Source organism: Gopherus evgoodei, chromosome 9 (genome assembly GCF_007399415.2).
Source record: "Gopherus evgoodei ecotype Sinaloan lineage chromosome 9, rGopEvg1_v1.p, whole genome shotgun sequence".
Taxonomy (NCBI): Eukaryota; Metazoa; Chordata; order Testudines; family Testudinidae; genus Gopherus; species Gopherus evgoodei.
Genome location: NC_044330.1, coordinates 20578089 through 20650177, shown reverse-complemented (window position 1 = coordinate 20650177; position 72089 = coordinate 20578089).

The window sequence follows — 72089 nt, the reverse complement described above, 5'->3', positions numbered from 1 at the left end:
AGGCTGTATTAGCCCCATGTCATTTTCTTTTTTAAACATATGTGGCCTGATTCTTAGCTGGTGTAAATTGGTGTAGCCCCGTTAACTTCAGGATTTAAATGTTAAAGGTATTTAGGTGCCTAAAGATGCATCTAAGCACCTAGTGGGATTTTCAGAAACTTATAGGTGCCTAACTCCCACTGATTTCAGTGGGAGTTACGCGTTGTGGCACTATTAAACATCCCACTAAGTGCTCATCTACACTTTTGAGCATGGAAATACCTTTAAAAGTTTGGCACCTGGCCCATAAACAATATATGTAAGACACAAAAGGAGCCAAACTGCTCATTCCATGGAAGGAAAATCCTTAGAAGGGGATTCTTGTGAAGGAGCGGTATCTTTCCCCAGATAATAAATGGGAGATTTGTAGCCAAGAACCCCAGTTCTCTGAGCCACCAGAAGCCAAGCCCATCTTCCTAGAAGTCTTAACTTCTGTATTGGCTCTGGAACCTCTGCACATCCGTGTTTCCGGCTTCCCTTGAAATTCCCTTCTAAGGAAATTTCACAGCATGAAAGGTGAGCATGGTAGGCCCGCATTAACTTAGAAGATTTACCTCACCACTACTTGTGGGCAATTGTGTTCTATTATTGTCAATGACAGCCAAAAAAAGGTTGCCTAAAGCTGTGCACCTATACATTTAAACATCTAAATAATTTATTCAGTTGTCAGAGGTGCTAAGAATCCAGAGTTCTCTTTGAGTTCATGTCAATATCTGTGATAACAGTATATGCAACATGTCTACAATTCTAGTGCCAAATTCTGAATGTCCTCATCAGGAATAAGTATCAGAATGTTAATTATTTGACATCAACAAACAGGAAATTCTTCCAATGCTTTGACAAATGCTTAGAAAAATGACAGAATATCAGCATTGGATGTACCCATAAAATTGGAATGAATTTTCTGCGAACTCAATGTTTTGAATCCCAAACTCATACTTTAGTCTAAGGCCCATGGCTGGATTATTAGAGCAGAATGCTCTTTGAAGCATGGTCATACCCCTCCTCCTTGTGTGGAGGAACTGAGCTCACAGTGCAATAAGATGTGATGAAACACTACAACACAAGTATCAGAATGCTGTGATGTGGCTATCCAGAAAGAGGAGTTACTTTGGCTTTACACTGATATAAAGCATGGGAAGCTGGCCAACTAAATTTGCATGATTCAAGTTTTATTCAGTTCAGCCTTTTCAAGGCCAGCTCAGTTTTTTTGCATGGACTATTCACCCACGCCCACAGAAGTTGTAAGAGAATCTTGAGAAGCCATTATTACTTTTATTCCAGAATTGTTGCATAAATCTGACACAGTACAGACATCTAATACACTTGATTTGTGAAGAAGATTTTAATCTTCACAGAACACATTTTTTTTCTTTCAGTCTCAGGTTCTTCTTTGTCTAGGGAAAAATCCAGCAATGATGATCCCAGGAAATTTGTTTAGTGCTTCTATCAAACTGTAAACTATTGCCTGTCCAGTACCTGAGATGCACTGAGGCGTATCTTGAAGCCTACTTTCATTTTGGACCAGAACTTTACTGGGAACCATGTAGAAATGTATCACAATGTAAACATGCAAGTTTGGTTCACTATCACATCTCCAACAGTGAAACACATATGAGAAGAACTTTGTTTTGAATGAATAACTTCTTCTCTGCTTATTCACAACTGTTAAAATAGAAAGGAAAAGATAGCGATACTAGAGGCATTTGTTCAAATCCACATCCAAAGTAACTTTAGCAGACCTACTGTAGGAATTGCTAAGTCAAAGAACATCATCTTCAAAATATGAACATCTGATGGTATTTCTCTCGCATATTGTAATTTACAATATACTACTGTTATAGTCTACATGGCATGCAAGTTATACATTTGTGTGTTATACCCTCTGTGGTCTTTTCTTTGAGTTAAATACATTGCCTTCTCTTATATGCATCAGTAGTGGCTTTTAATTTTATTTTTTTAACATTTGTATGCTACAATTGGGATTTTCTTTGGAATAAATATTAATGTACCATCCGCGATTCTTCCAGTTACTTTCCGTTAGCCTGCCACCATATCAGCATTCTCAAATATAAGCCATTTTAGTCCATGAAGTAAATGTTAGATTTATGGGATAGCCCACTACACTTTTAAAATTTTTCCAGCTTTATTTCATAATTACAACTTTTAATGTGTATTCTGCATTAATGCATGGAGCTGCATGGTTGGAAGTTTGAGCTTTTTAAACTTGAGACAATCCCCTGGTAAGGAATCTCTAATAAAAAGAATCTCCAAGTTTTCTAGGTTAATGAGCCTCAGCACCAGTAAATTATTGAAAAGCAAGCAACAAAATATTAAACACACAACAATATTGTTTGGAGAACAAAAAGTAGCTGACGAGTGCTATTACATTGATTCTGCTTGTGAGGCGTAGGGTGACCATATAGTAAGGGTGAATAACCGGGGCAGAGAGTAAGGGGTAATTGTCACCTACATAAGACACAGCCCCAAATATCAGGACTCTCCATATAAAATCAGGATATCTGGTCACCCTAGTGAGGTGTATTGTATGAATAGTGCAGTGCTCAAAACACACTCCCACCCAGTAGTCTTGCTTTCTTCTCTGTTTAATTTAAAAATCACTTCCTTCCTCCTCCTCTTTCTGATGCTATACTTGGAGATTATGAAAGTGCTGATCTGTGATGCTCAATTTCTTCTCTCTCTATTGCCCTTTTTACATACCAATCTTATACAGACTCATCTCACAGACAGACAGCCCCCAAACAAACCCATGTTAATGGTCTTATTCACTGTCATGTTTGATTATGGAAATGCTCTCAGCCTTTCATTGCATTCCATGGTTATGCAAGCAAGCATTCAGGCACCCCTGTTGTTTATCAGGCATTCAATGGTGTCCAATCTCTTGAAGAATATTGAAGCTTACTGCTGTTTTTGCTCAGAAACGTCAATATGACTGTGTCAGTGGCACCCATTTGAATGGGTTGCAGCAGCTGTCACTTAGGAACCTAATTCAAATCTCATTAAAGTCAATGGAAAGTCATCTTGTGATTTCAGTGGACTTTGGCTCAAGCCCACAGTGCAGTTGTAACTTGTAAAAAATGATGTTATGGAATGTGTTCTCAGAATCCAAAGCGCTCCTTCTCGCCTTTTCCCATGATAAATAATGAATGCTTTGGAAGTATACATTAACATCTTAATTTTTGAAAGCATTGCACAGTTTATTTCCCATGCAACTCCCATTGGTTTAATGAAACTCACCTGGCGAGAAAACACTTCAACACCTGGAAAATAGTTATACCCAACACACAACTACTGGGCCAATGTTCTTGAGAGGCCCTATTGAACAAAGTACATTGTGAGGATAGAACTTGTTCACCAGATATCAACAGTCTCCATCAGAGATTGTCATTTATTGTCTGCTACATGGGTAGATTGTCCTTTCTGGATGCAAGTTAAAAAAAATAAATAAAACACCTGAGGATAGTCCTGGGTAAACTAAGACACTTGCTATGGCTGGTAGTGAAAAGAAAAGGAAGCTGGAATTTTGCTTTCCTGGTCTGTAGATTCTATGGGGCAGAGAATCTTTTTGTTCTGTGTTTCTTCCACACCAAGCACGTTGGGGTCCTGGTGCATAACTAGGTCTCCTCAGTGCGAACACAATACAAATAAATAATACAATACAGTAATAAACTTTTTGCTTATTTTACAGTTGCAAAAAGTGCCCAGAAATACTTTACTCTGGTAAGGCGGGTGGGAAACTGCTGTTAAGGTTGCAGCTGCTAATAATTTGTAACATTGCGATTTAGGTTGCATTCAGTGTTGCGGTACTTGTGCTGCCTCATGTAATTCCTTTGAAGGAACAAGTTGTTGTGGCTATTACATGCATATCTTCAATAGATTTTGGAAACAGTGAAGCTAAGCTAATATTTCATCCTTCTCTAACCTACATTTACAATAGTACACATTCATATTTATATTTCATATTTTATTTGTGCACAATGTGAAGAATTGATTTCATACCAAGTTTGTTGGTATAGCTGCACTATCTTCTGTCTTGCAGAGAGGAAAATTATTTTAATAGCAGCTGATAGTGTTGGGTTTTTGTTTTTTTTTGGGGGGGGGAGGAGTTGCAGGAGGAAGGGGGCTTGTCATTAGTTTCAATTATAAAAAAATGTAAATGAAACAACGTTCACTGGTAGGAATGAAAGCTGCTTTGTCTGAATTTGAACTGTAGACAGCAAAACCATAAACAGCAATAATCACTTGTAGGATTAATTTCTGGGCTCTATGCCACAGCTTTGCATATGGCACAGTTCAGAGCCGAGCACTGGAGTGATTGGTTCAGTAGACAGTCTATTTTAGTGCAGCTCCTCACATATATTAAAATAGAGTGCAGTGCTCAAGCTTCTCTCTCTGGATTAGTGTGGACCTTCTCTCTCTTTGGTAATATGTACAGACTTGTATATCTATACTTCACCTCCAAGTTCCCACTGCATGGAGCTAGGCAGTGAGCTGCACCAAAGCTGAACACTGTGTAGCACCCCTTCCTGCCCCCTTGGGTAATTATCTCCAAATTCTGATCCGACATGTTGCACAGCAGAAGGTGTACTGCAAAGTGTCCTCTACTCTAGTGAGATGGGGACAGAATTTGCTCCACTGTTCCTTTGAGCTTAGTGTGTGGGGTTTTTTTTTTGGGGGGGGGGGAGAATCTTCAAAGGCACAAAAGTTCTGCACCCATTTCCCATTGAAAATGAAAGGGAGTTGGGTTCCCAAATCCCATTCATGCCTTTGAAAATCTTCCCCTTTATAAATTGCATGGAGGATTCTAAACCATACAGGAATTGCTCAAGTGAACACTGAAATGCAGACAACTCTAGGTGATATAAGGTACATTTGATGCTACAATGAAAGATTTCTTACTCAAGATTTGTTTTGTACTTTAACCTGCAAACTTTCATGGCTTTTCTTTGACTTCTCCCATATATCATGAGTTCTTGCCAGCAACTCCAAATATTTAATATGAATTTCATTATTTGTTTTTTCACATAAAATCTCCTTGTGGCAATGAGACATTTTAAACTTAATGTGTTGATACTCAGACAGCTGTCTAGTGATGAATATGGTGCAGAAAAGTGTTTGTTATGCACAGTATAACTCATTTTTATTAGATCAGTCAGGATCTAAATGGATGTAATTGCAAAATGGTTATTGATTTGAATACATGGAAAAATACTACTTTGTGCCTTTCCCCGCATTACAATAAATGTATTTGCCTTCACCTTATAGAAAGCACTAACTTAGAATAAAGTTGATATGGAATATAGGAAGGATTTTTTTTTTCAGAAATTACTTAGGGTGATGTTTCAATGGAATACTTCTAGCCCTGAAATGATAGCTAATTTGGTTTTATTTTGTCCTAGTAGCTTACTGGGTTTTTTGTTTTTTGTTGTTTTTTTTTGCAAGGAAATCGGAGAGAGTGCTCAGAAATAAAACTGTCTTTAAGGGGAAATTTGCAAATACCAATCTCTTCATATTGATATTTTTGTAGCATTAGAAATTGAAGTTCAGCTAGTTGCTTTATGAACTTTGGCTATTTGGATATTAGAAAATTACTTCCTACTTCTGAAGTTCTAGTATTCAACATTAAAAATTTTTTTACCCTGTAGAAGCTGATAAAGGTGACTGTAAACAAAGTATCTTAATGATATATATGGAATTTAATGGTATACTGCATTAATGATAGATAAAAGTGAATAAAGAGAAAAAATAGAGGTCCCCATAAATTGTGGTCAATAGTTAAGCAGTTTGGGTAAAATCCTGGCCTTGTTGAAGGCCATGGGAGTTTTGCCGTTGATGTCAGTGAGGCCAGGATTCAACCCCTTAAGTTAAGAGTGAGACGTAATTTACAAATGTAGAGAGGTCATAGTGGAAATTTGTTAGTTGATCTCAGGAAAGCCTCATAACTGTGGTAGCAGGGGGTTAATAGGTTGGCATATGCTCTAAAATCAGTTGGGAAATCAATGAGAGTCAGGCCATGAAGTATTTTTGAAAATTTTACTAGGTGCCTAAATGCCTTTAAAATCTGTCCTTATGTTTTTGTTTTTGTTTTTTTTTTGTGGGGGGTGGAGCTGGTTATTTTTTTAAGAAAAAAAATCACTGGAGTTGGGTGCCAGAATGCAGCAGCTTTAATACAGGGATAGCATTAAAATAGACAGGCATGGTGAAGAGAATGTCTCTGATCCCAAGAAGCTGATTTCAGTGGGAATTGTGGATGCTATCATCAATCAGCCTGCTTTTCTGTTTAATCTCATTATTTATGCCATACTCATCACCAGAGTATCTGAATGTCCTATAAAATAACATCAGTCTGTTTGCAAATCTGAGTTCTCTACTCTATATTCTTTCTAGGAGGAAAGGAATGGCTGCCTAGAAATTCCATTCATTTCCCTTTCCCATACTCTGAAAAGAGGCTGAGTGTAGATACTGTGGCTTTTTTTGGTCTCTTTAAGACATAATTAACATAATGGGAAAACTATGGCAAAGAAATGGATCTTTGCTTTTCATCCTGAGGGAGTCAAGTTTGTGGCCATCCATACTACTTGTAGAAGAAATCCACCAAGCACAGGCCTGCCATTAAGAGGAGATATCTGAGGACACAGTCTATTGAGAAATTTGATAAGAGAATAAGAATAGATATAATAGAATAGTAATCATTTCTCCAAGAGTGATGTGGTCTTGTCATCTGTCAGCTCTGTCAGTGGCTGCAATGATGTATTCTACACAAGCGGATTTTTTTCAAGTAATTTTTGGTTTCATACCCAAGTGCAATGGATTTCTATAATCAATCTTGGAGGTTATGGAGGCATGATTGTGGAATTTCATGGAGTGGGCTGAAATTGGCATAAAGAGTTACAGCTTTTGCCCTGTTAAATCATAACCACTCAATGACTGTTCCTAAAGGCTGCCCATGATAAAAACAACAACTATTGATCACTCGCACCTAAATGAGAAAACAGAAGTAAGATCTAGAATCTGTAGAAAAGTAGACTCACCACTGGCCCAGCCCCTTATGGCTAGGCATGGTATAGCAGGCTCTTCTCATTTAGTGCCAACAGCAGTTCCAGCACTGTGCGTGTTTGCTTCTTTTCATGACTTAGCCATCTGGCCAGGTCAGTTAGTGTTCCACACGCCCTTCCAGGGAGTCAATATCCCAAACAGTGTCCCACATGACACTAGTCATCCCTGTGAAGTCCTCCACCCCTCTAGGGCTACTTTTCCATTCCCCTCTTCTGTCAGAGTAGCGGACCCATGCTTTCTCCCTGGAGTGTCTCAACCAAATCAAAAGTGAAATAAAAAAACACAACAAAAGCAACTTCTGCCACTTCCCCAGGCTTGAAATTTGAATACATCCTCCTCAGTTGTCCATTCTCTGCAGGACACTGGCTTTCAGTGGTTAAGTCTCTGGAGTCTTGCCTCTAGTCTGGATCCTCCCATCCCATCTGCTCCTAAGGTTGTCCGCCTTCAGGCTGGACTTTTCTCGCTCCTGCTTCCCTCTCCAATCAGTGCTGGTTCCACTTGTAAATACCCCCGAGACTGTGTTTCCACAGCACACCACTGTTAGCGGCATGTAGGATGTGTGTGGTTACACGACACAGAAAAAAGCCTGCTGCATCCATACTGGAGTGTAACTACATCTGTCAGTGAAAAGGATCAGGCAGGGAGCAGACAAACAATGAGGAAAAGTTTCAGCAGCTCCCCACTGCCAGAGCCGCCTCTTGCTCATGGAGTCTTTCCCTGCAGCAAGCAAAGGGAAGGCTCTGGCACGGGGGAGACAATGGGGAAAATATTTCATCTGTTCCCCACTGCCAGAGCCTTTCACTGCAACAAGGAAGGCTCTAACACGGGGGAGGCATCAGGGAAAGGCTGAGAAGGGAGCTGGCAACCTTTCCCTATTGATGAAGTCCTTCCCTGCCATGAGGAAGGGCTCCAGCAGTGGGGAGCTGGAAGAGACTTTACACACAAGAAGCATCTTTCCCTGTGGTGAGGAAGAGCTCCAGCAGTGGGGAGGCAGTGGGGCACTGTACTGCTAAAAATAGCAGTGCAGATGGGGAGGTATGCTTGGGAAAGTAAAGAGTAGGTAGCATACATAATCACCTATACACTCATACTCTTCAGGCATGTCTTTGCTCACTTAACCCATGCCTCAATGGCTACGCTGCTGTTTATACCTGTGCCGGTGGCTATATGAGCATATATTCTACATACCCCTGAAAGAAGCATGCAGTGTAGACATAACTTCAGTTGAATGTCTCCCTGGCTTTCTTTCCAGGAGGTCCAAGCCCTGCCTTTTTAACACGGCTCAGCATTAAAGCTTTTCCCTCCCTATCTTCCCAGAGAGAAATTACATCATCAGCATTATTTTTCTCTTTTAACCCCTTCTATGATGCACTTTGTCCTTTCGTAGTAACCACCCAGCTCCTCCTCTAGCTGTGACTCATCTTTAAATGAACCCAGCCTGCCCTCCAGGTGCCTTAATTGACTCTCAGCCCTTTGTGGAAAACCTCTCAGCTAGGTCCAATCATCACCCACGACCACCTTATCCCAGCAGATTCTGATTACAGGCACAGTTGGGCCTGATTCTTCTTAAAAGACTATCCAGCCTCTGGCAGTCTCCTGCACTTTTTTTGGCTCAGAAATGAAGGACAAAAGTATGGACAAAATGTTTCCTATCCATAGGCCACATGCCCACACAGGTGATGTTTTGACTCTCCATGGTCATATATTTTATTCATACATCCTCAACATGATTAGGGAACATAGATGTCAGGATAGGGGACTCATACTATGTGTATGTACATCATCCCACCCAGTGGGCCTCTGATCTTGGTTGGAGCTTCTAGGAGCTACTAATGTAATAGAAATACCAATAGACCCTCTCCTGAACATGGAACCGTCATGTTGATTGACACACTAGGCAATGCTAAATGCATGAGTCCTCTACAGCTTGAGCTAAAGAGCCACTTTGTCGAGGGGGGCTGGGCACACATCCTCTGTAGATGGGGCACAGAAAGAGACATGTAATGCACACTGACTAGTGGGTTACATAAGTGCTTAGGATCCAGAACTCCCCAACTTTGACTGTCTCATGCATAGAGCAGTTGCTGGATCAGGCTGTTAATATGTAATTTTGTTTGGTAAAAAGAAAAGTGAGCAGTTACTTCTTGGAATGGTGCAATGTACATCATATCCCAGCGATGATTAAAAATACATAATAAATACTTACCTGGAGGGGTTTGTAAGTAAAGGCCATAGCAGGAACACATCAAGGGCCTTTATGCTGAATGACTTTATAATCTGAGAGAGAAAATATTGATTAGTTCATCAAATATAAAAGAACAGTTAATGATGGCATTTATTAAAATCTTCACTATAATGCATAATTAACACACTCTGCTTCCACCTCAGACACTGCCACAGCAAAGCATGGCTGCTGGGCAAACAAACAAAAAAAGGAAATGTTAGTTTTCCCTAACAAAGAATTTTGTGATCATTGAATTACTTGAACCTCATTAGACAAAAATATCAAACATCTGATTTGTAAAACTCGCTATGTGCTGGCAGGATGGTCTGACTTCCATGTCAAGACTAAAAATAATAAACAGAGGAGAGAAGAAAGTTGGTTGATTTTTGCCTAAGAAAGAAAGATATTGAATGAGTGTTAAAAGTGAGTATATAGGGCCTGATGGTGATGCTGTTGCTCACATTAGTGAGCAGTTACTCACATGAGTAGCCCCCTGGACTCAGTGTGAATAAGGAGCGCATAATCTAGAGTAAAGGCAGATCCTGTGAGTCAATTTTATCTTCTCACAGTAAAAGTTCCTTGCATTCTTTACAAAATATTTTCTAGAAAATACTACCTAATCTCGGGTCAAGGGATTTGATAGTCCTGTTTCTTAATAAATAAAATTGATGTCCTTTTCCTGTTTTGGTATAGCATATCTTACATTCTCATCAGATAATAGTAAAGCAACCTTGGCTGAGCTCACTACACACTTGCCTCAGCCGCTTTTCATAGTATTTTCAGAACACACTGTATAAATAAAGAGCTCATAACCAATACAGTTCCAAAACAATTTAGTTATTGCAAACCTGTTTCCATTCCTATCCAGTAGTTTTCAACTGACTCCACACCAAAATCTCCTATTCCATACTGAGACCTAGCTCATATTTCTAGCTGGGAACCTCCTCTGACTTCATTTAGCAGTATGTGAAGGGCAAGATCTATGACCCTCAGACACTTGGTCACAGCCCCATGCCGCAAACTCTCTTTCTAATGACTAGATTTTTTAAAAACTATTATTCACTGAGTGCTATCAAATGCATACAATGCTCTACTACAAAAATAATAATAATTAATACACGGCAAGGATCTTGCACTGAGGAGCTTCTACCCCATCTCACAAAGTTGATACATTGGACAGCAGTAAAGATATTGAGACATTGTAGGTGAGATCAACATGGGAAGCATTTGTGAAATAAATGGATTTCCAGGAGATGCACTGGAAGAGGAAGGCAGTTCTAAGTATAGGGGAAAGCACTGAAGACAATGCAAGTCAGAGTATGGGAAGGAGGTAAAGTAAGTAGTTAGGAGAGCTGATGTGGAGGTGTTTCTCTGGGAAGCATGAAAATGATGTGACATACATTATCTGGAGATAAATGTTAATGAAGGGGCAAATCCTAACCCAGTCTTTCTAGCCATAGAGGATTCGTTGGCTGTAGGAGGGTCAGGGCTGAAGAAATGGGGAGGTGCATGGATGGGACAGGAGTGGGAAGGGGCCAGGTATCCTCCACTCTATCCTCCATGGATGCCATGCAAGGGACAGCAGAGCCCCCTCCATCTCCATACCTGATTAATTCATACCAGGCACCATATCAACCTGGAAATCAAAAGATCAAAAAGGTGACAAAGTTGTCAAGTGCACCTTGGTTGGACCACAAGATTCAGCTCACAGTAACTTCGGCTCCTCTTTGGATATTGCTCTTCTTTTCATGTTAAGATCATTTCATTCAGTTACAATGGGTTTTGAAACAAGGGATCATTTCAAGGCAAGTTACAAGGCTTACTGTATTTATTTATTAAGTGACCACCTAGCACTGAGAGTTGCATGGAATATTACAATCAGTGCATTCAAATAGATCATAAGTCCTTTTTGAGATGTGCACTTTGAGCACCTTTTATAATATATCAGCTGTTAGCTTCACACTAAAGACTTTCCATTGTCACTAATAGAACCAAAAAGGTCAAGAGAGAACCTCTGGGGAAAAAAACAGGCTCCTATAATGATAACAGCCATTACTGAAACAGTCTAAACTGAAAGGCCAGAAATGCTAGATATATATATATCTCCTATTCCATACTGAGACCTAGCTCATATTTCTAGCTGGGAACCTCCTCTGACTTCATTTAGCAGTATGTGAAGGGCAAGATCTATGACCCTCAGACACTTGGTCACAGCCCCATGCCGCAAACTCTCTTTCTAATGACTAGATTTTTTAAAAACTATTATTCACTGAGTGCTATCAAATGCATACAATGCTCTACTACAAAAATAATAATAATTAATACACGGCAAGGATCTTGCACTGAGGAGCTTCTACCCCATATATATATAAAATTCAAATGTTCACTGATTCAGGCAGCAGACATGCATCCCAAAAGATTATAGAACATTGATGTCAGTCACTCTAAATATTTTGTTGAATGAAAATAATAAATTATGGCCCATGTGAACTTTCCATGGAAATGTATATTAAATTTACATGAATGAATGCAACCACCTGAAAATCATATTTACAGTGAAGTGAGAGTGAATGTAGGTGACCATATAGGAGCTGATCCTGCAGCACTTACTCATAATAGCAGATTAATTGAACAGAATTGTGGCCTCATTTGCACTTGTTTTACACAGTTAATTCAAATGAGTTTAGTGAAATTAATCCTGACTTACTCAAGTGTATCCATTTGCTTTGCATTTGATTGTAATCAGAGAAGACCAAGTATGAGTGTGGATCATGCAGTTCAGTGCCTGCCATTGGCCAGCACCGAGCAGGCAACCCCTTTATAGATAGTGTTTATTGAAATGTAATGTATGAACATACTCTGGCACCAATCCTGCATCATGATCCTCTATGAGGAACTCCTGTTGTGGTGCAGAGAACTGATGAAAGCAGTGGGATTCTACCTGGGCACAGGAGTCCATGATAATAGTTCCTGGTGCAGGTTTATGGTTTATTTCTGGAGTTGTCTTCCCCAAAATAATCCCAGTCAAAACTCTGCAGCTTTCACTGAAAGCTATTGTTTGTTACTGGAAAGTTACTGCATGGAAAGCCAGAGTGTGAACCTATAGCACACAATCTTGCCATGCAGTAATGTCCCCTGTGGACAGTGCACTGAAAGTCCTAGAGCGACATCACTCTGGAACTTGTAGTAGTGTCCACACAGCAAACTACTGCATGATAAACTGATGTACTGTGGGGTCACACTCGGACTTGCCAAGCAATATTGTAGACAAGCTTAAGTCACTTTTGAAAATGGGACAACTCATAATTCACTTGGATACTTTTGGAAATTTTATCCTTGGACTATAAATAATTACAGTATTTATACATCATTCCTTAATCAGTTTTTCAGTCTTTGTCACTTAGATAAAAGCTTCATATTAGATCACTTTACCTAAAGTCATATGTGATATATTATCCAATGAGAAAAGAAAGTAGACAGCAAATATCTTTCAATGGTAAATGTATAGGCCTGATTCTTCACTCTCTCACTCGAGTTTTATAACAGAGTGACTCCACTGATGTTAGTGGAATTACACTGTTGTTTCACTGATGTTACAGAGTAGAGAATTCAGTCTGCAGTGTTTGTTCTATCAAACTGCTTTAAAGCAACGTTGATATTGAGCAATACTGCCTATCAGATATGAGTTGACATTACAAGCTAAATTTTTTAACATATGGTACTATTCTGTTCAACTTGACTTGTGCTACATGAATTCAGGAAAACAACCAAAGCCTATTGTTTTCTGTGTTGTTGTCCCAGGATATTAGAGGCACAGTGGGGAGGTAATATCTTTTATTGGACCAACTTCCATTGGTGAAAGAGACAAGCTTTCGAGCTATGCTCCTTGCTGTATCAGACATTAGGAATCCCTACCCTGTTCCACAACTTCTTTAGGAGATGCCTTCCCCTTATTCCACTTCTAGTTCTGGTTTACAGGGAACCAGACTCCTTATTGAACAAGTTCATACACTTGAACTTGAACTTTACCTCTTACTCTACCAGACCAAGAGGTCTGCTGTGAGAAGACAAAAAGAGGGAAAAATTCCTTCCCAGCCTCAAAAAGATGACTAGTGCAGTTCCCACAGCAGATCTCAAAACCCAGTCCTACAGTAATCCCTGGGGTACAAGCTGCTCTTTTGGGAATGTAATCATGCCTCAGTTGATGGAAAAAGGTTTATATGCCCATCCCCTTGGGTGCAGAGGAGCAATGGGCTTTTGCTACACCCCTCAGACCAACTTATCAGCAAGGCTACTCCCCTTCCCAGACCCACAAGAAACTAGGTGCCAAGAGGTGGAGGGAAGGAGGTAGGCAGATGCTAGACCTTGAAAGAAGCCACAGAACCCTCTTTCCCAACCAGACCAGACAAAGTCCCATCCATCTCTGAGGTTACAGGGTGGGGTGCATTTTCCAAAGTGACTAATGATTTGGGGTTCTCGGCTCTTCTGAAAGAGGTCTAGATTTTCAGAAAATACTGACCATCCACACTTTCTGAGAATCAGGCTACTTTAAGATGACTTAAGTTGGCCACCCAAAAACAGAGGCATCAAAAATCACTAGTCACCTTTGAAAACATAGTCTATATGGTTTTTGTTTGCTTGGTTTTATTTTATTTTTATTTATTTATTTTTTTGAGGAAGGATTCATCTTCTGTGTACCAAATAGTTCTGTACAGTATTTGCTATATCCTTAACTAGAGATTCTTCTTTGAAAAGAGTCATCTAAAACCCTTCATGGTTACAAACTGATTAAGCATTATTCCTTCAATTATTATAACAGTATGCAGACATTCATGCTTGCCCGGGTTGCTATCAGTGTCTGAAGCATTCAGCATAAGCAGAGAAGTTTCTTTCACTGGTAGTAAATCTTTTAATAATGTGGAAGTGTTATATAACCTTCTAATGCACAGAACATAAAATTCTTGTTCGAGGAAGAGATGAAGCCATACATTTAGATAATATCTGGCTAAGCTTTTTCTCTAAATAGGAAAGAAATTAAGATAGAGTATGCAAGATTTAATAAACTGATGCCATTTTACCTTTTAATGTATAATAGCATTAATCTGCCTGAAAATCCCTAGACATCTATGTCTGCAATATCATAGATGGGATAATGTGCCAACTTGTTGGTGCTAAATTACACACCCAGGTTACTCAAACCATAGAGTTATGAAAGTGCGAAAACAGATTGGCAAAGTTGCATAGAAAAGGAGCAGAAGAAATCTCTTTCTGTTCTGTTATGCTACATAATTGCTTGGCTTTTCATTTTTCATTGCATTTTTTCCTCAAGATAATTTTTTAAATTATGAATTATAAACAATAAAAATGAAAATTTCATATTTTGAAATTGATGGAAATTATTGAAAATTTAATTTATTATGAAAATGACATTTTTCAGGAAAAGACTGAATTATTTTTGAAGCTTTTCATTTTTCAGTGTTTTTGATAGAAACTTTATGTAGAAGTGAACGCAGCTCCTAATTGCTCAGGGGTTTAGGTTCTCATTTTTTGCATTGCCACTGTGTACATTTTGATTGATCACTTTCAGTCTTTTCACCAAAAAAAAAATTGAAAGGTTACATTTCAGCAGAAAAATCTGCCCAGTTCTTCTAAGAAGTAAAAAGAAAAAAAATCTGGGATGGCTACTGAGGGATCCAAGGGCAATATAGCTGGTCAGCTGTGCTATGATCTCTTTCTGAACAAAGAATAGAAAGGCTTCATATATGTGATGTTTAACTTGGTTTCCTTTCTGAAGGGGCTAAAAGAGAAAAAAAATGGTGTAGACCATGAAGGACTCCCACAGAGACACTGGAGGTTTAGACAACACGGGCTAGTGATGGATGTGGAAGTGAGGATGGAATAATATGATGCATAGGAATAGTATTAAGAGCAATGGAGAAACATCCATGGGAACTTTCAACCTAGTTTCCTGATTGCAGTTCTATCTGGCCCTACATGAGGGTTATGAAAAAGAGTGGGGCATGAGAAGGAAGTTCTGGTTCATTATATCGCTATAATTCTCTTGTGTCTCAACTTTTGCCAAATCTCAGTAAAGTAATTTTCTACTACTGGTTTACAGTGCCACTGATGCCATGCATCTGACATGCATTGACATGCATCTGAGGAAGTGGGTATTCACCCACGAAAGCTCATGCTCCAAAACGTCTGTTAGTCTATAAGGTGCCACAGGATTCTTTGCTGCTTTTACAGATCCAGACTAACACGGCTACCCTCTGATACTCAATGCCACTGATGTGTAACAAATCAGTTACATAGTATTTTTTTTTTTTAGAGGACAAGATCATTCCCGTTTCTGGTTCCAGAGAACTATGCAAACCTTTATAAATGTGCATGAATCCATCAAACCTGAATTCTCTCATAGACTCATAGACTCATAGACTCTAGGACTGGAAGGGACCTCGAGAGGTCATCGAGTCCAGTCCCCTGCCCTCATGGCAGGACCAAATACTGTTTAGACCATCCCCGATAGACATTTATCTAACCTACTCTTAAATATCTCCAGCGATGGAGATTCCACAACTTCCCTAGGCAATCTATTCCAGTGTTTAACTACCCTGACAGTTAGGAACTTTTTCCTAATGTCCAACCTAAATCTCCCTTGCTGCAGTTTAAGCCCATTGCTTCTTGTTCTATCATTGGAGGCTAAGGTGAACAAGTTTTCTCCCTCCTCCTGATGACACCCTTTTAGATACCTGAAAACTGCTATCATGTCCCCTCTCAGTCTTCTCTTTTCCAAACTAAACAAACCCAATTCCTTCAGCCTTCCTTCATAGGTCATGTTCTCAAGACCTTTAATCATTCTTGTTGCTCTTCTCTGGACCCTCTCCAATTTCTCCACATCTTTCTTGAAATGCGGTGCCCAGAACTGGACACAATACTCCAGTTGAGGCCTAACCAGCGCAGAGTAAAGTGGAAGAATGACTTCTCGTGTCTTGTTTACAACACACCTGTTAATGCATCCTAGAATCACGTTTGCTTTTTTTGCAACAGTATCACACTGTTGACTCATATTAAGCTTGTGGTCCACTATGACCCCTAGATCTCTTTCTGCCATACTCCTTCCTAGACAGTCTCTTCCCATTCTGTATGTGTGAAACTGATTGTTCCTTCCTAAGTGGAGCACTTTGCATTTATCTTTATTGAACTTCATCCTGTTTACCTCAGACCATTTCTCCAACTTGTCCAGATCATTTTGAATTTTGACCCTGTCCTCCAAAGCAGTTGCAATCCCTCCCAGTTTGGTATCGTCCGCAAACTTAATAAGCGTACTTTCTATGCCAACATCTAAATCGTTGATGAAGATATTGAACAGAACCGGTCCCAAAACAGACCCCTGCGGAACCCCACTTGTTATACCTTTCCAGCAGGATTGGGAGCCATTAACAACTACTCTCTGAGTACGGTTATCCAGCCAGTTATGCACCCACCTTATAGTAGCCCCATCTAAATTGTACTTTCCTAGCTTATCTATAAGAATATCATGTGAGACCGTATCAAATGCCTTACTAAAGTCTAGGTATATCACATCCACCGCTTCTCCCTTATCCACAAGGCTCGTTATCCTATCAAAGAACGCTATCAGATTAGTTTGACACGATTTGTTCTTTACAAATCCATGCTGGCTATTCCCTATCACCTTACCACCTTCCAAGTGTTTGCAGATGATTTCTTTGATTACCTGCTCCATTATCTTCCCTGGCACAGAAGTTAAACTAACTGGTCTGTAGTTTCCTGGGTTGTTTTTATTTCCCTTTTTATAGATGGGCACTATATTTGCTCCCTTCCAGTCTTCTGGAATCTCCCCCGTCTCCCATGATTTCCCAAAGATAATAGCTAGAGGCTCAGATACCTCTTCCATTAACTCCTGGCATTGTTAACAGTGGGATTGCTCATACAAACCAAGCCTTGGAAAAACACTTTCAAACCTATTCTGAGCCATTGTGGACTGGCTCACATAGCTCTCATGCATGTGTAACCTAATACTAGTCAATTTGTCTTAGAAAGATGATGATGCAAATTAAAACTGAAAGATGACCTATATCAAGCAATTGCAGTCTGCAGTGTGAAAATTGGTTGTTAGTGTGCAATTCTGTTTATAAAATTCTTGTTGTGAATACTAATATGTGTGCCCAAGGCTGTGTCCTCAGAATTCCTAACTCAGTCATTTGCATTAATGTTCTATGGAATGTAATATTGCATTAAACCAGGTTTCAAATTAGTCAGAAACTATGATGTGGAACCCTGTATATTTCCTGTTTGTGGGAAGCTATATATACATATTATTTATATTTAGCTACCCTACTATTTTCAAGTATTTCTTGCCATTTTTGGTCTTGTTTCAGGTTAAAAATACAACAGAAGCATGAAGACAGGTATCACACTGTCTGAAGTGGCTCATGACTGTGAGTGCCTGTCTAAGGGCAAATTGTAAAAAAACAAGGCAGACACCCCAAACTGATGGTATGTTCTATCATTAGATTTCACAGACCAGTAACAAATATGAGTATCACTTTATCAGTTTTACCATGGAGTCACAGGTAGTCCCCTTTAGGCTCTCCAGTCTATCTTGCCACCCAGGGAAGCTGTACTTAGTGATAAATTCTCACTTACACCAAAAAAAAAAAAATCACAAAATATTCAGGTTGCTTTCAGTCCCAAAAGACTAGTCATTTACCCCAGATCATTTGGTACCCTAGATCTTACACCAAAGTCACCACTTGTAGCCAATTCTGTAATAAACTAAAGATTTACTAACTAGGGGGAAAATGAGTTATTTACAGTAAAGCAAGCAAACATGCACACACACGTTACCATGTATGGATCCTAATGGTGACAAATGTAGCAAGCTGTCCATTCACATCTTTCAGTGTGGACTCAGATTGACCCTGGAGATGTCTGCTTAAGCTTATTGTTTCTGGCCCTGTGAGAGTTCAAATGTCAAAGAGATGATCATTTTTCCTTGTGAAGAATTTTTAAATCTTCTTCCCTCAGAAATCAAGCTGATAGCAACAGTTTCCACGCAGGTCCCTTCTTCGTGGAATTGGTGAGGGAGGGAATGTACTTAATGTAGTCTTTTGATCCTTGATCTTGCACAATGGCTCATTTGCGTTTAATGAGCAGGATTTAACATCTTCTGGTTAGAGACAATCGTTTGTATTACACACATCGTACAACTATGATGAGTTACATAGTTACAAACATTTACAATGCAAATACTTGCTATCAGCAGTGGCGGCTCCAGGCACCAGCGCTCCAAGCGCATGCCTGGGGTGGCAAGCTGTGGGGGGGTGGCAGCTTGCCTGCGAGAGGTCCGCTGGTCCCGCTGATTCGGCAGCAATTCGGCAGCGGGGACACCGAAGCTGCGGACCAGGGATCTCGCACAGGCAAGCCGCCGAAGGCAGCCTGCCTGCCGTGCTTGGGGTAGCAAAAAAGCTAGAGCCGCTCCTGGCTATCAGTTTATAACATGGGGTATAGTTGAGTGACAACAATGCATGCAGCATTCTACAAGTATTTTATAAAACACAAAACATATTCTTATCAACTTTACATCTAATATTTATTTTGATAATACTAACACAAGGTAAGCAAGACTGGTTTCTAGCTATGCCTTTGTAAGGGTTCAGTATGGCCTGGGACCATGGCATGAACTGGTATCTGATCTGTCAGTATTACAACAGGCAAGGCTTTAGAAGAGAGAGAGAAAAAATAAGTATGGTTTGAAAAACAAATAAAAAGTGGTAATTAGGGTGAGGCTAGTAGTCCCTCTGAAATTACAATAATAAGGATTAGAAGAATCAGACTTCTATATTGTAAGATGCCTATGTAGAGATCTGTCATCTTACATCTCTATAAAGGTTTGTTTACACTGGAACAGTCAAGAAAGCCAATGCACTTTAACTTCACACTTTTAGTTAATTCATCTTAGTTTTCCTGAGTGTCCGTACATAGACTATCCAATGTGCGTAAGAGCCTTGTACTTTTTTGGCAACATAGAACAGATCCAGCTCCCATGTAAATCAATAGGCATCTTTCCTTTGATTTCAGTGGAAGTTACATGGGTAATACTAAAAGACCAAGAGAAATGTGGAGAGAGGCTACTTTAACACATTACTGGGTGTTCTCCAGCTCTTCTGAGTCAGAGGCACCCAAGACATTCTGGAATGATTCTATCCCAGAGAAGCCCCGAATGTGTGTCTCAGATAGGGTCAAGCTTTCTCTGCTGGTAGCCCACCAGATTGCTGTGGGACAATCCAGCCTCTGAATCCCTGATGGTTTTAAGCTTCCCTGGATCTCACCAGGTTGCAGCACTGTTTCTTCTCCTGGCCTCTCTGGCACATTTCCTTGGCACCACCTCTTATTTCCGTTACACCTTCACAGAAATGAGGCCCTGCAGATCTCCTGCCTTAAATCCCTGTAGCAGTGCTGCCCCCCCAAATGTGCCAGTCCTTTAAGCACATCCACTTCCAGAATTCTACCATAGGTATAAACCTTCTGGGTTAGTTTAACTCTTTCAGGGGGCTTAAAGTAGGTATAGCATATAATAGTTTGCATGGATGTCTAACATGTTGTTGCTTTATACTTAATCAAATCCATACAAAAATAATAAACCTTACATGTATTTTCCCTCATTCTAGCTCACTACTCCCTTGAGAGTTCTTGGGAGACCGTCTAGGTTCAGATATGGAGGGTCCCTGCTCCCCAACAGTTATTTTGCAAGTGTAGTTTTTGGCTTTTCAATTTATACTATTTACACTATTTAATAACAAAACTATCTTATTCAGATAGTAAATTAATACCCTATGTAAGGTTTATTAACAACTGATGCCAAATAGGTGCTAAATTTGCCAGACTTCAGCATGTCAAATTTCAACAATTATTTATTTTCACGGCTAGATTGTAAACTGGCAACTTCGCCCCATACCCTGCCAAAGGTGATCTGTAATGGGAATACAGAAAGGTCTCAGTGTTGCTGGCGAGCACAGTTAAAGATGTATACCTGAAAACTCTATTGTCAGCTGCTTTAGAGCATCTTAATGTGATTACCTTGTCAGCTCCATCAATAATACAGGGCAAAGATCAATCTGTAATGAGAGAAGATGAGATAATTTTTATAAGTGTAGTACCCTGATGCCTCCCTGGTAACTGGAAGCTGCAATTACAATGGTTATACTGCATATTGCTCTTCAAGTGTATTTTAGGTCTGACATTTGGGATAGCCAATGATAGATAAGATGAAACTACAGTAGTGACACACATCTAACTAGCAACAACTTGAAAAAAGTAGGTCATCTTGAGTTTCTGGAATATAATTTAAAAGTGTAAAACCCATAACTATGTTCTTTCTATTGTATTTTCTTGCCAAAAAAAGATTGAATGTTCAGCATGAGTAAGGTCCAATACTATAATCCAGTTCACATATAGAAATACCTAATTTCTAGCCACAATGCTATTTCTTGCTCATGTAGGAGGTTACAAGTAATAATTCATGCTTTTCTTTCACAGTTTCTTGTATTGTAACTGGAGCTGTAAATATCATAGTTACCGTTAACAGAGACTCAGAGTGATCCCTCTTGTTATTACCATGAAATCCTCTAATTCAGTAACTCTCAGACTTCTTCAGCTAAGGAACTTTTACAATCCCCCACAACCCGTGGACTCCTGTCCAGTGCTTTAAGAATTTTCATCAACATGGTCTTTAATCAAAATTATTGCTTCTCCCCACCACACAGACTTTTTTATTATTGTAATTTTTCCTCTAGTCTTCCTGGAACTGCCATGGGTGGCTGGCCCTCTTGTTTTCTTTGCCCTTCTTTCACCCTTCTATTTTGCTGATGTTGCTATGTGATCTCAGTTTGTAACTTGTCAGGTCTTCTCCTTCCCTCCCCATCATCACCACTTCTGTCAATGTTATTTATTATTGCTTTTCTTCTTCCCACCTGCCATTGCGCCTTCTCATTTATCCTTGAAAATGGCATTGTTTTCGACCATCACTGTTCCTGTGGCAACTCTGTTGGTGCTGCTGCAGGAATAAGGAACCTAGCAAGTGGCCCCAGAAGGACCTGCTAGATGCAAACAGGTTGTCGATGCAGGCTCTCGTAACTACTTCAGTGCACCCACTTCATCTGGGAATGTAGTGGAGCTACGTTACCTCTGTTCTGTCTCTGACTTCATTATTGCTGTAGTAAAAAATAAACATGGCTACTGGTTTGTTTTCATGGGGAGCAAACCAGAGTTAGAATTAGGGAGAACGCTAGAATAAAGTAAGAATTCCCTGACCCCTGCCTTCCCCTTATCCTTGGCAGATTTGAGGACAAAGCTCTGTCCTCTCTGTGTTTACAGGAGAAGAGATCAAAGTCCAGAGAGATCCTCTCCCCCACTCAGATATGAGACAACAGCAACAGGACTGACCTGAGCTTAGGTGTTGGAGAATAGAGTTGCTCCTTTGGAACTCCAAGAAAGTCACTCACCGCAGCTCCTGTTTTCTATTCTGGTTCTTACATTATCTTCATCACTGGACCATCTGAACACCTTCCAGTAATGCATTAAGTGTTTTCAGGATCTCTAAAAAGTAATCATGAGGAATAGCTGAAACATAATCCTATACAGAGTACAAGCCCTGAAATGTACTGTATTAGCACATACTGTAGGTAATATCTACAGAAACAGTGAAACAACAGGATTTGAGGGCTGAATTGTGACATCTTTGCACATACTGATTAGTACCTTATTCCACAAGAAGTCCTTCAGAATTCAATGGAATTACCAGGAGTGTAGGGTGGTGTTCAAAATCAGAGTGAGGCTATCACAATCTGTCCTCGAGAGAGCAAGACAACTATTATTAGTAAACTTTTTCTTGATGTATCTAACTTAAGTTTTTTATTTTCCCAGTGGAGGGTGGAGAGAAGGGGAAAGACAACATGTCATGATTAAAGTTGGCACACATCTTACGCCTTCCAGTGCATTGTGATAATACAATGAAGAAAATATGGTTGCAATGCATCTAGTTTGGTAAAACTTCTTCCAGAACACTGGTAACAAGAAGTGGTGATTTGGAAGGCAAAGTAAAGGAATTTGCTTTCATTTTCTTCCAATAATGGTACCCTAGAGAGAGAAGATAAAATTTAAAAAATCCAAGAAAATACTAATTACACAAATTATCAAAAGATAATTCAAGTATGTTTTGCTGAAACTGGGTCAATATATTTGCTTTTAGAGTGAGTTGTGTGATAAGTGGCTTTTCTTTTCTTTTACTTTGAGTGTTTATAGGCTCATTTCTCTAATTTAAACCACTATTTTACTGTACTTCAATTTACTATTGGTGTACAACTGAATAGCAGATGCACCAAGGTGTTTTATACACCTAATTGAAACTTGGTAGCACACTTCAGGTCTATAGTCTCATTCACAATCCCATAAAAAATGTTTCAGTTCTGTTCAATAAATCATTGCAGATTGGCATTATGCAAAAGCTGGAATATCTAACATGTTTTTCTTTTTGTCACAATTGTAGTTATTCCTGTACTTCCTCAGTGTTCTGGTTGTACACTGTATATCTAAAAGCATTTAACAATCCTAATATATATGTTGTATATCATGATCTATGGCAGTATTTTCAGGGGATAACACTGCAATGTGAGTAGTTTATCAGATGCATTTTCTCACTTTATTTTAATCTTTGAAGTTATCTAAGGCCTTGATTGATTTACAAATTTAAACTTTTATTCTAATATTTCTGTCCAAGAGTCCATTATATCCAAGGTGACTATCCAATTTCCGATGATCTAATGCTGGAATTTTGCCTTCCATATTAGACATCCAGAGTGTAGAGGCTTCTTCTAATTCTGTTGTTTCATGATAAATCTGGGGAGGGGGTAGCCATTCTAAAACTGACCTAGTTCAGATGTGAATTTTTATTCAAAAATGCAAACTACAAAATAATGTCCATTCTTGCAACCATGAGGTGGCACAAATGAAGAGAACTAAAGAGATAGAGGGAGAATGAGTTGAAGCCAGAAACCCAGTATCCAACCACCTTTTTTAGTGTTCCACTTTGTGGACTGTCCATTAGCACATCCCCCTCTGTTCGCAGTGTATTCAAAGCATATGGAGGTTTGAAGAGGCCCCAGTACCACTGGTAGTGGAATATAAATCTGTTTAAAGCCTTTAATGCTGATGCTTACACCAGAAATATATTATTCCAGAAATCTCTAGTCCAACAGCAACCATTTTGTATAAACCGGAATAAAAAAAAGTTGCAATTAAAGTACAGGGAAGGGATTCTTAACAAAATTCCTTACAAGCTCATGGGTTTCTTCTGACCTACCCATAGCTATTTGCCACTGATTTTAGAGGCCCTAACTGAGTGCCATACACAATTTCTTGCTTTCATGGTGTACATTAAATACATTGTTTCCAGTTACTGCTCAACACACCGACCAATCAGAGTTTTTCCTCTGTGAGAGTTCCACAGTATAACTGAATCATTAACTGCACTTCTTTGTCTCTCCCCACAGTAAAGAAATCTATACAACTAAGTTTGAAAAAAATGTAAAGAATGATGCGAAGGATTTGATTTAAAAGGACTTATGGAAGGAAATCCAGAGTTAGGGCTATCACTTGACCATAACTCTTCCTGTTCTGCTCAATGTCTCAGAACAATGGGTAATCTTACATATCATATGGTTGGAAATTCCAATAAATTGACACAATGGTGTAATTATAGATGCTGAGGCATCCATTGTCGGAAGCATGCTGTGTATATTATATGTATCGGTATACTTATTGGTTCCTATGTGTAGTATTTCTGCAGCATTTATATTTTGTTCCAGGTACATAAATAAAACTTGCCAAATTTATCCCTGTGGGTGTAACTGATCCAAGTCCAAGGACATTCTAAAGGAACAGGAAGGATTGAAACTTTGCTGGTTGGGGTTTTATTTGTGACAGCGTAGGGAGATAACAGACTTGGTTTAAAAGATTGTGTAGCTGAGAGAAGAACTGTATTAACTCTCTGCTGGCAGACAGTCCATATGTAGGGATCTCGGGAGTGACAGAAAGACAGAGTAAACCCTAGCTGGAGACTCTATAGAGGGGACGGAAGAGGAGGAATGGAACACAGAACCCAACCAAGGACTTGACTCCCAAATAAAAGTGGAAAGAAGAGAGAGACACCCACCCACCCACCCACCCCCTTATCCTCTGAATGTATGAGTAAGGTCAGAAGAGGACAACTTGCTCAGAAATTTCATAGACTCATAGACTCATAGGTCAGAAGGGACCAATCTGATCATCTAGTCTGACCTCCTGCACAAGGCAGGCCACAGAACCCCACCCATCCAGTTTTATAACAACCCCTATCCCAGGATCGAGTTATTGAAATCTTCAAAACTGGTTTGAAGACCTCAAGCTGCAGAGAAACCACCAGCAAGCGACCCGTGCCCCACGCTGCAGGGGAAGGCGAAAAACCTCCAGGGCCCCTGCCAATCCGCCCTGGAGGAAAATTCCTTCCCGACCCCAAATATGGCGATCAGCTAAACCCTGAGCATGTGGGCAAGAGTCACCAGCCAGCACCCAAGAAGGAATTCTCTGCAGTAACTCAGTTCCCATGCCATCCAACATCTCCCCGCAGATCATTGAGCAGACCTATCTGGTGGTAATCCAAGATCAATTGCCCAAATTAACAATCCTATCATAACATCCCCTCCATATACTTATCAAGCTTTGTCTTAAAGCCAGGAAAGTCTTTTGCCCCCACTACTTCCCTCGGAAGGCTGTTCCAGAACTTCACTCCCCTAATGGTTAGAAACCTTCGTCTAATTTCAAGTCTAAACTTCCTAATATCCAGTTTATACCCATTCGTCCTCGTGCCTACATTAGTACTAAACTTAAATAATTCCTCTCCCTCCCTAACGTTAACCAGTCTGAGTAATAGCACAAATATTGAAGCTGTTGCAAGTAGAATATATGAGGGAGAGTTCAGGATAAAGGTGCAATAATGTTAAAAAAAAATGTAGAAAAAAGGAAAAATAAGCTAACAATATATTTGGCTAAATTGCTAATTTGTGAGTAGGGGAAGGGAGGAAAGGCACTTACAGTAATTAATGTGACTGAATCAAATGTTACTAATATAATAAAATAATCATAATAGAGAAAAGAAAATAGTTACACATACTGAACAGCATAAAATACGTATGGAGTTACAATTTGTTCTGATAAATCATGATCAATCACTGAATGTGCAGATGTGACTTGTTACAATTCAAAAATCTGGAATGAATAGTGATGGTTGTAACCTTGAGAAGGGAGTGAGTCTCTTTATCTTTCTGCATTGGAAAGAGACAAATCAGACATTGATAAGGACAAGCTTTAGAAATAAATAAATGTATTTTGCATCAATTTCAACACTACAAAAATGGTTTTTTTTTAAACAGCTCCCTTTTTTTATACCTGTATGCAGTTGGCTGTCCTTCTAAGCCATCTAGAAGGACAAAGTAACCTTATAGCATTTGTTGAGTTGTATGACAGTGAATGCAGGGGGAAAAATCACTAAAGTTATAGATGACACACACAAATGAGTTCCTCACTTCATTTTGTGCAAGTGCTTGTTACAAATATCCACAAAAAGCAGATTTCATGAATTCATCTCTTCAGAATATTTCAAAATTAACAATCTAGTTCAAACTAAATGAATTATTAGCTCACGACTCTTGCCCAAGATATATAGATATCATCCACTCCCATTCTTTATCCTTTGTTGGAACTCAGTAAGAATGGCATATAGAGTAGGTCATTTGTCCTGGGAAAATCCAGGGATGCAATTGCCTTGTACTATACTTAAAAATGATTTATCCTCTTAGCTTCATTTAGTCAGAAAAGAGACTGTGATTGTAAGCAACATTGTTTGTAGTCTTGTCTGAAGTTTCTTGTGATGTTCTTGAATTCATACCCTATTTTATGAGTGTAAATCATCTGGACCCTTAAGAATCTTATTGGATTTGTCCTGTGTAATGACTTGAGAGTGTGTGTATATCTATGAATGAGTTTTGTATCCTGACACATTATCTTATAAGGTAGATGAAGGATAAACTTTATATAGCAGAACATAAATATTATGAGGCCATTGACTACATCAGGTTATTTACTCTACTTATGATCTGGAATGAGCAAACTGGTTTGTATAAATTAAAAACGAACTTGACCTTTCACCATCTCAAGCTTGAATTGAACATTTGATCTTATTTTATAAAAGTTTGGGCAATGTGAAGTTAAGGGGAAATGCATCAGAAGTTTATGGATGAAAAGAAAAAATATCTGAAAACAAATATGGCAATGGCTGAAGAGGAGGAGGATAACCTCCAAAGAAAGCTGGGTTTTAGGCCACAAAAGCTTACGCACAAATAAATTTGTTAGTCTCTTAGGTGCCACAAGTACTCCTTGTTCTTTTTGCTGATACAGACTAACACAGCTACCACTCTGAAGCATTAGAAGAGGTTCAGAGATGATGCGGATGAGGAAAACCCAAGGAAAGAGGGAAGTGGTGGTTGACTGATGAAATGCAGGTAGCAATGTGAAACAAGAAAATGACACAAAGAAAAAAGAAATTAACCCCTTGAATACAAATCAAATTAAATACAAAGAAGCAAAGTGAACTGCTGAGCAGGCAGTGAAGGCCAAAAAGAATGGCTTGGATGACCTGTACCCACGATCCAAACTATCCATTGCTAGCTAGCAAAAACAATCTGCAGCATTGCAAAAAAAATGAGATGTAAAGGGAAGGAGGATGATCTCGCAAAATCATTTGTAAATGATGACCAAGGGAAGCTGCTAGCAACACTTGAACAAGTAAAGGAGAAGTGGAAACAATACTTTCAGAGTCTCTTAAATAAAGCAAGCCCTTTTAGGGAAAAGTTGCAACATGTGGTATCTGAGGCTCACATAATGGACAAAAGGTGAGAAATGCAGTGCAGATAATGAAGAATGGTAAGGCACAGGACCCAATGAAGTGACAGCAGACCTCTTGAAAGTCTTAGTGAAAGATAAATAAAATGGATGAGCTGAGTGGTTAAAGCCATAGGGCAAGACAAGAGAATTCTCAGAGACTAGTACAAATCTATCTTGGTCCCAGTACATAAGAAGGGAAGCATCCCTGAATGTGGAAACTATTGATGGTAAAGCTATTGTTGCATGTGATGAAGATATTGGACTGCAACTTGAATGCTAGGATTAGGAGTATGGTGGAACCCTACACTGAACAAGAACATTTTGGTTTTAGGAAAGGATGAGTTTTACAGATGCCGTGTTTGTCATTCAGTAGGTGGAAGAGAAGTGGTTAGAGAACTAACAGAATAAATTCTAGGTTTTTATAGACCTAGAAAAGACACATGCTCAAGTAGACAAAAGGACGCAGTGTTGAAGAAATATGGAGTGTCTGATTTAATAACGATGGTGAATATCCTAATAGATCACCGAAAACAGCGATCCAAACATGTTTTGAAATGAAAAGCCCCAATGACTAGGGATTGGCCCTCAGTCGGCTGTTGTTTCTAATATTGATTAACTGAGTCAGCAGGATTTAGGATGGGAGAAGTTGCTATATGCAAATGCCATAGCAATAAATTCATGCTCAGAAGAAGCTTAGAGGAAATAATAAACAGTAATATGACCAACTGAGCTGGCATGGGATGAAAACGAACATAACTAAGACTGCGGAATCAGTAGAAGTACCAAAGGGAAACTGGGTATAGAGATTATTGGAGCATGACTAACTCAGATGGACCAGTTCAAATACCTAAGCAGCTGCATCACAGAAGATATAGTCCAGACTGGGGTGTGCTGGAAGACTGTGGAATAACACCTCAGGTGTTGTGTATTACAAGCATTAGCCACTGAGACTAAAAGCCCAGCTGTATAGACTGCTGGCACCCTCTGCTATACTGTGTAATGCAGAGGAATGGATGGTAAAGCAATGGCAGATTCAACACCTACAGGTGTTCAAGATGCACTATCTTTATACAATTAAAAAAAGTTGCACAAAGGGGCAAATTTTAAAATGAAGACATTAGGATGGAATCAGTTTGTGATGAGTCTGATAAAATCTAAGCAGTGCAAATTCGCTGGTTTAGGCACATGCAGAGGATAAATAAAGGGGACTTAGAGAAGATAGCATGGCAGGAGAGACCTCAGGGAAGTAGTAGATGGATTGCATCAAACAAGATGGTAAGCCGATGGACCTTTAGTGCTGATTCAGGCAGATGAAGGTGAATGCTTGCATAACAACCCAGCCTCAGATGGTGAGATAAGGAGAAGAAGACTGAGTTGGTTTATTTCCCCACTTCTTCTTGTTGTTTTTTAAGCCTCTGCACTGATGGATTCTGGCCAGGACAGGACCAAAATTAAAAGTGGTTAAATACAGTAAGCGGCTGTTCTAATACTTGCAGCATATGGGTTGGGGTGAGGATATGAGGGGGAAATTAAGAAGAATTTATATGCTCCTGAACCTACATAATCATTCAAATTATCTTCATCATCACTACATTTACTATTTGGGGTGGGGCCATCTTTTTGTTCTGTGTTTGCACAGCACATACTATAACAGGGTACTGGTCCATGACTGCTACCAGATGCTACCACAATACAAATAATACCAATTTGGACTAAATATTTTGTATTTGTGATCATGTTTAATAGACAAAGGAGGAGAGGCAGCATGATTTCTGCTCTGGTAGGATTGCCTGTCTCCTCTCACTTATTTTTCCATTCCAAGTTCATGAGCACATCTCTCATTTTCCTTCTCTTCTTTCTTTTCCATTCTCAGGACACAATGATAAGAACATTGGCAAATTATGGGACGGCCTGAGGGTAGGCATTAATCTAAAGCAGCACAGCACTGAACATTTCTCAAATTTTCTGTGTTTTCTTGTTGTGTAGTGAAGGCCACTTCTTTATCTCCTAAGGAGGAATAATCTGCTCTTAAACACATCTACTGTCTGATCATATTAATTGCCTGCCTGCCTGCCTGCCTACCTACATCCTGGACCTTGTGTACTCCACAGCACAATAAGCTAGAACCCCTAAATTCTGCAAGGTAATTTATTCTGTCTCCATGAACTGCCTTTTGTTCTCATCCCTTCCCCATTTACAAAAAACATGCCTAACTTTATAGTGGAAAATATTCATTAATTGACTAATTTTATATTAATTTCAACAGTTATTTTTTATTATGTTTTTTTTTCGCTGTGTTCTTCCAGAGGTCCAGCTCCACACCTCAGGCTGAGGATCACACAATTTAGTTCAGGTGGCATGGCTCAGAACCATCCCCTCTCTGTGTGCCAGGTAGCTTCAGAAATTCAACGCCTCAGATCCCCAGGCTATGATTGGTACACTGTTCTCAGGCAACCTACCTGCCCAGTTTACCCATGTTGTTCCCCATATTAGCAGAAATAGGACTCCTGCTCTGGTTCCATGAGCTGCTTCCTGGTTCTACTGAACAATGCAGAGACTGTAGTAGACTTAGGTAGTACTCAACATGACTAAAGGTGTCAGAATCTGGGCCTGTGAAAATGGTCACGAAGTATAACTTCTCTTATGTTTGATGTCCCAATTCTGTGTACTTAATACCAATATTTTGTTTAATCACTTCTTGCTCAGTTTTATTTAGAACTGTCCTGATTGTTCCTTTAAGGCACAGTAGATCCAATTTAACCCACAGGAGGGGACAGATAGCTCAGTGGTTTGAGGATTGGCCTGCTAAACCTGGGGTTGTAAGCTCAATCCTTGAGGAGTCCCTTTAGGAATCTGAGGCAAAAATCTGTCTAGGGGTTGGACTAGATGATCACATGAGGTCCCTTCCAACCCTGAGATTCTATGACAAAACATGTTTTACAATAGGGTTGTATGGATACTACTTACTATCATTTAATTGTTTCTATACTTTTCCTGCACAAAAGACATTGTTACAATGTTATCCATGGCTGGAAATGAAAGGAATATAATATCCAAACAAAATCTTCAACTGTCTCAGGTCTTTCTACAAAGGGTGAGAGAGATACCAGAAGAAAAATATAGACATTTTTATTAAATATTAAAAACATGATAAAAATCCATTTTCCTTTTCTTTTCTTTATTTTTAATTGATATTTTCAGCTCTATAGACCATCTAGACCCAAGCTGATGACTGTGTGTCTGGCTCTAAAGGGCACAACAAATATAGCATGTTGATTTTATTTCAGTGGCGGTCTCTATGCAACAAGCAGGGATTTTTCCTTTCATATATCACTCACAACTAGCTGGACTGTGTTCACAATGTCACCTCAAAACATAGTCTTAGATTTTTCTTTCTTCTTTTCTTTATGCTATCTTTTGTTCTGATTATTAGCCAAACTGAGCCTAGATTTCATTTCCTCTGTCCTACATCATAGGCTCCATTGATAGCAAAGGTTACGTAAATAGGAGAGAGAAATAAATACAGCATTTTCTGCTGTTTATGCACACACAGCATCACTTTGCTGGTATATCCAGAAATTCATTGATGACTGTGTTTTTGTCCCAGTTAAGATGATACCACAGGCACACTGGAAGCTGGGTACCTAAATGCCAATGAAAGTCAATGGGAGTAGGGAGCTTCATGCTTATTTGTGCCTTTGAAAATCTCCACCTATATGATTTCTTTTTCCCCATTGATGCAGCACAAAGGAATCAGAGCATGACAAAGAATCAAGACCAAGATTTTCAAAAATACGAGGTTATACTCCTAAATTATATGTCTATACCCAGACTCCTAAATTCATATTTTGACCCCTACTCAATGGTGCCAGAAATGAGGATGGGGGATGCAGAGGGACCATGCCCCACCCTTTTTAATAAGAGCATAATTTGCCCGTTATCAGCTCTCCTGCTCTGAAGTGCAGCCTCTGCCGTCACTGCTCCATTCATGCATAAAGCTTGCAGTTGGGGGTGTGGGGGTGTCAATGCTGCCCCCTGCCCCCAAACTATGCTCATGTTTAAAAGTGGGGGGCATGGTCCTCTGCGCTCCCAGTTCTGGCACTGGTGGGGCCCCCCTTCTACAAAGCTTTTGATGCCTTCGCCATTTTCAGAAATATAGAGTATCCAGTAGCTCCCACTGACCAGTACTTTTACAAATTGGGCAGATGCCTCAGTGTGGATTTAGGATCCTGTCTCTGGGCATCTATTTTGAAACTCTTGCACCAGTCGTATTCAGTGTCAGTTGTGTTTCCTCATCTTATATAGTATTAACCCAGCTGTGATTGCATTTATCATCCTCGCACTAATGATGAGGCAGTAAAATGACCATCTTTTGAAAAATCAAAAGTAGGACACATGCAGAAGTCCAACCCCTACTGCTTGTCCTCCCAAGGCCCTGCCCCCTGGCCAGGCTGGAAGCCAAAGCGGGATTGTGATGGGATGCCTGCCCCACACTGGGTTCTGAGGGATTTATAGAACCCTAAGGAGGCTGCATAGGAGGCAGCCAAGCAGAGAAGGGCTGAAGGGAGCAGCCAAGCAGGCCCTTATGAAAAAGGAACTGCAGGGCAGAGGAGGGCAGTTCTCTGCTTGGAGCCTAGGGAGGAGGGACTGCATCTCTGGAGGGCTGAGAGAACTGCCAGCACCCTGGACAGAGCAGTGCTGCTAGCAGGAATCAGGCTGGCTGCTGGGGTTTGCAGGTTGTGGTCCTGAGGCAAGGGAAAAGAGGATGCTGGGACCACAAGGAAGTGGCCTGACAGTTTTCTGCAGTGGGCACTAAGGGAAGTGGCTTAACAGTGGACAGCAGGTCCCCCAAAAGGGGGGTGCACAGTGTGTGGCATGGCCAAAGGGCTGCATCACTGAATCAGATGCTGCAATCTTTGAAGAGATGTGGGTCCTAGAAGAGGAGTGAAAATGGCGAGGCACTGCCCGAAGCAGGTGCACTACCATGCAGAACTAATTCCCAAGAAAACCAACAGGAGACGCCACAGTAGTGAGGGAGCACCGTTACACAGGCTTGATGAGAGCCACCCAAGGAACCTTGGCCATTCTGGGGAGCTGAGACTCTCCACCTGCCCTCAGCAGGAGGCCCGAGAGCAACCTCTGTTCATGTCCCTATGCCCAGATATGTTGATCTTCAGGACATGCTTCTTTGTAATTACATTATAAGCTCTATGGGCAAAGACTAGATCTTCCTGTGTTTGTGGCCTCACCTAGTATGAGTGAGTCCTTATCCTGATTGAGGTCTTTAGGTGCTACAAGAATACAAATAATATTACTATTGTTACTAATAATTAAAATAAACTGTGAGCAGTGTTCAGTGGATGGGAGTAGGTGAAGGAAGAGACTTAATTTTGGAGCCACATCGTTGTTGGGTTTTTTTTAGTTTTGGATGTTGGTCCAGTTTTTTGAATAGTGTTGATTTTTATTTACATATTATGTTTGTGCACCTAGAACTCAGAATATGTGCATTTTTAATAAATAGGACTAAAACATTAAAGTCTGTGATAGGAGTCAGTACTCCATAAAGAAAAAGTTCCTCTCTATTTAATGAGATTGTTCTAAATCAGGGGTCAGCAACCTCTGGCAAGCGGTTCGCCAGGGTGCTTACTCTGGCGGGCCGGGCCAGTTTGCTTACCTGCCGATCGTGGCTCCCACTGGCTGCAGTTCACTATCCCAGGCCAATGGAGGCGGCAGGAAGCTGTGGCCAGTACATCCCTCAGCCCACAACGCCTCCCACTGCTCCCATTGGCAGCAGGTAAACAAACTGCCCCGGCCTGCTTACCCTGACAAGCCGCGTGTCAGAGGTTGCTGACCACTGTTCTAAATAATGGTCATTTTTTTCACGGTGGGGCTTGCTTAGACCATGGCCTCAATTCGACAAGGTACTTAGGCAGATAAGAAGTCCCACTGAAGTCAATAGACTACTCACTTGCTTAAATTTGCATGTATTTAAGCATCTTGCTGAAGATGCTTAAATACATGTAACCAATGTTGTTCTTAAAAAAATTATGCTTAGTGTAAAATACCTGCTTATTTATGACAAGTGAACCCTTTGCTTCCTGGCTGCATGAAGTACTTGGTGAATGTATCTTTGCCAGAATAGCCAAAAGGAATGGCAAAGTTTGCCTTGCAGCTGTTGCTGCTGACTCAGATATGTGAAGAGCACTGTGTGGCATCTTTACATGCCTCTTCCACATATCCTCCTCCAATCTGTTTTAACAAAGCCTGGGCAGGGGCAGAACAGTTAGTGAAAAGCTAGATGTTCACAGTTGACCCTCCTGAGGGAGGCAAGGGAATAGAGCTAAGCACATCTTTCCTATCTCCCAAGCACTTTTGCCTAATAGAAGAAAAATCATAGGGAAGAGACAGCCCCAAACCAAAGGAATTGAAGCTGGCAGGAACAGACAGAGCAGCAACTTCAGCAGGTTCTACAGTAGGGACCACTGGATAGCAATGATGCCATCAGGCTGTTTTCTACAATTTTCATTAGCTATTCCCTTCCCTATATTCTTCACCTTAACCTCAATCTACTTCCACTCACTCCTCCTTCTCCTGTGCCATATTCCCTGTTATTCCCCTCCCTTTCATATATTATCTCCATTTCCTTTTCTTTCCATTTAGAAAATGTCCTCTTAATCCCTCCCCCAAAATCATAAAATTAACCTGACAGTTGCAAAAGGTCACTTTTTTTGGTATGTTCTACTCCTTTCCCACACCCTTTTTCTGTCTTGTTTATGTGGACTGTAAGATGTTTTGGGGCAAGTACTGTCCATTACGCTGCTTTATACTTCAGCACACACAAGTTTAGTTCTTGTTTGTACCCTGGACACTACCTTAATACAAATAATTACTAATTACTAATAACTAAAACAAACAAGCCAGGATCTCTCTGTGTGTGGCATGGTGGTGGAGAAAGGGGGGTGGAATTGAGGTGTGAATTAGAAAAGAGACAAAGAGTTGGAAGGCTTTTCTTTTTTTTAAGTAACTGATTTTCCTGCTAATACATAAATCCCAATGAGGTGCAGTACTTTACTGTAAGAATAGATGTGGAAGAACAATTCAGAAAAAAGGGTATTAATTTTTTTTCTTAGAATAGAAAAGCTTAAAATGAACTCATTATAGGCCTCTTTATTGCAGATACAATGATCAAAGTTCTGTTATAGTTTTGTAAAAGTCCAGATTTCCAGTGCACTTAGACAGCCACTGCAAGCAAAACTCTGTAGAGATGTCAAACACCTAATCCCTCTGAAAACCTTTAAGACCAATGTCTCTTTGCACTGTTTAGTGCTGAGCATCAGTTTTCCTAGCCCATTACTAACGGTAAACCTTAACAATCCACTTATAAATGAGTGAAAACTAGTAATATATTGGGTTGTTGGTGAAAAGTAATATAAAAAAATCAATTTTTAGAAAACGATCTTGTCTGTATCTAACCTGCAAAATTTCCAAAACTGTAATTTCCCTGGTGGGAAATCTGTTTCATTGGGAAAATATTACTATATATGTTGGCCACTCTTCCATGAATTATAGACAAACTTTAGCATAACATTCTGGTATTTTACACAAATAACAACCTATAGCAATGGATCAAAGATATGACATTAAAAAAACAAAACAAAAAAACATAAACAACCCCCGCAATGTTACTCCCTCATGCTATTAACCTTGCTCTCTCCTTGTTGAAATGAATGGATGCACTGTAGTATACAGTTAGTCCTGCCGGAAAGGTTATTTTTTTCAACTAAATGCAATGATTTTTTATTTTACAAATTTAAATCACAATCCTGAATGATATACAGAATCACTATCTTCCCATAAATACTGGTCTAAATATAAACTTTTAAAGCCACTAGTTCTCTTGCTAAGCATTTCTCCTTATTTCAGAAATTGCTTTCCTTTACAAAAGAGGAGTGTGGAGTTCACTTGGAGAAACTATATGTCTTGGGGGTATTTTATAATGAACAACTTGCCTTTCTATCTGGAAGTGCTTATACTATATTGAGAAATGGATATACATAGGGTGGTTACCAGCAGTTCAGTTTGTTGTAATTTCTAAAATGGAGCTTCCTGTGTTTCAGATAACAATTGAATTTTTTTAAAATAGTATTCCCTTACCTATACATCATGTTTTATATTGGCACCTCCCAAGATGTTTAATTACCTTTTGCAACAGTACACAGAATTAAATTATACAGTGGCTAGATATGTGGTTTCCAGTATCCATTAATGTCTGCAGGGGGAAAAAAAGATCCTGAACTTAGATGCTCTTTATTGCAGACACAGTAACTGAGAGATAATCATTCCAACTGATAAAATTAAGGTCTCACTTTCAATAAATGGCTCTTCATACATAGGGAAACTGTTAAAACAATATTGAGGATTTGGCTTTATCCACTGAAGTCAGAAAATTGAGAGTTATGACTTAAAGTTTATCTGTATGAATGTCCTGTTGTGCCTAAGTATTGCATATCACACAATACTGTACTGTGTGGAACAGATTCAGTTTTCTTCTGAAGCCCCCTGAAAGAGGATTTAAAACCTCAATGACTAGACATAATCACCAAAATTTTAAACCTTTACTCTGATTCTTCTAGCATGTATGGGTTTAAGATTCTGTAGAAACTCATTAATATAATTGCTGCATCCTATAATCCCTATGCATTCAAATCTCCTATGGATTCCACAGAGTATTATTCATACAAAATTATTTCATACAGCTCTATTCCCCCTATGCTATATACTCATTATTCCCACTAACATCAGTTGGAGTTAACTTAGCATATAGAGATAAAAAGTTTAGGGTCCAATTTTGCCATCAGGTATGTGACACAAATCTGGCTTATGTATAAATGAACCATTTAATTCTTGAAAGTTTACTCAGTGTGGGTAACTGTAGTGAGGCAGTGTGGTCCCCCACCGCCCTGGAGAGGGACAAGCCCTTTCCGGATGCCAGAGTGAGGCCAGAGCTCACTCAGGTACATTAGTAGTGTACACATCTATCTATTTATATTATATATAAATATAATTTATATTTATATTTGTATACTATAGTAGTGTATATTTATATTATATGAATGTACATAGATTTATATTATATTATATTAATGTGTACACTACTAATATAAATAGATGTGTACACTAATCTACCTGAGTGAGCTCTGGCCCCATGCTTTTCTACTTCCTGTCCTGTGCCTGACGCTCTGGGAGGTGGGCTCAGAGCTCTCTGGCCTCGCCCACTCTGGCGTCTGGAGGGGCTTGTCCCTCTCCAGGGCAGCGGGGCACACACGGTCTCGTTACAGTTATTATATTATATTTATGTGTACACTGCTAATATAAATAGATGAATACATGCTGATGAAGGTTGTATATATCTTGATATAGTGCTAGTATATGCATAATAAACACACTGTATAATTAGAAAAAAATATACAGTACGCATGCATATTATTGAAAACTATTTGAAAATCTCTTCAGTGGTACTGCACCCTTAGCATGAAACACCAAAGCAGAGCTATCCCTTCCGAACCAAATCTCAAACACAAGGATACAGATTTACATTCAGTCATGCTGCAAACCCTTCAAATGAAAATAAAGTTGATGACTTAAATCCCCCTGCACTACTAGAGGCAGCTTTTGGTAATATTTCTGACACCAGTTCCATTGTTTCATTTTTTTTTCTTATAATGCACTGACCTAGATCTGTTGGTATAATTTTTCAGCTTCTAATAATGATAATATTGCTTTTACACAGTGGTTTCAGGGCCCTTTTGAGATGAATTCTTCAAAGCTGCGGCTTAATCCATTCTTTATTAGCTTCTGTAAAGTGATTATTTCTTCAGGGCTGGATGGAAGTACTTAAAGGAAATGAGCATTCTGTTAGCAAACATTGCTGCACAACTTCCAAAATATTTGCTGGAATTTTAGCATTTTGGAGTTGAGTGATGAGGATATAAAACAAAAGAAGAAACCAAGAGAAAAGTTTCTCATGTTAACTATGTTGATTCTCTGGTATTTTTTCCACCAAAGCTCCAGCGTGACAGGTGTTCAGAGACTGATGGTCTGTGACGGGCATTCTTGAGGTCACTGGAGCTGATACTGCTGTTGAGATGTCAATTTTTTTAGTTCAAAATGAAAAATAGCCGTGTGTGTGTAGGGGTTTATTTCACTCCTATTGCAGACAGAGTGGTGCTACGGGAAAGGAAGTCACATCACAATGTAGTTTATCTTTGCAATATCTGATGCATTGCTTGCATGCAATGATATAAATCCGGTTTATAAGCATATAAATCAGATTGTAATTAGACAATGTAATATAAGGCTATCTCCTCAGCTGATATACATTGGCAAAGCTCCATTAGCTCCACAGGAGCTATGCAGATTTACTTCGATCAAGGATCTAGTCTGGAGCTATGGTTATTTAAGGCATAGTACAGGAAATGAGGAAAACCTGCTAGCACATTGGCTGATCAGGTAAACCCACAAGTGCCTTTATGCCAATTTTCAAGCACTCGCCCACTTTAAAGTGATATGAAGCTGTATGGTGACAGTAGGTGCTCCAGGAGGCATTATGCTTCCAGGGCTTGCAGTATTTACCCCTGAGGAACCACCTGATCAGCATCCTATACAGCAAACAGGAAAACATCAAAAAAGAGCTCTCTAACCTGGAGACTCTCATTAATAACCAAACTTCTACACAAACAGACTTCACTAGAATAAGACAGAAGATCTACATTACTCACTTCACCTCTCTACAAAGGAAAAAGAACTGTAAGCTGTCTAAACTCCTACCTGCCACATGGGGCCACAATCGTGGTACCCCTAACCCACCCAGCAATATTGTCAATCTATCCAACTACACACTCAGCCCAGAAGAAAAGTCTTTCCTATCTCGAGGACTCTCTTTCTGTCCTGCCACCCCCACCAACATGATACAGTTCTGTGGCGATCTGGAAGCCTACTTTCGCCGTCTCCGACTCAAAGAATACTTCCAGGACAACACCGAACAGTGCACTGATACACGGGTGCCCTCCCACCAACAGCACAAGAAGAAGAACTCCACATGGACTCCTCCTGAGGGTTGAAATGACAGTCTGGACTTATGCACTGAATGCTTCTGCCGGCGTGCACAGGCAGAAATCGTGGAACAACAACATCGCTTGCCTCACAACCTAAGTCGTGCAGAACACAATGCCATCCACAGCCTCAGAAACCACCCTGACATTATCATCAAAGAGGCTGATAAAGGGGGTGCCGTTGTCATCATGAACAGGTCTGACTACCAAAAGGAGGCCGCCAGACAACTTTCCAATACCAAATTCTACAGGCCACTTCCCTCAGATCCCACTGAGGAATACACTAAGAAACTACAGCATCTACTCAGGACACTCCCTACACTAACACCAGAAGAAATCAGCATACCCCTAGAGCCCCGACCAGGGTTATTCTATCTGCTACCCAAGATCCACAAACCCGGAAATCCTGGACGCCCCATCATCTCGGGCATTGGCACTCTCACTGAAGGACTGTCTGGATATATGGACTCTCTACTCAGACCCTATGCCACCAGCACTCCCAGCTATCTCCGTGACACCACTGATTTCCTGAGGAAACTACAATGCATTGGTCACCTCCCAGAAAACACCATCCTAGCCACCACAGATGTAGAGGCTCTCTACACAAACATCCCACACACAGATGGAATACAAGCTGTCAGGAACACTATCCCTGATGATGCCACAGCACAACTGGCTGCTGAGCTCTGTGCCTTTATACTCACACACAACTATTTCAAATTTGATGACAATATATATCTCCAGATCAGTGGCACTGCTATGGGCACCCGCATGGCCCCACAATATGCCAATATCTTTATGGCCGACCTGGAACAACGCTTCCTCAGCTCTCGTCCACTCACGCCCCTTCTCTGCCTACGCTACATTGATGACATCTTCATCATCTGGACCCATGGGAAGGAGACTCTGGAAAAATTCCACCATGATTTCAACAGCTTCCACCCCACCATCAACCTCAGCCTGGACCAATCTACACAGGAGATCCACTTTCTTGACACCATGGTGCAAATAAGTGATGGTCACATTAACACCACCCTATATCGAAAACCTACCGACCGCTATGCCTACCTTCATGCCTCCAGCTTCCATCCCGGACACATCACACAATCCATTGTTTACAGCCAAGCACTGAGGTACAACCGCATCTGCTCTAACCCCTCAGACAGAGACCAACACTTACAAAATCTCCACCAAGCATTCTCAAAACTACAATACCTGCACGAGGAAATAAGGAAACAGATCAACAGAGCCAGACGTGTACCCAGAAGCCTCCTACTGCAAGACAAACCCAAGAAAGAAACCAACAGGACTCCACTGGCCATCATATACAGCCCCCAGCTAAAACCCCTCCAACGCATCATCAAGGATCTACAACCCATCCTGGACAATGATCCCACACTTTCACAGGCCTTGGGTGGCAGGCCAGTCCTTGCCCACAGACAACCTGCCAACCTGAAACATATTCTCACCAGTAACTGCACACCGCACCATAATAACTCTAGCTCAGGAACCAATCCATGCAACAAACCTCGATGCCAACTCTGCCCACATATCTACACCAGCGACACCGTCACAGGACCTAACCAGATCAGCTACACCATCACTGGTTCATTCACCTGCACATCCACCAATGTAATATACGCCATCATATGCCAGCAATGCCCCTCTGCTATGTACATCGGCCAAACTGGACAGTCTCTACGGAAAAGGATAAATGGACAAAAATCAGACATTAGGAATGGCAATATACAAAAACCTGTAGGAGAGCACTTCAACCTCCCTGGCCACACTATAGCAGACCTTAAAGTGGCCATCCTGCAGCAAAAAAACTTCAGGACCAGACTTCAAAGAGAAACTGCTGAGCTTCAGTTCATCTGCAAATTTGACACCATCAGCTCAGGATTGAACAAAGACTGTGAATGGCTTGCCAACTACAGAACCAGTTTCTCCTCTCTTGGTTTTCACACCTCAACTGCTAGAACAGGGCCTCATCCTCCCTGATTGAACTGACCTCGTTATCTCTAGCTTGCTTGCTAGCATATATATACCTGCCCCTGGATATTTCCACTACATGCATCTGAGGAAGTGGGTATTCACCCACGAAAGCTCATGCTCCAAAACATCTGTTAGTCTATAAGGTGCCACAGGATTCTTTGCTGCTTTTACAGATCCAGACTAACACGGCTACCCCTCTGATACTTTACCCCATCTGTAACTCTCCAGTGTGTAATGGCAGATGAGTCCGTGGTCTCTGCCCCTGTTTGGATGATTGCACTCACTAATGGTGCTAGACTATGCCGTCTTTGTGATAAACTGAGTGTAGAGACTGGGATTGTGACCGACCTCAGGATCTGGGGGAAATGCAAGATGTCTTTTTGTACCACCCTACCTCCACCTCATTGTGTATCCATGCAGGGGCCAGGCACAATCTCTGGCCAATAATATTTGTAAAATTTGCACATGATTGAGCCCACAAATCAGGGCCAGATTCTACCACTTCCTAATGTGAGTATTAATGGCAGAATTGTGGTGTTGTGGTGTCTGATTTACAAATATTTGGGAAGGATGATCATGTAGTTAAGTCACTGGCCTGGGACTCAGATTATCTTTTCTCAGTTCCCTGCTCTGCCACAGACTTCCTATGTGACCTTGACCATGTTACTCAGTCTGTCTCCACCTTAGTTCCCCATCTGTAAAATGGGAATCATAAAGCTTCCCCTCTCCTCCTTGTCTTATCCAGTTAGATTGTAAGTCTGGGGCCAAAACTGTTTCCTGCTATGTGTTTGTACAGTGCCTAGTGCACTGAGGCTCCAATTTCAAGTTGAGCATCTCGCTGCTACTGTAATACAAATAATAAAAAATCATTCATGCAGTTTACAGGCTCTAAAATATGAAACAGTTTAAAAAAAAAATACAGACCATAGTATGAGCATCACCCGAATCACAACATGGAAAGGAAAATGATCCATAACTCAGTTTCCCTGTTTTTATTTTTGTTCCATGTGTGTGTTTTATAGATCATACTCCAATGAGACTAAACATCAGTGGACAGTCTTGCCTAGTGGTCAAAGGCCAGAGTAGCATCAGGGTCATTGTCAGGAGTCATGCCAAGGGTCAAGCAAGAGTCAGTCTGAGCTAGAAGCCACGCCAAGGGTGAAACTGCAGTCTGAGCCACAAGTCACACCAGGGGTCAAAGCTGGAGTCAAAAACTGGGATCAGGGACAAGGAGCAAGGTGAGATAACAGGAATAAGGAATGGGAATGAGTCAGGGACTTAATTTTAGGGGTCTGGCCAGCAGCAGGCCTAGCAATTAGTTCCTCAGTCAAGGTGGTAACCAATCAGCAGTTGGCTGTTAGCCAGTTCATCTTGCTGAATGAGCAAATATAGCCTCTGTTTATGGGACATCACCAGCAGTTTCCCTGTCTGCACCGTGGCACAAAGAGTACAGCTCTCACTTGGCTACCCCACAGGTATGGGTTTGAGACCTGCAGTGACTGACACCACCACTCAGAGTCAGGATAATGGATGCCTGGTGTCCCAGGAGTCAGTGGGGGTGGCAGGCTCTGTGCTGAAGCTTGCTCCAGTAGCTTCACTCTGTTTTTCCTCACTTTCCCCCCCAAAAGGGAGTGATGGGTAGAATAACCCATCCCCTCACCAGTTAAGCCTAATTCCTGACATCCTAATTTTGGTTCGTTAACTTGTAGTTCAACATCTCACATTTTTAACAAGCATAATTTCAACATAGTCCCTGAATCAGATCAACTTGGGCTTTTTTTGTTTAGACTTATTCAATTTTTCTTTCCCCCTTTTGCATTGTGAGCCCAATTGTTTCAACAGCCTACATATTCTTGTGAAAGAACCCAGGAGGATAATGGAGGATAATGGTGGGAGGCTGGGAGGGTGTAGGTGGATGATATAAGAACACAGACTATCTCAAGAATGGTCAGAGAGAAAGAGACTGGGAATCTCACAAAGGCACAGGAATCTGGCAAGGCATTCTGAAGAGGGTAAGTCTGTCTAGGGTGGCCATCGTGGGATTGGTGATACCTTAGGCTAAACATGCATGTAGGTTGGTGGTTGTTCTAAAATTGTTTTTTCTCAAATATTTTGTTCTAACAACTAGGTCAAACTATTTTGTTAAGAAGCTTGTTGGTCAGTATCACTGTCAAGATTCCCAAAGGTAGAAAATGCAGGTGCTTGAAACCCAGTCAGATAAGTAGTTAGTATGCTCAGAATAGTATACGTAGGATCCAGTGTAAGAGTAGAAGAACTGCAAGATTCCAGACTGAGACAGGTGTGGGTAAGAGGCCCTGTCATAAACAGATAGCTAAGGGTTAATGTCTCTTTCATCTGAAGCACCTGACCAGAGGACCAATCAGGAAACCGGATTTTTTCAACTCTGGGTGGCGGGAAGTTTGTGTCTGAGTCTTTGTTTTCTGTCTGCCTGCTTTTCTCTCAGCTATGAGGAGTGATTTCTATTTCCTGCTCTCTGATCTTCTGTTTCCAAGTTGTGAGTACAGAGATCATGTGTTTACATGTCTATAGTTGCTGGAGTGCTTTGAATTGTATTCTTTTTGAATAAGGCTGTTTATTCAATATTCTTTTAAGCAATTGACCCTGTATTTGTCACCTTAATACAGAGAGACCATTTGTATGTATTTTTCTTTCTTTTTTATATAAAGCTTTCTTTTTGAGACCTGTTGGAGTTTTCTTTTCTGGGAAACTTCAGGGAAATTGAGTCTGTACTCACCAGGGAATTGGTGGGAGGAAGAAGTCAGAGGGAGATCTGTGGTGTTAGATTACTAGTCTGATTTTGCATTCCCTCTGGGTGAAGAGGAAAGTGCTGTTGTTTCCAGGATTGGAATTACAGAGGGTGGACTCCCTCTGTTTAGATTCACAGAGCTTGTGTCTGTGTATCTCTCCAGGAGCACCTGGAGGGGGGAAGGGAAAAGATTTATTTCCCTTTGTTGTGAGACTCAAGGGTTTGGGTCTTGGGGTCCCCAGGGAAGGGTTTCGGGGGGACCAGAGTGCCCCAAAACACTAATTTTTTGGGTGGTGGCAGCAAGGTCCAAGCTGGTAACTAAGCTTGGAGGTTTTCATGCTAACCCCCATATTTTGGACGCTAAGGTCCAAATCTGGGACTAAGGTTTGACAGGCCCAAACATGGGTGCTCTCAGACAGACCAGAAAGAGGACAGATGCTCAACTAACCTCATAGCTGTGACGTAGCTGCCAGTCCATGGTGAAAGAAATGATTTCTGTGTGTAGGTTATATATCAGTTTATGTTTATAGGGACTGGTGATATTTCCTCTTATGTCAGCTTTAGCCTGGAATCACTCCATTGACGTTATTGCAATTACTTCTGAATCATACCAGTGTAACTAATAGAGATTCTGTCCCTTTTGCACTCATGGGATCTTCTGTGAGGAAAAGTCCTATATAAACATAATGGTGGTATTGTTCATTATTCATAATGACCCAAGTCAGAGATAGACATACAAAAGGATATAAATCACTTTCCTAGGGTGTAAATCCAAATTGGGATACATGCATGCAAAATGAGTCCCAGGCTCAAGAGTGGGTGACCCGGAACAATATTTCTGACGTGGAAATGACAGAGCAGAAAAGACTCGGGGCAAGAACCAAGAGAGAAAGTGCAAATACACTCTTGCACCTCGCTGGCACCCCAGAAAGGAATGCCACAGTGGGTTCCACAGAAAATCCAGGGCCCACCATTGACCCCCAGATAGTGGAAACATCCTTTTTTAGGGTAGAGTTCTCAAACGCTTTCAGCAAAATTCGCTTTGATAGCACTGTCCTTATGTCTGTGCTCAGGGATAAGTCCTTTTGAAAAGCCCATCCCTGATAAATTTCAGATAGTATTTTGTCAGCACTGAAAATTTTGAATTTATATAGAATATCTTGACTTCAAGAGGAATTGAAGTTGCTCTTTGCCCCTTAGTAGGTGTTGGCTGCTTCACAGGATGAGGTCCTGACTAGAATTCATGAAGAAACATAATGTTCTTATATCATTTTCGAAAATAACAAATGCTTCAGTGTATCAATTATCAACTTGCTGTGCACTTACAGATATGTTAATGCTTTTGTTCATTTGTACCCCATCACTTGGGGGCAGTTTGAATTTGAACTCTGAAAATCTTTTAAGAACCTGGCAAAGGAACAAAGATGAAGCAGATTCCACCAAGAACATCCATACTATAAGTAAATTGGAGCATTTGTTGTGAGTTGGGCCATATCTACACTGCCACTTACGTCGGCAAAATTTTTATCACTCGCGTGTGAAAAAACATATCCCTAAGCAACATAAGTTTCTCCAGCATAAGTGATAGTGTGCACAGTGCTATGTCAGTGAGAGAGTTCTCCTGCCAATATAGCTACCGCCACTTGTGGAGGTGGTTTTATTTTGTCGATGGGGGAACTCTCCCATCGTCATAGAGCGGTTACACTATTACACAGTTACTCTCACTAGTGTAGACATGGCCTAACTTAACTATCTCCAGGCAGTTGTACTCCATGTGCTGAAAACAGTGACAAATTACAAAAGTGTAATTCACTCAGAGTTACTGTACCTATTGGGTTTCTGGGAACTGGGCAGGCGGAAGCCCGCCCACTGCTAAAGGATCCCCTCCCCCCCTCGCCCAGCCTAAGGGGAGGATCTACAGGACCTCAGAACCCAACTGATTTCGGGGGACAACTAATAAAAGAACAGAGAAAGGAGTGCGGTCAAAAGATCATAAGAAGGGAGCCTGACGGGGACACCGAGCAGAGAACCCCGGACAGCGCCCACTGCTCCTCAAAGGCGTCAAGGGAGCCAGTGGACGCCGCTCAGAGAGTTACTGTAGCAGGCAGGTTACCCTGCTCCTGCCCTGAAGGGCTTAAAACAGCCCTGGGGAAAGGTTGTGGCTGGGAGATGCTCAGCTGTGGCCATGCCCCAATCAGGCCCAGCTGGCCCCTATAAGAGGCTGTGAGCCAGAAGCCCAAGCAGTATGTCTCTGCTTGCAGAGAGAGAAGGGCCTGGCTGCTAGGGAGCTGAGCAGGGTACTGGGAGTGGAGCAGGGCTGGGGGAAGGCTAGAGGAGCTTGGGAGCTCTGACCTAGGAAAGCCCAAGGCTGCAGGCCTAGTTGAGAGCCTAAGACCAGTACCGGGGCTGCAGAGGGGCAGCTCAGCTATAGGTAGAGGCAGCAGATCCAACCCAACCTTGCCTGTGATGAGTGGTTTATATGCAGTCTGCCCCAGTGAATGGGGGCTAGATGGAGACTGGGCAGTAGCCAGGACTGAGGCAAAGTGGGGATAGTGGGTGAGGGTTCCTGGCGGATGGGGAGACCTGGAACTGTGGAGGTACTGCCAGGGGGCAGCACCCAGCTAGAGGGACATGGGGGCCAGAGGACAGGCAGATCACTGGCCTGCAGAGTGCGCTCCGGAGCTGGAATGAGCTAATTCCCTGAGATGACCAGCAGGAGGTGCCGCAGGGGTGAGGCCCACTCCTCTACAGTTACCTATTCATTTGTTAAAATGTACAATACAGTCACCACTGCATCACAGATACTATAAACATATAGTTTAAAGTTTCCTTGTTGGTATACAATCTGTATTCCATATATTCTTCTTGCCTTTCAGTGTTGGAATTGGTTCTTCATATACCTTTTAAAAACATGATTAACTTTTATATATATAAAAGGAGTCAGTGCCACAAAACACGTATGAGAGGGGAATGACACTGGAAGAGAGTTGGCATTGATCATTACTTCCAGTTACTTCCATCAAGAACACAAACTTTGCATTAAAAAGCTACCAGAAACATTATGGCACTTTTCATGAACTCATGATATTTCATGTTTTTGCTCAGATAATGCACAGGAGCCCTCTAGATGCATAGTTAATTGGGAGTTCTGTGCCTACATGAGATTTACAGCCAGCTCAGAAATCTAACTGTAAAAATCTAATTCTAAGGGACAAAAGGTGGATTTGTTAACACCTCTGGAGGACTGTGTATCTTCAAAACCATGAATTAATTACGTTCACTTGTATAGGCTTTTTCATCTAAAATGTTGATAAAATTCTAATATGTGATAACAGCTGGTCAAAAAATGGGAAGAATTTTCAACATTTGTTTTGTATAGAATGTGTCCCTTTTTACTGGAGAGCTTTGAAATTCAAAAGTGTTGCTCCTCTCTAATAGCATTTTTAATTGAATAGTTGCACTTACCTAGCAGCTTTTGTCAAAGTACTTTATAAACATTAGTATATTTAACCTCACCAAACTCATGTAAGGTAGGTCATCACCATTTAATCATAAAGAAGTTAGTTCTCCAAGTTAATAGGATATATTGCAGCAAAACCAGGGATGGAATCTGACTGTGGTCTTATGATTTTACCATGCCTTGCAAATCTCAGACTTTATCTGAGTTTATGTTATGTTCAAGAAAGCAGTGGGTTTTAGCATGCATCCTGGAAGCATCCCATATTTGGAAATAAGTAGTGGTTGAACCACTGACCCAAAATTGGCAGAAGTACAAATAAAGAATCTCTCAGCTAAATCTGCGCACACACACGTATCTTCCAAAACAAACTGGTTATCACAGTGTAAATAGTAAGTTGTTCTTCCTTTATAATATGTAGATACGCCATTTGTTCTAGCAGTTTCATTATTTTGTTACTGTTGTTCAAACCCTTATGAAGACAGTTGAATCTTTAGCTCTCTGTCTGAAGAACAAGAATGTACCTCAGAAATGGGGAGGCTGAGGTTGGGCCAGCAGGAGAAAGAAACCTGTGTCCCCTTTAAGGATTGTACCTTTGTGGTCCTGAAGATGGAAGGAAGTAGGCTGATTGGTTCGACAGAAGGGCTCAGCATATGCCTATTGGCTCCTGCATGCCCAAACGGAGGGTTTATAATCCCTTCCACTTGCCTGGCAGCACCAGTCTGCACTAAGAAGTAAAGCTGAGCAGAGGCAAATGCAGCAGCGTGACAGTACGGGGGTCCAGTAAGGATAGGCTAGAAATCACCTCCAGAGAGGTAGTCAGGGTAGCAGGAGAACATGTGCAGCAGGTGAGGTTCCCATAAGGTCTCCCTTGGGCAGGAGTTTAGAGGCTCCTCTACACAAATATTGGGTATTGAAGGGATTCCTTTTTTCTTGAGATTTTTCAGGAGCTAGCTGGTGCCTATAGTGCAGGCTCCTGGTGCTGTCATTTCTGCAGCTGGACTGCTAGGCTAGGATGGAATTACGGGTTTCCTGTGTCCTAGTACATAGACATTACGGAGTTGTTGTTGTTGTTGTTCTTGCAAAGCACTGTAAAATCACATTACAATGAACATGAGCACAGCACTCGGGAGTCGTTAGCCAACACTCTTCCTCTATGTTTCATTGTGTTCACTCAGCCTTGAGAAGCACAGCGTGGCACATCTGTCTAGTCAGCTGCATCATCAAATCACACTTGCCATGGGCTTCTGCTGCCTCTTTAAGGGTTTGTCAATGCAAATGCCCCTTTGATGGAATCTGGGCATGGGCCCTATGGGGGCAGGATTAGGGTAGTAGCAGCAGCCAGTAGAGTATGGGTCTTCCCAGCAGGCAGAATATTACAGATCAAACACCTTTAAATCCAGCTCAGAATGAGAATGTAGGTACAGGGACCAAGGCCATTGAGAAGCATGCACCTGTGTGAGAGATCATAAGAGTGTGGTGGATGTCATTGCAGCTAACAGTCCCAGTCTTCCAGTGAAGGTGGCTTAAACAAGAGTGTCTGCTCCAGTAATGGTTTGCCTTCTCAAAACTGAAAGAGATAATATTTAAAGGGCAATATATATAGAAATAATCACCTTATGGCATAAGGAAGCCATAACAGAAGGCTGGACTGACTGACATAAGAAGGGCAGGGAGATTGACTAACTTGAGTGTGGGAATGTGGGCCACCCACCTGCTATGTTAAGGCATGTTGTCAGGGAGGTTTGTCCTTGTCAAAATATAGCAGTTTACTCTGCCAGGCACATAATATCTTTAGGATCATAGCATGGGCCCATTCGTAGGAATTTATGTTGGTGGCTGCAATCTGCACAGGAATGTAGTGGAACCAGGCTCATATAGACCTTTGATTAGACTGCTGTCCTTGGTTCATCTGATGTTATCCTTTTCACAGGCCTAGTCTACACTACGACTTTAGGTTGAATTTGGCAGCGTTACCTTGACTTAAGCCTGGTTCTGTCCACACGACGAAGCCCTTTTTTTCGACTTAAAGGGCTCTTTAAATCAATATCTTTACTCCACCTCCGATGAGGGGATTAGCGCTGAAATCAGCCTTGCCGGGTCAAATTTGAGATAGTGTGGATGCAATTCCACAGTATTGGCTTCCGGGAGCTATCCCAGAGTGCTCCATTGTGACCGCTGTGGACAGTGCTCTCAACTCAGATGCACTGGCTAGGTAGACAGGAAAAGGGCCGCAAACTTTTGAATTTCATTTCTTGTTTGGCCAGCGTGTTTGCAGAGCTCACGCAGAGCTCATCAGCATGATGTGTACATTGCCAGGGCACGTTGCCTGGCCCGTACTTTGTGAGAAGTCTATGACCATGTCCCTCTCGTCACCGCGCTGCCATCGCCTCCTCTGATGGAGGGAGGGGCGACTGATGGGATGTCTTGCAGGGAATTGCAATCAACAAAAGGGGTGGCTTTGCATCAAGGAGAAACACAAACAACTGGCACACAGAATGGCCCCCTCAAAGATTGAACTCAAAACCTTAGGTTTAGCAGGCCGTTGATTTCATAAAACTAATCGGGACAATTTCTTGTATTGATCCATCTATCTTTTACATCTTAGGCTGGCAGCAGATGGTGCAGTACAACTGAAAGCCATTGTCATCTCCTGGGTGCTCGACAGAAGATGAGAGTGACCTGGCTGAGTCACTCCCATGTCTGCCCAGGCGCCCCGACTGATCTCACCGAGGTCGGCTAAAAGAGTACCCAGGAATATGACGACGATGGCTACCAATCATAATGAACCATCTTCTGCCAAAAAGTAATGAGCTGCTGCTGTGTAGCAATGCTGTCCCACGTCTGCCAGCCCCCAGGAGACATACAGTGACAGTGAGCTGAGCGGGTTCCATGCTTGCTGTGGTATGGCATCTACTCAGGAAACCCAGGAAAAAAGGTGCAAAACGATTGTCTGCTGTTGCTTTCACGGTGAGAGGGAGGCAGAAGGGGGCCTGATGACATGTACCTAGAACCACCCCTGACACTGTTTTTGACCCATCAGGCATTGGGATCTCAACCCAGAATCCCAATGGGCAGTGGAGACTGCGGGACCTGTGGGATAGCTACTCACAGCTACCCAGAGTGCAATGCTCCGGAAGTTGACGTTAGCCTCGGTACTGTGGACGCAGTCCACCAACTTAATGCACTTAGAGCATTTTGGGTGGGGACACACACAATTGACTGTATAAAAACAGTTTCTAAAAAAAGACTTCTATAAATTCGACCTAATTTCGTAGTGTAGGCATGCCAACAGAGAATGGCTTATATGTTCTATTGCAGGCAAACCAGAAACCTGATATTAGCAAACAGATATTCTGATCCTTCACTAAAACAAAATGTTGTTGGAACTTATGCAAATGTAAATGCAGATTAGCAAACAGATATTCTGATCCTTCACTAAAACAAAATGTTGTTGGAACTTATGCAAATGTAAATGCAGATACACAAAATAATATAAAATTTTGACACCCACAAAGCACGTGTTTGCCCTAGCCCCCAGGGGAGGTGACACTCCATTAGAACAGGGTGGGAGTCAGTCAGAGGCTAGGTGCAGGACCTGTAGAGGAAGTTTTGGAATGATATCATTTGCAGTTCAGCTACAGGTGCTATGGTTACTCCTGCATGGTTACCATGGCAAAGGAGAGCATAGCACAGGAACAGTGTTCAGTAACACTAAAGATATCATATAAACAGGTAGGTTGGATGGAATGATTCCAGACTTATATAACATATTAAGAGGAAAGCTACTTGATTTTTTTTTTTTTAAGTTTCAGGACCTTTCAGGATAGTGGATTGCTCTTCACCAGAAAAGTTCACCATGGAAAAGAAAATTTCAGTTCATGGATGTGTCAAAGTGCATATTGTTGAGATTCCCATGGTGAACTGGGATCCCATTCATTTAGGATTAGTGTGGTTACATCCAAATCACATCTTGTATGTGTCTAGTGGGTTATGCCTGCCAGTGGTGGCATCTGAATGCATAGGAGGGTAGGGGTGCCCCTATCAGGAATGATAAGGCAGTGGTATAAATATGCTAAACTCTTCCTGTTTATCCCTTCCTTCAGGAACAAGTGACAAGGTTGGATCTGAGATAACTGAGCAGGTAGCCAGCTGCCAAGCCACAGGAATTGGTGGTTAGATGTGCAGGCATAGTGTTCTGGATTGGGACCACAGGCAGTTGGTCAATTTCCCCACCACAGGCAGTTGGGTTTCTGTGGTGAGACAACTCAGAGTTGTGATGAACAGAAAGGCACACACTGAGTCTGCAGATCCTCTTTTACATTCATTGGTCAGGGAGTGGCCAAGTGAATGAATCATTGTGCATCTGAGAGGAATCAATTTAGAGATTTAGTAAAAGGATGTATTTAAGTATTAGGACAGAGATTAGGAGTGAATCCAGTGCCTTTTCCCAAGATAATGTCACTTGGCCTGAGATGCTGCAGTGGAAGGTCTGGAAATGGGAGCTGCTGGAGAGAAGTAAATTGGCTGGTGGCTAAATTGTGGGAGTGGGAAAGGCTAATGATTGTCCAGCGTGGAATTACATACCCAATCCCAGAGTTATTCAGTGAAGATGTGGTACGTCTCTCCAGCTGGGGAGTGGATATGACTTTGGCTACTCTTAGGGAATGAATTGTTAACAATCTGAGAATCTGGCAGTGGGTGGGAAGGGAGGGAAGCAAGGTAGCCAAACATCTGGTGGCAGGTATCCAGTGCACATAATTGTTCCACAGGGGGTCTGGTTCCCTGATAAGCCAGAACTGGAAGCAGATTAGGAGAAGGCATTGCCTAAAGAAGGTAGGGATTGGAGATGAGGCTCCAACTGTCTGGTATAGTGAGGAAACAACTCCATCTTCCCCATCCTTTTAACTATTGTATCAGAGGAGGACATTGGGGTCCTAGCAGTGATAGAATCAGGTTCATGGTATGAAGAGGGGTTGGGGGTGAGCCTCAACTAGGTAGAATGGATTATAAAGACAGGATGGCATGGGACATGTTATTGTGGATAATTCCCAGATATGTAATTTAATACATTTGTGGCTTACTTAACACACATTTTTGGTGTCTTGTCCAGTTTTCCTGAGGTATTTTTTTTATATTGTAAAAAGAAAACGTACAAACTGGTAAAGTTGATTGGAAAAACAATCTTCAAGCAAACATGAATTTACAGATACTGCCACCTTCACTTATAACAGGTAGTACCTTACTCTGTGGGTAGCTCCACTGAAATCACTGGGACTACTCATGAAGTGAGGTGCTGCCAAAGGATGAGAAGGTGTGGTAGAACTTGGTTCTTTGTTGTTGTGAGGCAGTAATAGGATAGAGGAGTAGTTCTTATGTTTATTTGCAGGAAGTGAAAAATCTGCTACTTCCTTTAACTAGCAAATGCTGCATTTTTATTTCCTTGTTGCTAGTAACCAAATTTACTAGATACACAGTTAGATCAACATACCGATAGAGGTTATACTTTCAAAAACTGAACGTTTGGTCTCGATAGAGATAGATGCACAAATAATAAGATGTTAATGTTGTGGCTGCTCCAGAGTTTAATGGCAGCTAGATTATTATTAGTAGTATAAATTGAATATACCTACAGTGTCTCCACAAAAGCTTTGTTTTCTATCACTCTTTTCAAGTACCAGAATGTTTCCTTAGAAAGGCATTAGTTTTAAAAAAGCTTCTAAATTTTAAAATATGTACACATACATTTTGTTGATTTGGAAGTTCTGTATTTAGCAATAACAGCTTGTCTCAGTTTGGTGTCTGTGTGTCTATATGTTTCCCCTGCCTGCTCCAATCTGTTAGATGATAGTGAACATGGTAAAAGAATAATAAATTTAACATTGGACGCTCCTTGAAATGTTCACAGTACAGTGTGGCAGAATGCATTTTAATGCAGATTATATCCATTTGAGACCTACTGCTAAGTAACCAGAGCTGCTGACCTTTGATATGTGCTTTCTGTGGTCTTCTGGATGACAACTACTTGGAAGGAAAAGAAAGTGCATTTGATGACAAATTTAAAAGCTCAGCTACTTGAGAATTTAATTGAGACTTACTGAAACTCTGTGAAAGGGGGGAAAGAGGAATGGCTCAACAACACGAGAGAACATTTAAAACACCCTCCTCCCTTTGTCATAGGGTGCTGATAAAACTATCTCAGGATGAGAGTAAGTAGTTCAAAGTGCACTCATAGAAAATTCCATGGAGCATTCATTGTAGTTAAGGTCAGCTTTACAGGTAGCAGGAAAACTGTTGGATGTGGTCCATTTTGTGTATGTTTATGTAACCCTTCTGCCCCTCTGAGTTGGCAGCAACAAGGGCCGGGTTCAGTATCCAGGGGTTCTGTTTCAATAACCCAATGCCAAACCAGCTCGAGCCCCCACCCAGTGACCTGGGAAAATCTTACACACACCCCTAGGCGCCTCAAAGAGGCAATGCTTCCCCTCTCACAAGCACAGAGTCTCGGTGTAGCAGAAAAGGTTTAATACATGAGATAAACAACAAACACTAAATTGAGAAAAACACCTCAACTAGAGTTCATAGACCCAACCGTGAGCAAAGACCCACCGCAGGAAGTTGGGCTGTGTCCTCTTTTCTGGGCTCTTGAGTCCACCAACCCCCCAAATCACCCACAGTCCCAAAAGTCCCACAATCCCAAAAGTCTCTGTCCTGGGTCAGTGCAGCCCCCAAAGTTCGAGAGTTTATCTGCAGAGGTCCCTCCCCCCAGCCTGGGTAGAAGGGGGCACCTTACGTGGTCCGGGGCCAACTGCCTTGCCTCTCCGTGGGTTCTGCTCCCACCTTCTCCACGAACTGCTCCGCTTTACCGGCCGCTCCACTCTGCTCCTCCAGCCGTCCTTACAAAGTGCTCTGCTCCACCAGCTGCTCTGCTCCACCAGCTGTCCCGTGATCCACTCCAGCCGTCCACACAAACTGCTCCACTCCACCAGCAGCTCTGTTCCACAGTATAGCTCTGGGCTCCCCACTAGTTAGCACAGTACTCAGTGCTCTCAACTCAATAATTTCAGCTCTTTAGTGATTCCACCTCATAGTAGGGGAGCCCCAGTGCTAGTGCACCATTAGCCAAAGTGATTTCAGCTCAGTAACCTGTATTTAGATTCTTGAGGGAATAAAAAAATCAACTCTGATATTCCACAGTGGAGAGGGTGCAACTGGTGCTTCTGGCTCCACAAGGAGACTGCACCACCAGGCATAGATACCTGTCCCCAGCCTCTCTCAATTCTCTGGGTTTTGGAACCCATGTCCCTTGCTTAGCAAGTACCACCCAACTGAGGGTGAGTCATTTGTCACCAAGCAGTCCCACCGCTCAGCAGTCTGGGATAGGGTAGGCGTGCCTATGCAAATATACTCTCTGAAATTCTTTCCACCAGATGTCAGTGTAGAGCTTATCCTGACACTGCTTACATCTATAAATAACCCTGCAGCTGGCATTGAGCTGAAATATAAGACGACTGGTGCCAAGGAAGTATGGTAACCTTTTTTTCTCCAGATCAGTTGAAGCAGGAACATCATATGTAAGAAGAAACAACTACAGCTTCAATGGCAAGATGGCTACTTGGTATTGAAGTGAGTTCACATTTAGTGACTACATCAGCAGCAGCAATATGAAAGAAAATATATTCTATATAGGGCTCTTAAACTGCAATGTTATAGTGAATCAGCACATAATATAGAGACTGAAGTAGCTATCTTTAACATTCAGCCACAGTGCTGGAAAAGATTGAAAGGGTGCAAGGGCAGGCAAATAAGGGATGTGTAAAATTATGTTAGGGAACTGGAAATCTAAGCTGAATTTAATAAGTTTCAAGAGGGGATTGCATTTTTATATATGGATACCAAGAATATCCAGAGATAAAATAATGATAAATTTTGGAAGTAATTTATATCTTGTGCTTCAGGGTTTAAGACAATCTCTAACTATAGGGTTTCATCCAAGACTCTATGTGGGGCAATTACCCCACACCTGCCTACTGCAGGGTTCTTACACAGTTCTCTAGCAGCTGGTGCTGGCCACTCTCAGAGATAGAATGCTGAAAGAGATGTACCTCAGGTTTGGTTCAGTATGGGAACTCCTATGTTCCGGTGAAGCTGCAGTGCAAATTGAACTGATCCAAGAAACAAGGTGCTCAAGGTAATATATTTTGCTGGACTAGTTTCTGTTGGTGAAAGAGACAAGCTTTCGAACTACACAGCTCTTCTTCAAGTCTGGAAAAGATGCTCAAAGTGTCACAGGTAAATACAAGGTGGAATAGATTGTTTAGCATAAGTAGCTGACACACATTCTAAAGACCATTCAAGGTGAATGGCCTGTTAACATTTCCTCAGTCATAGGACAAAAAAAGAGGGGCCAGTGGGTCACAGATGGTTGTAATAAGCCATAAATCCAGTGTCTTTAAGACCATGATTTTTAGTGTCTAGCAAGTTATGAACTTAAGCTCCTTGGCTTGTCTTTTGAACATTTTGTGCAGGTTTCCTTTGAGGATGAGGCCTGAGAGATCAGATGTGGAGTGACTCTTTTGTGAACCTATGGGTGATAAGGTGTTCTTGTCTTTTATCATTTTATCTGTGAGTTCATTCAAGAGCATAGTGATTTTCTGGTTTCACTCACAATTATTGGGGCATTTAGTTTACTGGATGAGATGCACCACATGTTGTGATAGTAGGAAAACTCTCTTGAGGAGTGATATTGAGGGTGGGTATTACAAAATCTGAAGACATACAATAAGTATCTGTTGTTATGGCAGGGTCTAGTGCCTCTTTGAAATAGTGAGTCATGTTTTGTGGGAAGCTTGCTTCTAATCCAAGAAAGTCAGAATGCCTGAGATCATCCAAGACTTGCTCCTTTCTTTCCTTTTAAGGAGTTATAGACTAATTCAGTGGTGTCCGGATAGCTCTGGATGATAACAAAGTTTTGATATTTGGGGTTCAGATTTGTCTTTGAAGTCTGACAGCAGCTCATATACAAGTTCAGATCTGACATTCTCAATCAAAATGATGGGGATCTGTTCTCTCTCCCCTTACCCACCATGGAGATCAAGCAGTAGGAAAAATCACCCCAGTGAACATCAAGTTCCAGCAGCCTTAGCATAGTTGGTGGATATGGTGTTGACCCACATTTGATTCGGAGGGGATAGTGACCTGATCTGGCCACCTCTACCTAAACAAGCTGGAGTGAGAAGTAGTCAACAGGTTGCTCCATCCTGGAAAGTATAGAGAGGTGGGCTGGGTGGAATGCAGTGGGCCCCTTAGGAATAATGAGCATAACCCTGTTTTCTGCTTCTGAACCCCAGAAGTGCTAATTAGTCTCTTCCCATTTTGTTTCAGCTTGACTGTATGGTGCAGAGGGTAACACCATTAGTCTGTAATTAACCATCCAGTGAAATGGGGGTGTTGTAATTGTAACTATAACCTACCCATGAGTTTATGTTTCAGCTCCCCCTCTCTACCCATCCACAAAGGATATGAGCTATTATAGAGCCTTGGGTCTTTAGCTTGAGCTGTAGCAGGTCTAAAAGTTCCCAAGTCAATTCCTGGTGTGTCAACCAAGACAGCTTACCACAGAATGTTTACTGAAAAAAGATGTTGGTGTCTTCAAATCAAAAAATAATTTAGTGAAAGGGCATTTATAACACACCTGCTTTGGGATGTGAAGGGACTGTGACACAGTTCATCTCTCAGGGGGTGCAGGAATCTGACCATGCCCAGTTATCTACACTGGGTGGTCACAACACAGGCCCCACTTCCCTACTATTTGCAAGGGAGAATCTGCCCTTTGTGAACCTTCTTAGGACTCTCTGTCTGGGGGATCAAAATGAAAATCACACTTCCAAACATTCAAGGATATTCCCACCCTGTGGTCATAGCAAAAACAGGAGGGGTAGCAAGTTTACAATGCTGCCAATGATTCAGCCCCAATGTAATGGGTTTGGGAAATTGCTCTGGCTGTCTCTGAGGCAGGCTCAGCCTGTCTGTCTTGCTCTCAGAGTCCACTGTACTCTCCTCAGGGTCAGGATGAAGGTCTACTACCTAGGAGCTCTGGCTACAGCTCAGCAGTCGCTCCTGCAGTGTGCAAATTGAGGCAATCCTGTTTCTTCACCCCTAATCACTACAGCTTCCTCTCTTTTAAGGTCCACCCCCTATCATGCATAATTAACAGGGAATAAAAGTGGGGCTTATGGGTAGGGCACTTGGAGCTAGGATAGGGTTCCTATAGGTAGGGCACTTGGAGCTAGGGTTAGGATTCCTATGGGTAGGGGACCCCATCCTAGGGTTAGGTTTCCCACAGGTAGGAATTGGAGCTAGGGTTAGAGTTCCTAAGGGTAGGGCACTTGGAGCAAGGGTTAGGGTTCCTGTGGGTAGGGCACTTGAAGCTAGGGTTAGGGTTCCTATGGATAGGGCTTCCCACTCTAGGGTTAGGGCTCCTATAGGTGGGCTTCCCTCCCTAGGGTAAGGATTCCTAAGAGTATGGCACTTGCAGCTAGGGTTAGGGTTCCTAAAGGTAGGGCACTTGGAGCTACGATTAGGGTTCCTATGGGTTGGATAAGTGCCTTAGGTTAGGGTTCCTAAGGGTAGGGCACTTGGAGCTGGGGATTGAGTTCCTATGGATAGGGCTTCCCGTCCTAGGGTTAGGGTTCCTAAGGGTAAGACACTTGAAGTTAGGGTTAGGGTTCCTATGGGTAGGGCACCCCACCCTAAGGTTAGGATTCCTACGAGTAGGGTACTTGGAGCTAGGTTTAGGGTTCCTATGGGTAGAGCTTCCCGCCCTAGGCTTAGAATTCCTCTGGGTAGGGCACCCCGCCCTAGGATTAGGGTTCATAAGAGTAGGGCACTTGGACCTAGGGTTAGGGTGCCTATAGGTAGGGCTTTTCCACCCATAGTTAGAGTTCCTAAAGTAGGGCACTTGGAGCTAGGGTTAGGGTTACTATACGTAGGGCGCCACGCCCTAGGGTTATGGTTCCTGTGGGTAAGGCACTTGAAGCTAGGGTTAGGGTTCCTAATTGTAGGGCACTTGGAGCTAGGGTTAGGGCTCCTCTTGGTAGGGCTTACCGCCCTAGGGTTAGGGTTCCTAAGAGTAGGGCACTTGGAGCTGGGGTTTGGGTTCCTATGGGTTGGATACACCGACCTAGGGTTAGGATTCCTAAGAGTAGGGCACTTGGAGCTGGGGTTAGGGTTCCTATGGATAGGGCTTCCTGTCCTAGGGTTAAAGTTCCTAAGGGTAAGGCACTTGGAGCTATTGTTCGGGTTCGTATGGGTAGGGCCCTTAGAGTTGGGGTTAGGGTTCCTATGGGTAGGGCACCCCGCAGTAGGGTTGGGTTTCCTATGGGTAGGGATTCCCTCCCTAGGATTAGGGTTCCTAAGGGTTCGGCACTTATATCTAGGGTTAGGGTTCCTATGGGAAAGGATAACCACTCTAGGGTTACGTTTCATATGGGTAGGGCACTTGGAGATAGGATTAGGGTTCCTATGGGTAGGGTTTCTTGCCCTAGGGTTAGGGTTCCTAAGGGTAGGGCACTTGGAGCTAGAATTTGGGTTCCTATGTGTTGGGCGCCATGCCCTAGAGTTATTGTTCCTATGGGTAGGGCACTTGGAGTTACGCTTGGGTCCCTATGGATAGGGCACTAGGAGTTAGGGTTACATTTCATATGGGTAGAGTACTTGGAGATAGGATTAGGATTCCTATGGGTTCGGCTTCCCGCCCTAGGGTTAGGGTTCCTGTGGGCAGGGCACTTGGAGCGAGGGTTAAGATTCCTATGTGTAGGGCTTCCCGCCCTAGGTTTAGGTTTCCTATCGGTAGTGCACTTGGAGTTAGGGTTTGAGTTCCTAAGGGTAGGGTACTTGGTTCAAGGGTTAGGGTTCCTACGGGTAGGGCACTTGGAGCTAGGGTTAGGGTTATTATTAGGGTTTGAGTTCCTAACGATAGGGCTTCCAGCCCAAATGTTAGGGTTCCTATGAGTAGGGCGCCATACCCTAGGGTTATATTTCCTATGAGTAGGGCCCTTCGATTTAGGGCTAGGGTTCCTATGGGTAGGCCACTTGGTGCTAGAGTTACAGTTCTTTTGGGTACGGCTTCCCACCCTAGGATAAGGGTTCCAAAGGGTAGGGCACTTGGAGCTAGGGTTAGGGTTCCTATGGGTAGGGCACCCCGCCCTAGGGTTAGGGTTTCTAAGGGTAGGGTAGTTGGAGCTAGGGTCAGAGTTCCTATGGGTAGGACTTCCCGCCCTAGGGTTAGGGTTCCTATGGGTAGGACACTTGGAGCTAGGGTTAGGGTTCATAAGAGTATGGCACTTGGAGCTAGTGTTAGGGTTCCTATCGATAAGTCACCCCACCCTAAGTTAAGAGTTCCTATGGGTAGGGCTTCCTGCCCTAGAGTTAGGGTTCCTCTGTGGAGATCACTTGAAGCTAGGGTTAGGGTTCCTATGGGTAAGGAGCTCTGCCGTAGGGTTAGTGTTCCTAAGGGTAGTGCACTCGGTGCTAGGGTTAGGGTTCCTATGGGTAGGGTTTCCCTTCCTAGGGTTAGTGTTCCTATGTGTAGGGCACTTGGAGGTCGGGTTAGGGGTCCTAAGGGTAGGGCACTTGGCGCTAGGGTTAGAGTTCCTATGAGTAGGGCACTTGGAACTAGGGTTAGGAGTCCCTTGGATATGGCACTTAGTGCTAGGGTTTGATTTCTGATGGGTAGGGTTTCCCCCCTAGGGTTAGGGTTACTAAGTGTAGGGAACTTAGAGCTAGGGTTAGGGTTCCTATGGGTAGGGCTTCCCACCCTAGGGTTACGGTTCATATGGGTAGGGCACTTGGAGTTCGGATTTGGGTTCCTATGGGTAGGGCACTTGGAACTAGGATTAAGGTTCCTGTTGGAAGGGGCCCCGCCTTAGGGTTAGGTTTCCTATAGTTAGGGCACTTGGAGCTAGGGTTAGAGTTACTAAGGGCAGGGCTTCCTGCCCTAGGGTTCAAGTTCCTAATGGTAGGGCACTTGGAGCTAGTGTTAGGGTTCCAATGGGTAGGGCACCCTGCCCTAGGTTTGTTTCCTATGGGTAGGGCACTTGAAGTTAGGGTTATTTCCTGTGTGTTGAGTACTTGGAGCTAGGGTTAGGGTTCCTAAGGGTATGGCACTTGCAGCTAGAGTTAGGCTACTTACGGGTAGGGCACCCCGCCCTAAGGGTAGGGTTCCTACTGGTAGGGCACTTGGAACTAGGGTTAGGGTTCCTATAGGTAGGGGTTCCCACCCTATAGTTAGCGTTCCTAAAGTAGGGCACTTGGAGCTAAGCTTAGGGTTACTATGCGTAGCGCGCCATGCCCTAGGGTTATGGTTCCTATGGAAAAGGCACTTGAAACTAGGGTTAGGGTTCCTAATCATAGGGCACTTGTAGCTAGGGATAGGGTTCCATTGGGTAGGGCTTCCCACCCTAGGTTTCTGGTGCCTATGGGTAGGGCACTTGGATCTAGGGTTAGGGTTCCTAAAGGTAGGGCACTTGGAGCTAGGGTTAGCGTTCCTATGAGTAGTGCTTCCCGCCCTAGGATTAGGATTCCTATGGGTAGAGCACTTGGAGCTGGGGTTAGGGTTCCTATGGCTAGGGCACTTGGCACTAGGGTTAGGGATCCAAAGGGTAGGGCACTTTGAGCTAGGGTTAGGGTTCCTAAGCGTAGGGCACTTGGATATAGGCTCAGGGTTTCTATGAGTAGGGCAAACAGCCCTAGGGTTACAGTTGCTAAGTGTAGGGCACTTGGAGCTCAGGTTAGGGTTCCTAAGGGTAGGGCATTTGGAGCTAGGGTTAGGATTCCTAAGGGTAAGACACTTGGAGTTAGGGTTAGGTTTCCTATTGCTGGCGCACTTGGAGATAGGGTTAAGGTTCCTTAGAGTAGGGTACTTGGAGCTATTCTTAGGGTTCCTATGGAGGGCACCCAGCTCAATTTTAGGGTTCGTAAGGGTAGGGCACTTAGAGCTAGGATTAGTGTTGCTATGGGTACACTTCCTTCCCTAGGCTTAAGGTTCCTATGGGTAGGGCACTTGGAGCTAGGGTTTGTGTTCCTTTGGGTTGGGCACTTGGCATTAGGGTTAGGCTTCCTAAGGGTAGGGCAACCTGCAGTAGAGTTAGGGTTCCTATGGGTAGGGCACTTGGAGCTAAGGTTAGGCTTCCTATGGGTAGGGCAACCCGCAGTAAGGTTAGGGTTTCAATGAGTAGGGCTTCCCGCCCTAGGGTTAGGGGTCCGAAGGGTAGGGCACTTAGAGCTAGGGTTAGAGTTCCTATGGGTAGGGCTTCTCACTCTAGGGTTATGGTTCATATGGTAGGTCACTTGGAGGTAGGGTTAGGGTTCCTATAGCTATGGCTTCCGACCCTAGAGTTAGGGTGCCTAAGGATAGGGCACTTGGAGCTAGGGTTAGGGTTCCTGTAGCTGGGCTTCCTGCCTTTGACTTAGGGTTCTTAAGAGTAGGGCACTTGCAGCTAGGGTTAGGGTTCCTAAGGGCAGGGCACTTGGAGCTCGGGTTTGGGTACCTATTGGTATGTATTTCTGCCCTAGGGCTAGGGTTCCTATTCATAGGGCACTTGCAGCTAGGATAGGGTTCCTATGGGTAGGGCTTCCAGCTCTAGGGTTAGGGTTCCTATGGGTAGGACTTCCTGCCCTGTGGTTAAGGTTCCTATGGGTAGGGCACTTGGGGCTAGTGTTAGGGTTCCTATGGGTAGGGCTTGCAGCCCTAGGGTTAAGGTTCCTAATAGTAGGGCACTTGGAGCTAGGGTTAGGGTTCCTATGGGTAGGGCACCATGCCCTAGTGTTAGGGTTCCTATGCGTATGGCACTTGGAGCTACGCTTAAGGTTCCTAAGGGTTGGGCACTTGGAGCTAGGGTTAGGGTACCTATGGGTAGGGCTTCCCACTCTAGGGTTATGGTTCCTATAGGTATTGCACTTGGAGCTAGGGTTAGGGTTCCTATGGGTAGGGCACTCTGCCCCAGTTTTAGGGTTCCTATGGTTTGGGCACGTGGAGCCAGTGTTAGGGTTCCTACAGGTTGGGCACCTGGAGCTATGGTTAGATTTCCTAAGGGTACGGCACGTGTAGCTAGGGTTAGGGTTCTTATGGGTACGAAACTTGGAGCTAGGGTTAGGATTCCTATTGATACAGCACTTGCCCCTAGTGTTAGGGTTACTATGGGTCGCGCTTCCCGCTCTAGAGTAATGGTTCCTAAGGGTAGGGCACTTAGAGCAAGTGTTAAGGTTCTTATGGGTAAGGCTTCCCGCCGTAGGGTTAGGCTTCCTAACCCGTAGCTCACTAGGAGCTAGAGTTAGTGTTCCTATGGGTAGGGCACCATGCACTAGGTTTAGGGTTCCTATCGGTAGCGAACTTGGAGATAGGGATAGGGTTCCTATGGGTAGGGCGCTATACCCTGGGGTTAGGGTTCCTATGCGTAGGGCACTTGGAGCTGTGGTTAGGGTTCCTGAGGGTTGGGCACTTGTAGCTAGGGTTAGGGTACCTATGGATAGGGCTTCCCGCTCTAGGGTTAGGTTTCCTATGGGTAGGGCACTTGAAGTTAGGGTTAGGGTTCCTAAGGGCAGGGTACATTGAGCTAGGGTTAGGGTTCCTATGGGTAGGGCTTTTGGAGCAAGGGTTTGGGTTCCTAAGCATAGGGCTTCCCATCCTAGGGTTTGGGTTTGTATGAGTAGTGCACTTGGAGCTAGGGTTAGGGTTCCTATGTGTAGGGCTTCCCACCCTAGAGTTAGGGTTCTTAAGGGTACGGCACTTGGTGCTAGGGTTAGGGTTGCTATGGGTAGGGCATCTCACCCTAGGGTTAGGGTTCCTATGAGTTGTGTACATGGAGGTAGGATTAGAGTTCCTATGGGAACGGAACTTGGAGCTAGGTTTAGGGTTTCTATAGGAAGGGCGCCACGCCGTAGGGTTAAGGTTTCTATGCATAGGGCTCTTGGATCTATGGTTTGGGTTCCTAAGGGTGGTTACGTTGAGGTAGGGTTACGGTTCCTATGCGTAGGTCTTCCCACCCTAGAGTTAGGGTTCCTATGGGTAGGTCAGTTGGAGCCAGGGTTAGGGTTCCTAGGAGTAGGGCACTTGGAGCTACGGTTTGGGTTCCTAAGCAAGTGTTAAGGTTCTGATGGGTAAGGCTTCCCACCATAGGATTAGGGCACTTGGAGCTAGGGTTAGGGTTCCTATGGGTAGGGCTCTTGGAGCTAGGGTTAGGGTTCCTAGGAGTGGGGCACTTGGAGCTAATGTTAGGGTTCCTTTGGGTAGGGCTTTCCATCCTAGGATTTGGGTTACTAAGGGTAGGGCACTTGGAGCTAGGGTTAGGGTTCCTATGCGTAGGGCACTAGAAGTTATGGTTTTGGGTTCCTAAGGTTAGGGCACTTGGAGCTAGGGTAAAGGTTCCTATGGGTAGGGCTTTCCACCGTAGGGTTAGGGTTCTTATGGGTAGGGATCTTGGAGCTAGGGTTAGGGTTCCTATGGATAGGGCTTCCCGCCCAAGGGTTAGGGTTTCTATGGGTAGGGCACTTGGAGCTAGGGTTAGGGTTCCTATGTGTAGGACTTCCCACCCTGTGGTAAGTTGTCCTATGGGTAGGGCATTTTGAGCTAGGGTTAGGGTTCCTAGGAGTGGGGCACTTGGAGCTAATGTTAGGGTTCCTTTGGGTAGGGCTTCCCATCCTAGGATTTGCGTTGCTAAGGGTAGGGCACTTGGAGCTAGGGTTAGGGTTCCTATGCGTAGGGCACTAGAAAGCTATGGTTTGGGTTCCTAAGGTAGGGCACTTGGAGCTAGGGTTACGGTTCCTATGGTAGGGCTTTCCACCGTAGGGTTAGGGTTCCTATGGGTAGGGATCTTGGAGCTAGGGTTAGGGTTCCTATGGATAGGGCTTCCCGCCCAAGGGTTAGGGTTTCTATGGGTAGGGCACTTGGAGCTAGGGTTAGGGTTCCTATGTGTAGGACTTCCCACCCTGTGGTAAGTTGTCCTATGGGTAGGGCATTTGAGCTAGGGTTAGGTTCCTAGGAGTGGGGCACTTGGAGCTAATGTTAGGGTTCCTTTGGGTAGAGCTTCCCATCCTAGGATTTGGGTTGCTAAGGGTAGGGCACTTGGAGCTAGGGTTAGGGTTCCTATGCGTAGGGCACTAGAAGCTATGGTTTGAGTTCCTAAGGTTAGGGCACTTGGAGCTAGGATTAGGGTTCCTATGGGTAGGGCTTTCCACCCTAGGTTTAGTGTTCCTATGGGTAGGGCTCTTGGAGCTAGGATTAGGGTTCCTATGGGTAAGGCTTTCCGCCCTGTGGTAAGATGTCCTATGGGTAGGGCATTTTGAGCTAGGGTTAGGGTTCCTAAGGGTAGTGAACTTGGAGCTAGGTTTAGCGTTCCTATGTGTAGGGCTTCCCGTCCTAGTGTTAGGGTTGCTAAGGGTAGGACACTTGGAGGTAAGTTTAGGGTTCCTATTAGGGTACTTGGAACTGGGTTAGGGTTCCTATGGGTAGGGCTTGCAGTCCTAAGGTTAGGATTCCTAAAGTTAGGTCAACTGAAGCTAAAGTTGGGTTCCTATGGGTAGGGCTTCCTGCCCTAGGAATAGGATTCCTATGGGTAGGGCACTTTGAGCTAGGTTTATGGTTCCTATAGGTAGGCCTTCCCACCCTAGCATTAGGGTTCCTAAAGGTAGAGCACTTTGAGCTAGTGTTAGGGTTCCTATGGGTAGGGATTCCCGCCCTAAGTTTAGGGTTCCTATAGTTAGGGCACTTGGAGCTAGGGTTAGGGTTCCTAAGGGTTGGGCACTTGGCGCTAGCGTTTGGGGTCCTAGGGATAGGCCACTAGGAGCTAGGGTTAGGGTTCCTATGGGTAGGGGACCCCACCCCAGGGTTAGGGTTCCTATGGGTAGGGTACTTGCAGCTAGGGCTAGGGTTCCTATGGGTAAGGCTTCCTGCCCTAGGGTTAGGGTTCCTAAGGGTATGGCACTTGGATGTAGGGTTAGGGTTCCTATAGGTAGGGCTTCCGTCCCTATGGTTAGGGTTCCTAAGGGTAGGGCACTTGGAACTAGGCTTAGAGTTCCTATAGATAGGGCTGCCCACTCTAGCGTTAATGTTCTTATGGATAGGGCACCCCGCTGTAGGGTTAGGGTTCCTGTGGGTAGGGCACTTGGTGCTAGGTTTAAGGTTCCTGTTGGAAGGGCGCCCTGCCTTAGGGTTAGGTTTCCTATAGTTAGGGCACTTGGAACTAGGGTTAGAGTTACTAAGGGTAGGACTTCCTGCCCTAGGGTTCGGGTTCCTATGGGTAGGGCTTCCCGCCCTAGGGTTAGGGTTCCTAAGGGTATCCCTATCTCTAGGGCCTGTCTGGCCTCTTCTTATCAATGTGGGGCCTATATGCCCTGTCACAGGGATAAAAGACTAGATCTGCTTGGTAAACACACTTAGTATGTCTTTATCTCTTCTTTAATTGTATGTACATCATAGACAAAACTATACATGGGGAAGAGGATCAAACAGAGAGAAGATTTTTAGGATCCCTTTCACTATAAATATGTTCTTGTGTTTTGATAAATAAGACTGACAACAGGAAATTCAGTTATTAAACTATGCATATTCAGTTTAAAGTGGATCATAGAGCAGTTTGGGTATAAATGCTTCACTTTGAGTAGAGATTATATTTAAACTGTGAATACGGCATATTAAGATTCATGTTTTCATCTTTGTGTTTCCTGTGAGGACTTAATCTCATCTTCCAATATCTGCACTGTTAGAGATTCTTATTGAAATAAATAGAAGGGCATAACCAAACTGCCTTTCTTCATAAACCTCCTTCACACACCTTCCCTCTATCACCGCCTCCCCCCACTAATCTTCAAGAGCACTGTTCCAACCAGAGACGGAGGAGAAACCTTCTCACAAGAAAACAGAGAGGGCAGGCTAAAAGGGTCCTCCAGAAAGGTTTGGATGCACTCTTTACAAACCGCCATACTTTGAGGCTTACGTGCCCCAGAGGCCGCAGAGTGGGATTCTTAAACCATGCAGGGGAAAGACTATCTTGCCACCATTCCCCAGTCCTGTAGACATGCTCTAACCAAATACCTATTATGTGCCATGGCCTGAATCTGAAGGCAGGCCATCATTAGATAAAGCAGTAGCAGAGAGCCCATGCAAAAGACAGTCGGTTCCAGGGAAATGTAGGACAAGTGTGAGAGAGAAACTGATCATGAGACAAATATATATAGAGAAAAATGACTTAGGTTGCTAGGTCAATGAGCTTTCTAAGTGGCTGTCCTGGCTTAGGTGTCTAATGCCAGGAAAGGATTTTTGGAGGTTCCTCTCTGGCTTGTCAGCCAGGTGCACTAGGTCAGCTGCTTAAGCACCTAAGCCCCTCTCCTCTCTCCACCCTTCTCACTCCTGGTTAGCTTAGGCAGCTCTCTGCTCAGCTGGACAGGTCCTGAAAATCCCTTCCTCAGGCTCCTAACTCTCCATATGTCTTATGTGGAGATCCAGGCCACATAGTGTGGAGCTGAAGGTTTCATGAGGGGTAGCCATTGCAATGCTGAGCTGAGCCATGTCTAAGGACCTCTGAGTATCTGGGCCTTATTTCCCCATTTGTAAATTTGGGATGATGATACTACTTTTCTCCTACCTTTTGTCTGTCTTGTCTATTCAGATTGCAAACTTTTGGGGGAAGGAACAGTTTCTTATTAAGCATTTGTACAGCCCTTATCACAATGTGGCTCCAACTTTTGGGAGCCTCTAGGCCCTATTATATTATTAATGACCATAAATCCCAATGCATGGTTCCATTACAACTGTGAGAGAAAAGAATTACAAGTAACTTATTTTGTCCCATTGTTACTGTTGACCAGTATTTTTGAAACAAGTGATAGGAATTTAAATGCTTGTTCATATTTGATGCTGCAAGTGGCTCTCTCTCTTAAAACATAGTGTGGCAGTTGGGTTCTCCTTCATCCAGATTGAAATGATTCATTCCAAACCAACTCTGCAATAAATCATGAAGTGGCATATTGATTTTCCTGTTCATACTTTATTACACCAAGTTTCCCTTGAAACTAAACCGCCATGTAGTCTCCTTAAATTATTACCTTTTCATCATAACTGAATACTTTAATTCAGAGTTTTCCTTCACATAATGTATGTGAATGAGTGAGTGCATACACATACACACACATTCTTCCTCACAAGATATAATTAAAATAGAAAATAGATGTCCGTTTTTCATAGTTTATGGATGATGGTCCAAGTGATCCAACTTTAGACTGCAAATCTTGTTAATCCTGTCACTCAAAGGAACAGAAATCATCTTCCTCACCTCACCTGTATGTTTCCTCCATTGACTCAGCATCACTTCAATTTTATCTGGTTTGAGACTCAGCCAAGAGTCACTGGGAAAGCCAAGGAACTACAGGGTCTTGGTCTGTTAAGACATAGGGATGAGGATCAATGGTGTACTGCAATTGGAAACATCTGACTTTCTCCCCTAAGACCTTCATATAGACATTACTTAGAACATATAACATAGGTTTCATTGTAAATGTTTTCAATTTTAGGTAGAAGTTTCTAATTTAATCCAGGAATTTTAAAACACCATCACCACAAACAAACAACAAATGTGTAACATGAACTAGTACCCAACACCATCAACTGCATCTGCTGTGCCTGTTCTCACTGAGTGTTTACATTGATTTTTAAAACAACAATAATTATTTGCAAACTGCTTTGAGAAGTGGATGGTTTGGATGCAGCAGGAGGTCAAGGAGTTACTATATTGTTTTTGCAGTGATGCTGGAGTATTTGAAGAGGTTTTTTTGTGGTGGTGGTGGTGGTTTTTTGCAAGCTGGCTGGCAGCATTGGAAAAATATGTTGACTGGCTTCTGATTGTTCAGATCATCTTCAAACAGCCCTAGTGAAATTGTGAATGGCCACATGGTAATATTTTTTTAAAATCTATTTTAAGGTAGTTATCCCTATTTTTGAAATCTGGATTTGAGAGCAGTTACAAAAAAGCCTTTTCATGTTTATCCAAAACACAGAAACCTGTGTTACCCCTTATAAGAGAGCTCTCTGAACAGATGACTGATTACCCAGCCCTACTGCTGAGATCTCGCCAAAGAGGAGAGAACAGAATTAATCAAGCACAGCTCCTTCTGTCTCTGCCAGATGCTGTGGATATATCAACAGCAACTCATGGTCAAAGATATCAAAGGAGAGCTGCTAGACCTAAACAATTCAGCATAGCCACCTGAACTTTGTCCATTAATAGGAGATAGTACAGGTATATAGAGTAGATTATCTTCTTCCTGTATCCAGATTTAAAACAAGATTGAAAGGGTCAAGGCAACTTGAAGATTCCAGATAGCACCAGAGCAGCTTTACTGCAACCTTCTTAATATACCCTTCCCCAAGAAAAGGGAGGTCATGTACAAAACCAGATGGATTGCTGGGCTCAATAACAGTTTCTGAAGCATGGGCCCGAACAACTGCCTGTGGAAAAATGCTAATATCTTGCTTCTCTAAAGGCAGGGGCGGCTCCAGCTTTTTTGCTGCCACAAGCACAGCAGTCAGGCAGCCTTCAGCAGCTTGCGTGCGGGAGGTCCCCGGTCCCGTGGATTCAGCGTACCTGCTGTCTAATTGCCGCCGAATCTGTGGGACCAGGAACCTCCCGCAGGCATGCCTCCAAAGGCTGCCTGACTGCCCCTCTTGCACCCCACCATGGCTTGCCACCCCAGGCACGTGCTTGGAGCGCTGGTGCCTGGAACCACTTCTGTCTAAAGGGGAGGCATTTTAAATTTACATAGATTTTCACTCAGTGTTCTCCTGTGCTAAATTTAACATCTCTGAGGGGCATGGATCCAAATAGCAGGATCACAGATCTAAGCTCCTCTGGAGACTCAGTAAAGGAGACCAGACAAAACTCATGCAGAGAAACAATTTTTACAGAATCTGTTCTCTGTTTCATGGATCTGCGTATATCCCCTGATTAGTGTCCCAGCTCCTGCATTCATTTGAATACATCAGAATCCAAGCTTTCATTTAAAAAAGAAAAAATAAAAGAAAATTTCTAGCCCTTATGGCTGTGATAAAGGGCTTGAAAGTGTGACCTGAGAGCAACTGACTCAGTAACATTGCTTGAGTCTGAAAACCACTTGAAACATTACCTCTGACAGAAATGAACTGCCCCTTGCATCTAAGTGCTGTGTTAAATACTGTAATAGTTGCTTATAGAATCACAGATCTATATTAGGACACTGCAAGCATCAACTCCAGTATACACAGGTAGGACTGAACTTCCTGCTATTCCACCAAGTCAGATCAACAACATAACATACAACTTAACACTAAAATAAGTACATAGTACCATCAACTGGGGGAGATGCAGTGTACACTAATTATTACAATATACACAGAAGTCATAGGGACTGGGAGCCCTGCCAACACTATCCGAACAGAGGAATTTGTGTATGATCGGAGGAAGAGAAGAATGTAATGGGTCTGGCCCTCACACCCAACAGAATACACTCTGGTTGCTGGCATAAATAGTGGGAGCCCTTGCCATCACATCTCTGTTTCCAGAGGAGAGTATACCCCTACGGCTCCAGCGAGGATGCAGGCTTTTGCCATCATTCTTGGGAGACGGAGGAAACCCTATGCTACTGCTTCTGCCTCTCTAGGGCAGGGGAAGAAACCCAAGACCCCTGCTATTGCTAATCCAAGTTGGTGGTAGGAGTATAGTTTGGTGACAGAACCACAGGGTTCTATATTGCTTTAATCTGGTTCTAATCAGACAATTCAGTCAGTCTTATCCCAGGAACCGGTATGACATCTCTCACAGTGAGAAACTTTTAAGTTTCTGAGTGAAGATGGACCAGAGTTGCTGCATACCGAGGCTGCACTGGTTGGAATTTTTTGGATATTATAATGCAGAGAAAATCTTCTATACTGTCACAGCATGAGTCTTCAAAATTTGTTTGTCATAAGTGATTGATTGCTATCATTTCATCTATTAGTAAATGACTCTACACTGTCAGGAAATAGCTTTCTACATTTTGCAGATAGGACAGAAAGCTACCTAGAGATGTGCAATTGTAGGGGCTATGGGTATATCAACACTATGAGCTTGGGGTTCTTTGATTCATAGATTCTAAGCCCAGAAGATACCATGGTGATCATCTAGTCTGACCTCCTGTATTGCATAGGCAATAGAAATTCCCAAAATAATAACTCCCAGACCATATCTTTAGAAAAAACATCCAAACATGATTTAAAAATTGTCAGTGATGGACACCAGATACTTGATAAATTGTTCTAATAGGTATTTACTCTCTCCATTAAAAATATATGCCTTATTTCCCATCTGAATTTGTCTAGTTTCAACATCCAAGCATTGGATCATGTTATACCTTTCTCTGCTATATTGAAGAGCTCATTATTTAATATTGGTTCTCCATGGTAGGTAGTTGTAAACTGTAATCACATCTCCCCTTACCCTTCTTTTTGTTAAACTAAATAGATTGAGTTCCTTGAGTCTATCACTATAATGCATGTTATCTAATTCTTTAATTGTTCTTGTAGCTCTTCTCTGAACCCTCTCCAATTCATCAGCATTCTTCTTGAATTGTGGGCACCAGAACTGGACACAGTATTCCAGCAGTGTCAAATACAGGGAGAAAATAACCTCTTTACTCCTACTTGAGATTCTCTTATTTGTACATCCCAAGATCACATTTGTTCTTTTGGCCATAGCATCACACTGGGAGCTTATGTTGGGCTGATTATTCACCATGACCCCCCAAAATCTTATTCAGAGTTACTGCTTCCCAGGATAGAGATCCCTATCTTGTAATTATGGCTTACATTCTTTGTTCCAATATTTATACATTTACATTTAAAATGTATATTGTTTGCTTGTGTCCACTTTACGAAGCAATCTAGATCACTGAGTCAGTGACTGGTCCTCTTCAGTATTTACCACTTCCACCACTGATAATGTTTACAGATGGGGATTTGATGTTTTTGTGTAATCTGCAAACATTATCAGGCCTAAGCCCTAAGAAACAATCCTCACTGGAACCAGACCAACTCAATGAATATTCCCTATTTAAGTATATTTTGAGACCTATCAGTTAGTCAATTTTTAATCCACTTAATATATGCTGTGTTCATTTTATACTGTTCTAGTTATTTTAATTAAAATGTCATGTGATACCAAGCCAAATGCCTTACAGAAATCTAAGTATATTTCAACAGTTTTCTTTATCAACCAAATTTGTGATTTAATAAAAAAAGTTACTTTGACAAGAACTATTTTCCATAAACCCATGTACAGTTGCATTATTACATGATCTTCCTTTAGTTTTTTATTCTTTGAATCCCATATCAGCCAGTCCATTATCTTGCTTGGGATCGATGTCACTCAGAGGCCTATTATGACCTAGTCATCCCATTTACCCTTTTTAAAAACTGGCACAGCACTAGCTTTCTTCTGTCTTCTAGAATTTCCTCAGTTGTCCAAGACTTATTAAAAATCACTGTTAATGGCCAGTGAGCTCCTCAGCCAACTCTTTTGAACCTCTTGGATGCAATTTAGCTGGACTTGCTGATTTAAAATTGTCAAACTCTAGCTTCTATTTAACATCCTCCAGCGGTACTAGTAGAATGGAAAAAGCATTATCTCCATGAGATGAGACTGAATCTTCTGTTTTTTCCCCCTCAAATATATAACAGATATATTTATTGAACATTTCTACCTTTTCTGTATTACTGACAATTCTACCATTGCCATCTAAGTAATGGACCAATATCATTGTCAGGATTCTTTTAGTTTCTAATATATTTTTAAAAACCTCCTTATTGTTCTTACCTGTTGGCCATAGATTTCTCTTTGCATGCCTTGGATTCCTGTATCAATAAATCAGAAGTTCCTAGTTTCTGATTTATATTCATTACTATCAATTTCCCCTTTCATCCTTTTGGTCAGTCTCTCTCTCTCTCTCTCTCTCTCTGTGTATAGTGTGTGTGTGAGTGAGTGAGAGAGAGACACACACACACACACACACACACACACACACACACACACACACACACACACACACACACACACACACACACACACACACACACACACACACACACAGAGTAGATGCCCAAAATGTCATAAGTGAAGAAGACTGTGCTGGTTTAAAAAAAATGGTGTAGAGAGATACACACTATATACATATCTATACACACACTTTATATAAACCCTATATGTACTTTAAGATCTAAAGAGCTAGACACTGCAAAGAAAAATAACACTCCCATAGCTGATTTCTTTCAGCCATCCTTAATTTTCTGTGCCCCAGAGACAGATCCCAATCACTTTTCTCGTTATATGTTATAGTAATCAAAGTCTAAAGAATAGTACC